The sequence below is a fragment of the Salvelinus fontinalis genome, chromosome 9, assembly GCF_029448725.1.
Source record: "Salvelinus fontinalis isolate EN_2023a chromosome 9, ASM2944872v1, whole genome shotgun sequence".
NCBI classification, from domain to species: domain Eukaryota; kingdom Metazoa; phylum Chordata; class Actinopteri; order Salmoniformes; family Salmonidae; genus Salvelinus; species Salvelinus fontinalis.
Window position 1 is genome coordinate 1,455,878 of NC_074673.1, and position 71,634 is coordinate 1,527,511.

A 71,634-nucleotide genomic window follows, 5' to 3' on the forward strand; every position below is an offset into this window, starting at 1 on the left:
CCCAAACACACCAAGACAGTCGTGAAGAGGGCACGACAACACCTTTTTCCCCCTCAGGAGACTGAAAAGATTTGGCATGGGTCCTCTAGATCCTCAAAAGGTTCTACAGCTGCACCATCGAGGGCATCCTGATTGGTTGCATCACCACCTGGTATGACAACTGCTCGGCGTCCGACTGTAATGCGCTACAGAGGGTCGTGCGTACATCACTGGGGCCAAGCTTCCTGCCAGGACCTCAATATCAGGCGGTGTCAGAGGAAGGCCCTAAAAATTGTCACCCAACCCCGCACATTGACTCGGTACCGGCACCCCCTGTACATATATAGCCTCGTTATTGTTATTTTGTTACTTTTTAATTTTTTTACTTTATTAATTAAATATTTTCTTAACTCTATTTCTTGACCTGTGTTGTTAAGGGCTTTTAAGTAAGCATTTTACAGTCATTTTATTTGAATGTCTTTCTCTGTTTTGTTTCTCTGTTTGTCCTGTAGGTCCTGTGCTGTGCCGGTTCTAACGTGGCCGTGGATAACCTGGTAGAGCGCTTGGCTAAGGCCAAAGCTAAGGTCCTGAGACTGGGTCACCCTGCCCGCCTGCTAGAGTCCATTCAGAAACACTCGCTAGACGCCGTCCTCGCTCACAGTGACAACACCAACATCATCGCTGACATACGCAAAGACATCGACAAAGCTTTTGTGAGTATTGATAATGTGGCATCAATGATAATCACATCTTTATGCGAGTGTGGTGAATTTACAGTGGGGCGCTAGCATGGTCTCTTAATTATTTGACTGGTAAATTATGATCACAGATATTTTGGTTTCAGAAGTTACAGCACCAGTCGAAAGTTTGGACACACCTACTCATTCAAGCGATTTTTCTTTATTTTTACAATTTTCTACATTTTAGAATAATAGTGAAGACATCAACACTATGAAATAACACATGTATAATAACACATCAAGTAGTAACAATTTGTAAGTCGCTCTGGATAAGAGCGTCTGCTAAATGACTTAAATGTAAATGTAACCAAAAGTGTCCAACAAATCAAAATATATTTTATATTTGAGATTCTTCAAATATAAAATATTTGTTTTACACTTTTTTGTTTACTACATAACTACATAACTACTAAAATGTAGAAAATAGTAAAAATAAAGAAAAACCCTTAAATGAGTAGGTGTTTCCAAACTTTTGACAGGTGCTGTATACAGCATATCAATGTCCAGAAATTCTACATGTCAAATCATTGATTAACTCCCAGCTCCTCACATTCGGATTTGTGAAAGACTTTTAGACTTAGATAATAAGGTAATGTTCTCTGTGTATTTTTCATGGTGTATTGAAATGCTTCTGGGTTTGATATTGTTGTGTTTTCTCAATGTATGGTGAAGATGGGGATGAAGAAGATGAAGGACAAACGAGATCGAATCCACCTGAAGAGGGAGGTAGGAGAGCTGAGGAAAGAGCTGCGGACCAGGGAAGCTACAGCCATTGCTGAGGTCCTCAAACGCGCTGATGTGGTTCTAGCCACTAACACAGGTGAGTGATGGTGGATATCAACAGTTGTTCATTAGGGCACACGCTATAAAACGTTTCAAAAATGTTTTGCAACACAACAAGTCCTGGTTGCGCCTTCCTATTTCAGTCAGTTTTCTTCCCTTTGGACACAACCCTCTATCTTCATTGTGACTGGATGTGTGTCCTATTGAACAATATTATTACCTGTCTGTGTTGTCTCCAGGTGCTAATGATGGTGGCCCTCTGAAGAACCTACCTGTAGACCATTTTGACTGGGTGGTGATCGATGAGTGTGCCCAGGCGTTGGAGAGCTCATGCTGGATCGCTCTGCTCCGAGGCAGGAAGTGTATCCTGGCTGGAGACTACAAGCAGCTGCCACCCACCATCAAGTCTCACACGTAAATATCAGCTCTTCTTATTGGTCCCACCAACACATATATGTTGCTCTGTGTATAGTCAGTGGAATTGGTCACATTTCGAGTTTGGAGACCAAGGGGGGGGTGCATGTAGGGCCTAAAACGGAGCCTTGAGAGCAGGGCTCAAAATTAAAGGCGTCCCATCTTCCCGGTGTAACAGTTTAACTTTAGTCCGTCCCCTCGCCCCGACCCGAACCGGGGACCCTCTGCACACATCAACAACAGTCACCCACGAAGCGTCGTTACCCATCGCTCCACAAAAACCGCGGCCCTTGCAGAGCAAGGGGAACCACTACTTCAAGGTCTCAGAGCAAGTGACGTCACCGATTGAAAGGCTATTAGCGCGCACCACCGCTAACTAGCTAGCCATTTCACATCCGTTACACCGGGATGAGGGGGGAAAATCCTAGACCACCTTTACTCCAATCACAGAGACATGTACAAAGCTCTCCCTCACCCTCTATTTGGCAAATCTGACCATAATTATATCCTGATTCCTGCTTACAAGCAAAAACTAAAGCAGGAAGTACCAGTGACTCGCTCAATACGGAAGTGGTCAGATGACGCGGATGCTACACTACAGGACTGTTTTGCACAGACTGGAATATGTTCTGGGATTCATCCAATGGCATTGAGGAGTACACCACATCAGTCACTGGCTTCATCAATAAGTGCATCAACGATGTCGTCCGCACAGTGACCGTACGTACATATCCCAACCAGAAGCCATGGATTACAGGCAAGATCCGCATCGAGCTAAAGGCTAGAGCTGCCGCTTTCAAGGAGCGGGAGACTAATCCGTACGCTTATAAGAAATCCCGCTATGCCCTCAGACGAACCATCAAACAAGCAAAGCGTCAATACAGGATTAAGATTGAATCCTACTACACCGGCTCTGACGCTCGTCTGATGTGGCAGGGCTTGAAAACTATTACGGACTACAAAGGGAAACCCAGACGCAAGCTGCCCAGTGACGCGAGCCTACCAGACGAGCTAAATGCATTTTATGCTCGCTTCGAGGCAAGTAACACTGAAGCATGCATGAGAGCACCAGCTGTTCTGGATGACTGTGTGATAACGCTCTCGGTAGCCGATGTGAACAAAACCTTTAAACAGATCAACATTCACAAAGCCGCGATGGATTACCAGGACGTGTACTCAAAGCATGCGCAGACCAACTGTCTTCACTGACATTTTTCACCTATCCCTGACCGAGTCTGTAATAAAATAATACAATTAAAATGCTCCAATAAAGATGTAAAATGAGCAACAGGTAGTGGGTTCTGACTGTCCCCAGTCACACCTGCCATGTCAATAGTTTGTTAAACAGTATTCATGCTTGTGTCGTTTTTTTACTTTTTGCCATATTTAAAATGGATACTTGGATTTCAATCAATACTGATTTTTTCTCATCCAGGGCTGCGTCTAAAGGCCTGTCCGTCAGCCTGATGGAGAGGTTGATCCAGAAGTATGGAGACTCCGTAGTCAGGATGCTGACAGTGCAGTACCGTATGAACAGTAACATCATGACCTGGGCCTCAGAACAGATGTACCAGGGGAAACTCACTGCACACAGCTCAGTGGAGAAACACCTGCTCAAGTAACAATTGCCTCCTTTTGGCTACGTTTACACCGGCAGCCCAATGCAGGTTCTTTTTGACCCAAGTATTGGCATCTGGTCTGATTTGGTCAAAAGACCAATAATTAGTCAAAAGGATCAGAATTGGGCTGCCTGTGTAAACACAGCCCATTTTATCTCACATCAAATTAGTAGACATTTTAAGGGTTTAGGATCAGGGTTTGGTTCAATTCCATTTGAAATCAGTGAATACAGTAATTAAACTGGAAGTCCAATTTGGATTTTCATTCTAGACTTTAAGTTAATTCCTGGATTGACGGAAGGAAGTTGACTCTCACTTTACTTCCTGAATTGAATTGAAATTGACCCCAACCCTGTAAGGAACTCAGTTCTAACATGGCTCTTTCCCCTGAACAGAGATCTCCCAGGAGTAGCCAGTGTTGAAGAGACCAGCACCCCTCTCCTCCTCATAGACACAGCAGGCTGTGGGCTTAGTGAGATGGAGGTGACAGACGAACAGTCCAAAGGAAACCAAGGTCAGCTTTCTAAATGATATGAGGTGGTGTCCTATTTCCTGTTGGTTGTTGATTTTATGTTGTGATCATGTTTGTTATTTTTACTACTACCAAACCAAAATGTCCCCTAGCTCTACACAGTATGACCTAGTCTAAACTAAGAGGAAACACACGCGGGTATCTTGTCTTCTTAGGACCCGTGTGAGGTGCTGAAATCTAATAAACTAATTGTGACGAACTCGTATTCTGATAAACAGGTGAGGTAGACATTGTGGAACTGCACATCAAAGCGTTGACTGAAGCTGGGGTGAAACCTAAAGACATCGCTGTTATTGCCCCTTACAATCTGCAGGTGAGTCACGGCTGCTTCCTGCACTATTGAACGTTTCAGATTTATTTGTTTTTGGGGTGGAGATCAGTTGAGTTTTGCAGAGCCCTGTGTCTTGTAAGCCTTGATCTGAAACGTTTTGTGACAGAAGGTGCAGAGGCTGGTTTTATGTTCTTGTCTGTGTTTAGGTGCATCTCCTGCGTCAGCGTCTCTCAGCCAGACATCCCGATCTGGAGATCAAGTCTGTCGACGGCTTCCAGGGCAGAGAGAAGGAGGCTGTGGTGCTGACCTTGGTCAGATCTAACAGGAAAGGTAAACTAGTGTGTGTGTGTGTGTGTGTGTCGTCTATTTCTACCAACGTGCTGATGTACTAAGTTCTATCTCTCCTTCAGGTGAGATAGGGTTCTTAGCTGAAGACCGGAGGATCAACGTGGCGGTGACTCGAGCCAGACGTCACCTGGCCCTGGTGTGTGACACACAGACCGTCCAGACCCACGGCTTCCTCAAGACCCTCATCGATCACATGACCCAGCACGGAGACGTACGCACCGCCTTTGAGTACCTGCGGGTAGGTTTATAATCCTTTTGGAATCAATAACGTATCAGTCTATCAAGGGAATGTGTTTTTTAGTCCCCCCCATTTAAACGTACTTGTTTTGCTATCGATATCGGCAATACTAGCCTAAAAATATTGTATTCCATATCGGCAATACTAGCCTAAAAATATTGTATTCCATATCGGCAATACTAGCCTAAAAAATATTGTATTCCATATCGGCAATACTAGCCTAAAAATATTGTATTCCATATCGGCAATACTAGCCTAAAAATATTGTATTCCATATCGGCAATACTAGCCTAAAAATATTGTATTCCATATCGGCAATACTAGCCTAAAAATATTGTATTCCATATCGGCAATACTAGCCTAAAAAATATTGTATTCCATATTGGCAATACTAGCCTAAAACATATCGTATTCCATATCGGCAATACTAGCCACAAACACAGTATTCATACCCCTTGACTTATTCCACATTTTGTTACAGCCTAAATTCAAAATGGATGAAGTATTATTATTTTTCTCACATCTACACCCATGATGACGACGTGAAAACATCCTAGTAATCTGATGTCAGAGCCAAGGCTCTTCATAGAACAGTTATGTTGTGGGCTACTGTAGACTAGTACCTGGTACGCTCTGTCCGCTAATACCAGATTATTAACTGGAAGTAGTTTTCTATTCATCACTCTCGGGTTTCCTTCCTCTCTGGCAACTGAGTTAGGAAGGACGACTGTATATTTTGTAGTGACTGGGTGTATTAATGCACCATCCAAAGTGTAATTAATAACTTCACCATGCTCAAAGGGATATTCAATGTCTGCTTTTTATTATTTTTACCCATCTACCAATAGGTGCCCTTCTTTGTAAGGCATTGGGAAACCTCCCTGGTCTTTGTGGTTGAATCTGTGTTTTAAATTCACTGCTCGACTGAGGGACCTGACAGATAATTGTATGTTTGGGGTACAGAGATGAGGTAGTCATGTTAAACACTATTTCACAGTCCATTAAACTTTATTATGAGACTTGTTAAGCACATTTTTTTCTGCTTCGCCATGTTCAGACACACGGTTCTCAAGAGTGGTGGAAATGGAAGAAGAAGAACCAGATTCTCGGGAATCTCGCTGTCCTGCTCCGACCAATTGCGCGCATGCGCAGTGTCTCCATGGATCGTGCGAACATTGACGTCAGGGTACAGGCTACAATTTGTTGTGCTCTTTCCGAGTTTCCGCAGCGTCATCACGTTGACTGTTCTCCAGGCCTCAGTGCCTGTTTTGAGGGAGGAAAGATCCTCCCGTCACCAGAAGCAGGCCGAGTGGTTCCTATGTCGAAGATCCAGAATGGCTGGTATAAACTTTGCGTGGCGTTCTAGACCGACGTCCAGCAAACACCTCAGAGTCTACAAACTAAGAATAATCAAGAGCCTCTGGCTATTACAGCCAACAGTGTTATACACATCCATGCACGGGCAGGTTTGGCAAGCGAGGCCAGAGATTTGGTTCTTATGGGCCTGGCCCCTAAGAGGGCCAATCTGATGGCTAGAGGTTTATCTCCGACTGTTATTGCTACCGTTCAGTCTGCAAGGGGGTCCTCCATGAGAAGGCTGTATGGATATGTGGCAACCATTTTGATTTCTGGTGCCAAGGTAAAGGAATGGTTCCTTTTTCAGGCGGGATTATATTTCTCCATCGTATGTTGCACATAAGTTGACTGACTGAAAGGGAACTTAACGTTATGACTATAACTACTGTTCCCTGAAGGAGGGAAACGAGGTACAACACCTGTTTTAGCCCCGCACCGCCCATTCCTGAGGTGAAGAGCGGTTTGAAATGGAAGGAATGAATCCGAGCCTCGGACACGTATCACCTGTGGAAGGCGGGGCTTCTAGCGAGGCGCGGATTTCATTGGCCTTGTCAGGCACAACTCCCCATAGTATGCTGTACCTCGTTTGCCTCCTTAAGGGAACAGTAGAGTCATAACGTTACGATATTAAACTATAAAATATCGTTATTGGCAATATTAGCCTAAAATATATCTCTATTGATAAAGGCAATATTAGCCTAAAATATATATCTCTATTGATAAAGGCAATATTAGCCTAAAATATATATCTCTATTGATAAAGGCAATATTAGCCTAAAATATATATCTCTATTGATAAAGGCAATATTAGCCTAAAATATATATCTCTATTGATAAAGGCAATATTAGCCTAAAATATATATCTCTATTGATAAAGGCAATATTAGCCTAAAATATATATCTCTATTGATAAAGGCAATATTAGCCTAAAATATATATCTCTATTGATAAAGGCAATATTAGCCTAAAATATATATCTCTATTGATAAAGGCAATATTAGCCTAAAATATATATCTCTATTGATAAAGGCAATATTAGCCTAAAATATATATCTCTATTGATAAAGGCAATATTAGCCTAAAATATATATCTCTATTGATAAAGGCAATATTAGCCTAAAATATATATCTCTATTGATAAAGGCAATATTAGCCTAAAATATATATCTCCTATTGATAAAGGCAATATTAGCCTAAAATATATCTCTATCGATTTAGACAATGCTAGTTTAAAAAATATTGTTATCCATATGGGGCAATACTAGCATGAAAAAATAAATTGGTATAAATCGAAACTGAAAATATCATCCATCCATCCTACAGGACATTGTGCCCCAGAACTACACCAGAGACCACCGAGATACCAAGTCCAGCAACACTACCGCTAGCAGCTCCTCATCCACCTCCAACAAGCAGAAGGGCAGAGGTCAGGCTGGGAGCAAGGTGGAGCCAGGACACAAGAAGACCTCTGGGGGGAACAAGACCCAGGGAGGACAGCCCCAGACAGGTTCAGCTATGACGTTATTCACATAGTGTAGTAATAAGGACGAGTTTAACGGTTTGGAGAGGCTGGTTTTCCAGAACCAGAGTAAGCCAAGTCCTAGACAAAAAATGTAATTCAATAGAAAATCTCAATTGAAAATAGTTTTTTATTCCAGGATCAGGTTAAATCTAACCCCTTGCTGTGGTAGTGATACCGAAATATGCACACAACTGAAATTATAAACAAAAGTTTACATGTTCACGTTGATTAACATGACACAGATCCCGGCACACACAGCCAAGCCAGAGGTCCCACCCCCACGGAGGAGGAGCAGAGACTGACCCAGATAAAATACCTGGAAATCAAGGGCCAGGTAGAGTGGTTCCTACAGGACCCAGACCAGACGGAGCTACGGTTTCCCTCGACCCTCAACTCCCACGACCGCCTGCTCGTACACCAGGTACATAATACTTTGTGTTTTTGTTAAGTTGCTGATGCAAAGTACACTAACTTCTACGGCTACCGATTAGCTCAAACAAAGCACAGTTTTTCTTCAGGAAAATTACTTTTTTGTAGTTGTACAAATTATGGTGAGACTTTTCATAAGCTCATTTTGTGTTTCTCTTTCTCACCTGCACCCTGTATTGTACTTTGATGTTGTGCTTTGTTTTTCCTGTTGCAAATAAATAAAGCTAAACACTAAAATTGTAAAACAGGTTGCAGAGGAGCTGGGCCTGAACCATGAGAGCCAGGGAGAGGGAAAGGACAGATGCATCACTGTCTCCAGACCCCCGACAGGGCCTAACGAGGCTGGGGAAGAAGAGGAGCAACAAGCCCTACAATCGGCAGCCGTTCTGGAGGAAGACGGTGTTACAGGGCCTCCTGTAGGGCAATCGGCAGCCGTTCTGGAGGAAGACGGTGTTACAGGGCCTCCTGTAGGGCAATCGGCAGCCGTTCTGGAGGAAGACAGGGTTACAGGGCCTCCTGTAGGGCAATCGGCAGCCGTCCTGGAGGAAGACGGTGTTACAGGGCCTCCTGTAGGGCAATCGGCAGCCGTCCTGGAGGAAGACGGTGTTACAGGGCCTCCTGTAGGGCAATCGGCAGCCGTTCTGGAGGAAGACGGTGTTACAGGGCCTCCTGTAGGGCAATCGGCAGCCGTTCTGGAGGAAGACAGGGTTACAGGGCCTCCTGTAGGGCAACCGGCAGCACCTGTAGATCTCAAGACTTTACATCTGGAACGAATGAGACGGGAGCAGGAGAGGAGGGAGCAGAAGAAGCATCTAGAGACCGTCCGTACAGCAGGACAGACTCAGACTGCTAAGAAGGCCAAGGCAAAAGGTTAGTGAAAAAAATGATGATCAAATTAGCAGTCAAAAATGATGATTAAAATAAGTTCTGATCAAACCGTATTCCTCCTTTATGATCAACAAGGCTCACTCTAATTGCCTGTTTTATTTTTGATCCTCCGATATACACCTCAGATTGTATAACACCTCAGATTGCAGCCCAAATAAATGCTTCACAGAGTTCAAGTAACAGACACATCTCAACATCAACTGTTCAGAGGAGTCTGTGTGAATCAGGCCTTCATGGTCAAATTGCTGCAAAGAAACCACTACTAAACGACACCAATAAGAAGAGACTTGCTTGGGCCAAGGAACACGAGTAATGGACATTAGACTTGTGGGAATCTGACCTTTGGTATGATGAGTCCAAATTTGAGATTTTTGGTTCCAACCGCCGTGTCTTTGTGAGACGCAGAGTAGGTGAATGGATGATCTCCACATGTGTGGTTCCCACCGTGAAGCATGGAGGAGGAGGTGTGATGGTGTGGTTCCCACCGTGAAGCATGGAGGAGATGGTGTGATGATGTGGGGGTGCTTTGCTGGTGACGCTGTCTGTCATTTATTTAGAATTCAAGACACACTTAACCAGCATGGCTACCACAGCATTCTGCAGTGATACGCCATCCCATCTGGTTTGGGCTTAGTAGGACAATCATTTGTTTTTCAACAGGACAATGACCTAACACACCTCCAGGCTGTGTAAGGGCTATTTGACCAAGGAGAGTGATGGAGTGCTGCATCAGATGACCTGGAACCACAATCATCTGACCTCAACCCAATTGAGATGGTTTGGGATGAGTCGGACCACAGAGGGAAGGAAAAGCAGCCAACAAGTGCTCAGCATATATGGGGACTCCTTCAAGACTGTTTAAAAAACATTCCAGGTGAAGCTGGTTGAGAGAATGCCAAGAGTGTGCAAAGCTGTCATCAAGGCAAAGGGGGGCTACTTTGAAGAATATAAAATATATTTTTTTTGTTACTACATGATTCCATATGTGTTATTTCATAGTTTTGATGTCTTCACTATTATTCTACAATGTAGAAAACAGTAAAATAATGAAAAACCCTTTAATCAGTAGGTGTGTCCTAACTTATGACTGGTTCTGTATAATTTCTCTCCTCTAGGAAAGACCAAAAAGACCAAAGCGGGTGCCTGTGAGATCGCTGCGGCTGCGACGGCGGACGATGATTTTGACACCCTAATAGATGCCGTGGTGAAGGCAGAACGCGTCTGTAGTTTTGTCAAGTGTAAAACGTTAGTCATTTATCTGGGACAACTCTGTCTGTTCTGCAACAGACAATACTGCCTCGGTCACCACATACCTGAGGTAAGACGTTGTTTCCAGATTTAGGCAAATCATTTTCTGACTGTATTATGTTCCACTGTTTAGTAAACATTTGCACGTTTAGCTGCCAGAGTTAATCCGTTAACTCGAGTTAATCAAGACGTCTATATAAGTCCAATGCAGCCATTTTTTATCAAATCAAATCATTTCTGGTTAACAATTTAAGTACCTTACTGTGATTGTTTTTGAATTAAAATGTCCAAAAGACACAATGTCTTCTTAGCAAAATGCTAACATTTTCAAGCAGGAATTTGGCTAGGACAGTCTGGAAGTGGGCTGAGGAGCCTAATGGGAGGAGCCTACTGGGAGGGTAACCTGAAAACTAGCTCTTATTGGCAGAGAAGAAACCCTTTGTGGTTCCTATTAACTTACACCGCCTGGTGATGTGACCAGAAACCCACCCAGCCGATCAAACTGACATGTCAGGCAGTCTTTTCAAACAGCTCTTACACTAAAAGTGCATTATCATAATTTTCACAGTATTATTCCAACTTTATAGCGTGAAAATATATATAAAACACAGGGAAATCACGTTTTGGACTGCACTGCCCTTTTAAATGACAGATCACTAAACTAATTCTGCATTTGCAAGTAAACTCAATTACATTTGTTTTCCGTTCGACATCCCTAATTTGTTGTAACTCTTATCTACCAGTGGTCACTTTCAGGTATATTTTGTATTTAGTGGACTGATTTTAATTTAGTTTCACATTTTTGGAAAGGTTATTCTCTGATGTTTCTGTGTTGTGACTCCTCAGTGACTGTGTTGTGACTCCTCAGTGACTGTGTTGTGACTCCTCTGGGACTGTGTTGTGACTCCTCTGTGACTGTGTTGTGACTCCTCTGGGACTGTGTTGTGACTCCTCTGGGACTGTGTTGTGACTCCTCTGGGACTGTGTTGTGACTCCTCTGGGACTGTGTTGTGACTCCTCTGGGACTGTGTTGTGACTCCTCTGGGACTGTGTTGTGACTCCTCTGTGACTGTGTTGTGACTCCTCTGTGACTCCTCTGTGACTGTGTTGTGACTCCTCTGTGACTCCTCGGTGACTGTTGTGACTCCTGTGACTGTGTTGTGACTCCTCTGTGACTCCTCGGTGACTGTGTTGTGACTCCTCGGTGACTGTGTTGTGACTCCTCGGTGACTGTGTTGTGACTCCTCGGTGACTGTGTTGTGACTCCTCGGTGACTGTGTTGTGACTCCTCGGTGACTGTGTTGTGACTCCTCGGTGACTGTGTTGTGACTCCTCTGGGACTGTGTTGTGACTCCTCTGGGACTGTGTTGTGACTGTGTTGTGACTCCTCTGGGACTGTGTTGTGACTCCTGGGACTGTGTTGTGACTCCTCTGGGACTGTGTTGTGACTCCTCTGGGACTGTGTTGTGACTCCTCTGGGACTGTGTTGTGACTCCTCTGGGACTGTGTTGTGACTCCTCTGGGACTGTGTTGTGACTCCTCTGGGACTGTGTTGTGACTCCTCTGGGACTGTGTTGTGACTCCTCTGGGACTGTGTTGTGACTCCTCTGGGACTGTGTTGTGACTCCTCTGGGACTGTGTTGTGACTCCTCTGGGACTGTGTTGTGACTCCTCGGTGACTGTGTTGTGACTCCTCGGTGACTGTTGTGACTCCTCGGTGACTGTTGTGACTCCTCGGTGACTGTTGTGACTCCTCGGTGACTGTTGTGACTCCTCGGTGACTGTTGTGACTCCTCTGGGACTGTGTTGTGACTCCTCTGGGACTGTGTTGTGACTCCTCTGGGACTGTGTTGTGACTCCTCTGGGACTGTGTTGTGACTCCTCTGGGACTGTGTTGTGACTCCTCTGGGACTGTGTTGTGACTCCTCTGGGACTGTGTTGTGACTCCTCTGTGACTGTGTTGTGACTCCTCGGTGACTGTGTTGTGACTCCTCGGTGACTGTGTTGTGACTCCTCGGTGACTGTGTTGTGACTCCTCGGTGACTGTGTTGTGACTCCTCGGTGACTGTGTTGTGACTCCTCGGTGACTGTGTTGTGACTCCTCGGTGACTGTGTTGTGACTCCTCGGTGACTGTGTTGTGACTCCTCGGTGACTGTGTTGTGACTCCTCGGTGACTGTGTTGTGACTCCTCGGTGACTGTGTTGTGACTCCTCGGTGACTGTGTTGTGACTCCTCGGTGACTGTGTTGTGACTCCTCTGGGACTGTGTTGTGACTCCTCTGGGACTGTGTTGTGACTCCTCTGGGACTGTGTTGTGACTCCTCTGGGACTGTGTTGTGACTCCTCTGGGACTGTGTTGTGACTCCTCTGGGACTGTGTTGTGACTCCTCGGGGACTGTGTTGTGACTCCTCGGGGACTGTGTTGTGACTCCTCGGGGACTGTGTTGTGACTGCTCGGGGACTGTGTTGTGACTGCTCGGGGACTGTGTTGTGACTGCTCGGGGACTGTGTTGTGACTGCTCGGGGACTGTGTTGTGACTCCTCTGGGACTGTGTTGTGACTCCTCGGGGACTGTGTTGTGACTCCTCTGGGACTGTGTTGTGACTCCTCGGGGACTGTGTTGTGACTCCTCGGGGACTGTGTTGTGACTCCTCTGGGACTGTGTTGTGACTCCTCGGGGACTGTGTTGTGACTCCTCGGGGACTGTGTTGTGACTCCTCGGGGACTGTGTTGTGACTCCTCGGGGACTGTGTTGTGACTCCTCGGTGACTGTGTTGTGACTGCTCTGGGACTGTGTTGTGACTGCTCTGGGACTGTGTTGTGACTGCTCTGGGACTGTGTTGTGACTCCTCTGGGACTGTGTTGTGACTCCTCTGGGACTGTGTTGTGACTCCTCTGGGACTGTGTTGTGACTCCTCTGGGACTGTGTTGTGACTCCTCTGGGACCGTGTTGTGACTCCTCTGGGACCGTGTTGTGACTCCTCTGGGACTGTGTTGTGACTCAAATCAAATCAAGTTTATTTTATATAGCCCTTCGTACATCAGCTAATATCTCGAAGTGCTGTACAGAAACCCAGCCTAAAACCCCAAACAGCAAGCAATGCAGGTGTAGAAGCTGGGTCCTCTGGGACTGTGTTGTGACTCCTCTGGGACTGTGTTGTGACTCCTCCAGGTCCATGGGTGTGGAGACCAAGCCAGGGCCAATGCCAGGATGAGGATCAGTAAAGAAGGGGTTCTGTATGCCGGTAGTGGACACAAGGACAAGTCTGTAGATCCGAACAAGAAGGCCTATCTACACAGGAAGCTGGACTCCAAACTCAAAGACATGGAAAAGCAGCGGAAGACCAAACCCAGAGAGAATGACAATAATTGACCTTTGACCTTTTTAAATTCCAGTTTGTCAGTGACTGTAAGCTCTGAGGATGATCCTTTGTGGACTGAATAGATATAATTATTAAACAGATTACTGCTAAATTATTTCAACCGGTCTGTCAATATCTTGTGTTTTAATATAGTATATAACTCAATACGTCTTATAAACACACATACAGTCCAGTACTTTATTGTCCATTAACTTAGAGAATTGAGTTGTCTTTATGCTCAGAACCCAATCCCCCGAGACACACGCTGATGGACTGGGTCATCTGCAGTGCCGCGTCCCTGAAATAATTTGTAGGGGGTTAGTGCCTTGATCGTCGGCACAACGGCAGGGGACGGTATCTAGGATGATGCCAGCAACCCTCCAGTTGCCGGCTCACTGCACCAGATTTTCCCATCTGAGCTGGGATTCGTACCGACAACTCTCCGGGTGCTGACCCGCTTCTCTAACCACTAGGCTACTTTAATATTATTATATATTTCTAGACCTTTATCAACGGTTCTGATTTCATTATGGTTGACAGTTGTCAAGTGCTACTGAAGTCTCTTATTTATTTTTTTCTGATCGTGTAATTTAGGCATGGGCAACTGGCAGCCCACGGATCAATTTCCAAATTGTAAAAAAAAAAAAAAAAAATGTAATTCAGTCGGCGCTCAACATACTAGTAGAATACACATGGTGCCAGTCCCAAATATACTTGTTCATCATCACTCAACTAGCCCAGAAATGGTTCAGGGGCGCTGCATTGCCTCCAGGCCATCAGGGTATGTCTCAGGGGATTGGGTGGTGAGCATAAAGACACATTTCCATTCTCTGTAAATTAATGGACAATAAAGTGGAGGCCAGTGTAACAGTATAACTTTAGTACGTCCCCTCGCACCGACGCGAACGAAGCATCGTTACCCATCACTCCACAAAGGCCGCGGCCCTTGCAGAGCAAGGGGCAACACTACATCTAGGTTTCAGAGCAAGTGACGTAACTGATTGAAACGCTACTAGCGCGTACCCGCTAACTAGCTAGCCAGTTCACATCCGTTACACCAGCAACATAGTTTCACTTGGGGCCTGAGCCTGGTTGCATAAAACAAACAAACATAAAACATCGTGTTTCTCTTTAGGAATCATTTCCCCTTACCTAAGGGAATTGTTAAAGGCCGTTGCATAGAGCACCTAGGTAAGGGCTTACTTAAGGGGTTTGACGCTAGTCTAAAGTCCTGTGGAGCAGGAAGAATCTCTTGTTACCATGGAGATGACCTGATTCACTCACTGAACATCTCATCAAAGAGCATTTTATTTTGGGAGATCACAAAATAGAACTTCTACATTCAAGACAGGAGAAATAAGTTGATTCATAAGATAATAAAACATGTTTCTCTACTTTTAATCTCAATTTGTTTCTATTACTTTCTAGCACATCAAGCTAACTTACAGAGTAGGTAGCTTAGCTAGCTAGCTTTGTAGCCATGGATTGTGCTCCTTCCATTGTTTCACTAGGTAGCTATTGTTAGCTAGCTATCCACCTAGCTAGCTAGTTGATGTTTTCCTTTTTGCAACCAGGGCAGAGAAAAACATTCAACATTCACTGCACAAATTAACCTTAAAATATTTTCTGCAACTGACTTCGTCAACCAGGGCTCGGTTGCATAAAACAGCAAGTTATTCATCACCTCATCGTTTCCCTTACAATTTCCTTAACTTTCAGTCAGTTGCACAAAACATTTTAAGGTAAATTTCCCTCATAAATTAAGTAAAAAAGTTATGGGTGCCCATGAGGTCCCTTAACCACTTCATTCAGTATGGATATCACTAAACCCCATTTGTGGAGGTGCCCTGGTTTCGATAGAAAAACAACCACCAGCTAGGTAGCTTCTTAGCTAAACAATGGAAAGTGCACAATCCACGGCTACAAAGCTAGCTAGCTACTCTCTGTAAGCTAGCTTGACTTGCTAGAAAGTAATAGAAACAAGTTGAGACAAAAGTAACTACAATGAACATTTATTATCTTCTGAAGCAATTTGATTATCCTGTGTTTATTGTAGAAGTTAAAAAAATCTACCACAAAATAAATTATTTATTTGAGACAGTCAGTGAATCAGGCCATCTCCATGGTAACCAGATACTATTTCTGCCATACATGCCGTCAAACTACCATAAAATCCTTAAATTATGCCCTTACCTGAGGAAATATTTGAGGGGCTCTATGCAATACCCTTAAACAATTCGCTTCGGTAAGGGAAAACTATTCCTTAAGGGAAATACTAAAGATGTTTTACGCAACAGGGCCCCGACCTACAGTAGGTATAGGTACAGTTGAAGTCGGAAGTTTACATACACCTTAGCCAAATACATTTAAACTCAGTGTTTCACAATTCCTGACAGTTAATCCTCTTAAAAATTCCCTGTCTTAGGTCAGTTAGGATCACCACTTTTTTTTAAGAATGTGAAATGTCAGAATAATAGTAGAGAGAATTATTTATTTCAGCTTTTCTTTCATCACATTCTCAATGGGTTAGAAGTTTACATACACTCAATTAGTATGTGGTAGCATTGCCTTTAAATTGTTTAACTTGGGTCAAACGTTTCGGGTAGCCTTCCACAAGCTTCCCACAATAACTTGGGTGAATTTTGGCCCATTCCTCCTGACAGAGCTGGTGTAACTGAGTCAGGTTTGTAGGCCTCCTTGCTCGCACACGCTTTTTCAGTTCTGCCCAAACATTTTCTATATGATTGTGATGGCCACTCCAATACCTTGACTTTGTTGTCCTTAAGCCATTTTGCCACAACTTTGGAAGTATGCTTGGGGTCATTGTCCATTTGGAAGACCCATTTACGACCAAGCTTTAACTTCCTGACTGATGTCTTGAGCTGTTGCTTCAATATATCCACATCATTTTCTTGCCTCATGATGCCATCTATTTTGTGAAGTGCACCAGTCCCTCCTGTGTAACGGATGTGAAATGGCTAGCTAGTTAGCGGGTACGCGCTAGTGGCATTTCAATCAGTTACGTCACTTGCTCTGAGACTTAAGTAGGGTTTCCCCTTGCTCTGCAAGGGCCGCGGCTTTTGTGGAGCGATGGGTAACGACGCTTCATGGGTGACTGTTGATGTGTGCAGAGGGTCCCTGGTTCGCGCCCGTGTCGGGGCGAGGGGACAGGGGACGACGTAAAGTTATACTGTTACATTGATGCTGTTGACCCGGATCACTGGTTGCTGCGGAAAAGGAGGAGGTTGAAAGGGGGGTGAGTGTAACGGATGTGAAATGGCTAGCTAGTTAGCGGGTACGCGCTAGTGGCATTTCAATCAGTTACGTCACTTGCTCTGAGACTTAAGTAGGGTTTCCCCTTGCTCTGCAAGGGCCGCGGCTTTTGTGGAGCGATGGGTAACGACGCTTCATGGGTGACTGTTGATGTGTGCAGAGGGTCCCTGGTTCGCGCCCGTGTCGGGGCGAGGGGACAGGGGACGACGTAAAGTTATACTGTTACACCTGCAGCAAAGCACCCCCACAACATGATGCTGCCACCCCCGTGCTTCACGGTTAGGATGGTGTTCTTCGGCTTGCAAGCCTCCCCCTTTTTCCTCCAAACATAACAATGGTCATTACGGCCAAACAGTTCTATTTTTGTTTCATCAGACCAGAGGACATTTCAGTTGTGCAGTTGCAAACCGTAGTCTGGCTTTTTTATGGCGGTTTTGGAGCAGTGGCTTCTTCCTTGCTGAGCGGCCTTTCAGGTTATGTCGATATAGGACCCGTTTTACTGTGGATATAGATATCTTTGTACCTGTTTCCTCCAGCATCTTCACAAGGTCCTTTGCTGTTCTGGGATTGATTTGCACTTTTCGCACAAAAGTACGTTCATCTCTAGGAGACAGAATGCGTCTCCTTCCTGAGTGGTATGACGGCTGCGTGGTCCCATGGTGTTTATATTTGCGTACTATTGTTTGTACAGATGAACGTGGTACCTTCAGGCGTTTTGGAAACTTCCCAAGGATGAACCAGACTTGTGGAGGTCTACAATGTTTTTTCTGAGTTCTTGGCTGATTTCTTTTGATTTTCCCATGATGTCAAGCAAAGAAGCAATGGATTTGAAGGTAGGCCTTGAAATACATCCACAGGTACACCTCCAATTGACTCAAATTATGTCAATTAGCCTATCAGAAGCTTCTAAACCCATGACATTATTTTCTGGAATTTTCCAAGCTGTTTAAAGGCACAGTCAACTTAGTGTATGTAAACTTCTGAACCACTGGAATTGTGATACGGTGAGTTATAAGTTAAATAATCTGTCTGTAAACAATTGTTGGAAAAATAACTTGTCATGCACAAAGTAGATGTCCTAACCGACTTGCCAAAACTATAGTTTGTTAACAAGAAATTTGTGGAGTGGTTGAAAAATGAGTTTTAATGACTCCAACCTAAGTGTATGTAAACATCCGACTTCAACTATATGTACAGTGCATTCGGAAAGTATTCAGACCCCTTGACTTTTTCCACATTTTGTTACGTTACAGCCTTATTCTAAAATGGATTAACTTGTTTTTTTCCTCATCAATCTACACACAATATCCCATGATGACAAAGCAAAAACATGATTACAAATAAAACATTGAAATATCACATTTACATTAGCATTTAGACCCTTTACTCAGTACTTTGTTGAAGAATCTTTCCAGAGATGGCTCTGGCTGGGCCACTCAAGGACATTCAGAGACTTGTCCCGAAGCCACTCCAGCGTTGTCTTGGCTGTGTGCTTAGGGTCGTTTTCCTGTTGGAAGTCTGAGGTCCTGAGCGCTCTGGATCAGGTTTTCATCAAAGACCTCTCTGTACTTTGCTCCGTTCATCTTTCCCTCGATCCTGACTAGTCTCCCAGTCCCTGCAGCTGAAAAACATCCCCACAGCATGATGCTGCCACCACCATGCTTCACCGTAGGGATGGTGCCAGGTTTCCTCCAGACGTGACGCTTGGCATTCAGGACAAAGAGTTCAATCTTGGTTTCATCAGACCAGAGAATCTTGTTTCTCATGGTCTGAGTCCTTTAGGTGCCTTTTGGCAAACTCCAAGCGGGCTGTCATGTGCCTTTTACTGAGGAGTGGCTTCTGTCTGGCCACTCTACCATAAAAGCCGGATTGGTGGAGTGCTGCAGAGATGGTTGTCCTTCTGGAAGGTTCTCCCATCTCCACAGAGGAGCTCTGTCAGAGTGACCATCGAGTTCCTGGTCACCTCCCTGACCAAGGCCCTTCTCCCCCGATAGCTCAGTTTGGCCTGGCGTCCAGCTCTAGGAAGAGTCTTGGTGGTTCCAAACTTCTTCCATTTAAGAATGATGGAGGCCACTGTGTTCTTGGGGACCTTCAATGCTGCAGAAATGTTTTGGTATCCTTCCCCAGATCTGTGCCTCGACACAATCCTGTCTCGGAGCTCTACAGACAATTCTTTCGACCTCATGCCTTGGGTTTTTGATCTGACATGCACTGTCAAATGTGAGACCTTTATATAGACAGGTGTGTTCTTTTCCAAATCATGTCCAATCAATTGAATTTAGCACAGGTGGACTCCAATCAAGTTGTAGAAACATCTCAAGGATGATCAATGGAAACGGGATGCACCTGAGGTCGATTTCGAGTCTCATTGCAAAGGGTCTGAATACTTATGTAAATAAGGTATTTCTGCTTTAAATTTAAGAATTTGCAAACATTTATTTTAAAAAACTGACCAAGGCAACTCAACTGTAAATAAAAAATTAAAGTGCCTGCATAACAGAGCAACACACATACATGAGAGAACAAAAGCTACATAGCCCCTAGGCTATATGAATATCAAGAGACATGACATTTTCCTGTAGAATGTAATAGGTTATAAGACCTGTATGATTCATGTCATTTAATCAGTCCTACCAGCTAACACGAGGTGTTTTAAGATTACGTTACATTTTAAGGGCCTATGTATTTTCAGTGTTGTGTTCACCTACAAGCAAACACCAAGCTGGGCATATTTTACCATCTCTTTCTGGCTGATCTCCCTCTTCCTTTCCCTTCTAAGTTCAAATCTGATCCTCATCCTCTTGATGTCATGGCAACATGGCACTCTCCGCACCTTAGCACACATGCACTCTCGCAAACACACACACAAACACAAACACATTCATGCTACATACACATCACAACTCTACCAGAATCATATTCTGGTTTGGAGCGAGCGGTCGCATTTGCACTCGCTCTGCAGGTAGTATAACTTTTCATTTCATTTTCATTACATTTCATTACAGTACAACGGTTTAATTTGTCTAACCTTAGCAATTTCTTCTTAGCTAGCTACTTAGCCGTCTGTGTATAAAAGATAATTGCGTAATTATCGTATTCCGTCGTCTATCGTAGTCCACACTGCTATCTGCCCAGCAGCTAGCAAACGTCCACCGTCTACCGAATAGTAGTATAAACTTTTCATTACATTTCATTATAGTACAACGGTCTGATTTTCATTTTCACTACAGTACAACGGTTTGATTTGTTTGATCTTAGCTAGCTACATAGCCGTCTTTGCATCAAACATAATTGTGTAGTTATTGAGGTTCGCCAGCCAGCTATTTTCGCCCTAACGTAACGCAACGTAGCCAACACTGCTAGCTAGCCAGCTTGCCACCGAATAGCAGCATTGTAGAAACGAGTGCATTACAACGGAACGACTTGATCAGTGTAGTGTTGGCTGACTACACAGTTGTCTTTGCTATCTTTGATTTGTATTTGTTCGATCTTAGCTAGCTACTTAGCTGGCTACATAGCCGTCTTTGTATCGGTGATAATTGTGTAGTTATCAAGGTTCGCTGAGGTTCGCTAGCCAGGTATTCTCGCCCTAACGTAACGTAACGTAACGTAGTCAACCCTGCTAGCTAGCCAGCTAGCCACCGATTAGCAGCACTGTAGAAACGATTACATTACAACGGAACGACTTGACTTGTGTAGTGTTAGCTAGCTACATAGTTTTCTTTGCTATCTTTTTATCTAAGATAATTGTGTAGCTTTGAGTAATTATCGGTTAGCTAGCCAGCTATTTTTCGCCTGCCGCGCTGCCGTCCTCCTACCTAGCCAACACTGCTAGCTAGCCAACTTCTACCGAATAGCAGCACTGTAGAAACTTACATTACAACGGAACGACTTGATTAGCGTAGTGTTAGCTAGTTGTCTTTGCTGTCCTTGTATCCATGATAATTGTGTAGTTTAGAGAAATTTAGTGAAATTGTCGAGGTTACCTAGCCAGCTTCACTTTCAACAACGTAGCCACTGCTAGCCAGGCTACTTCACCAGCCAGCAGTACTATATCATTTTAGTCAATAAGATCTTGTATTTTATTTTTATTTTTTTTGCAACGTAAGCTTAACTTTCTGAACATTCGAGACGTGTAGCCCACTTGTCATTCTAATCTCCTTTGCATTAGCGTAGCCTCTTCTGTAGCCTGTCAACCATGTGTCTGTCTATCCCTGTTCTCTCCTCTCTGCACAGACCATACAAACGCTTCACACCGCGTGGCCGCGCCCACCCTAACCTGGTGGTCCCAGCCCGCACGACCCACGTGGAGTTCCAGGTCTCCGGTAGCCTCTGGAACTGCCGATCTGCGGCCAACAAGGCAGAGCTCATCTCAGCCTATGCGTCCCTCCAGTCCCTCGACTTCCTGGCACTGACGGAAACATGGCTCACCACAGATAACACTGCTACTCCTACTGCTCTCTCTTCGTCTGCCCACGTGTTCTCGCACACCCCGAGACCTTCTGGTCAGCGGGGTGGTGGCACCGGGATCCTCATCTCTCCCAAGTGGTCATTCTCTCTTTCTCCCCTTACCCATCTGTCTATCGCCTCCTTTGAATTCCATGCTGTCACAGTTACCAGCCCTTTCAAGCTTAACATCCTTATCATTTATCGCCCTCCAGGTTCCCTTGGAGAGTTCATCAATGAGCTTGATGCCTTGATAAGCTCCTTTCCTGAGGACGGCTCACCTCTCACAGTTCTGGGTGACTTTAACCTCCCCATGTCTACCTTTGACTCATTCCTCTCTGCCTCCTTCTTTCCACTCCTCTCCTCTTTTGACCTCACCCTCTCACCTTCCCCCCCTACTCACAAGGCAGGCAATACGCTTGACCTCATCTTTACTAGATGCTGTTCTTCCACTAACCTCATTGCAACTCCCCTCCAAGTCTCCGACCACTACCTTGTATCCTTTTCCCTCTCGCTCTCATCCAACACTTCCCACACTGCCCCTACTCGGATGGTATCGCGCCGTCCCAACCTCCGCTCTCTCTCCCCCGCTACTCTCTCCTCTTCCATCCTATCATCTCTTCCCTCTGCCCAAACCTTCTCCAACCTATCTCCTGATTCTGCCTCCTCAACCCTCCTCTCCTCCCTTTCTGCATCCTTTGACTCTCTATGTCCCCTATCCTCCAGGCCGGCTCGGTCCTCCCCTCCCGCTCCGTGGCTCGACGACTCATTGCGAGCTCACAGAACAGGGCTCCGGGCAGCCGAGCGGAAATGGAGGAAAACTCGCCTCCCTGCGGACCTGGCATCCTTTCACTCCCTCCTCTCTACATTTTCCTCTTCTGTCTCTGCTGCTAAAGCCACTTTCTACCACTCTAAATTCCAAGCATCTGCCTCTAACCCTAGGAAGCTCTTTGCCACCTTCTCCTCCCTCCTGAATCCTCCTCCCCCTCCCCCCCCCCTCCTCCCTCTCTGCAGACGACTTCGTCAACCATTTTGAAAAGAAGGTCGACGACATCCGATCCTCGTTTGCTAAGTCAAACGACACCGCTGGTTCTGCTCACACTGCCCAACCCTGTGCTTTGACCTCTTTCTCCCCTCTCTCTCCAGATGAAATCTCGCGTCTTGTGACGGCCGGCCGCCCAACAACCTGCCCGCTTGACCCTATCCCCTCCTCTCTTCTCCAGACCATTTCCGGAGACCTTCTACCTTACCTCACCTCGCTCATCAACTCATCCTTGACCGCTGGCTACGTCCCTTCCGTCTTCAAGAGAGCGAGAGTTGCACCCCTTCTGAAAAAACCTACACTCGATCCCTCCGATGTCAACAACTACAGACCAGTATCCCTTCTTTCTTTTCTCTCCAAAACTCTTGAACGTGCCGTCCTTGGCCAGCTCTCCTGCTATCTCTCTCAGAATGACCTTCTTGATCCAAATCAGTCAGGTTTCAAGACTAGTCACTCAACTGAGACTGCTCTTCTCTGTATCACGGAGGCGCTCCGCACTGCTAAAGCTAACTCTCTCTCCTCTGCTCTCATCCTTCTAGACCTATCGGCTGCCTTTGATACTGTGAACCATCAGATCCTCCTCTCCACCCTCTCCGAGTTGGGCATCTCCGGCGCGGCCCACGCTTGGATTGCGTCCTACCTGACAGGTCGCTCCTACCAGGTGGCGTGGCGAGAATCTCTCCTCACCACGCGCTCTCACCACTGGTGTCCCCCAGGGCTCTGTTCTAGGCCCTCTCCTATTCTCGCTATACACCAAGTCACTTGGCTCTGTCATAACCTCACATGGTCTCTCCTATCATTGCTATGCAGACGACACACAATTAATCTTCTCCTTTCCCCCTTCTGATGACCAGGTGGCGAATCGCATCTCTGCATGTCTGGCAGACATATCAGTGTGGATGACGGATCACCACCTCAAGCTGAACCTCGGCAAGACGGAGCTGCTCTTCCTCCCGGGGAAGGACTGTCCGTTCCATGATCTCGCCATCACGGTTGACAACTCCATTGTGTCCTCCTCCCAGAGCGCTAAGAACCTTGGCGTGATCCTGGACAACACCCTGTCGTTCTCCACCAACATCAAGGCGGTGGCCCGTTCCTGTAGGTTCATGCTCTACAACATCCGCAGAGTACGATCCTGCCTCACACAGGAAGCGGCGCAGGTCCTAATCCAGGCACTTGTCATCTCCCGTCTGGATTACTGCAACTCGCTGTTGGCTGGGCTCCCTGCCTGTGCCATTAAACCCCTACAACTCATCCAGAACGCCGCAGCCCGTCTGGTGTTCAACCTTCCCAAGTTCTCTCACGTCACCCCGCTCCTCCGCTCTCTCCACTGGCTTCCAGTTGAAGCTCGCATCCGCTACAAGACCATGGTGCTTGCCTACGGAGCTGTGAGGGGAACGGCACCTCAGTACCTTCAGGCTCTGATCAGGCCCTACACCCAAACAAGGGCACTGCGTTCATCCACCTCTGGCCTGCTCGCCTCCCTACCACTGAGGAAGTACAGTTCCCGCTCAGCCCAGTCAAAACTGTTCGCTGCTCTGGCACCCCAATGGTGGAACAAACTCCCTCACGATGCCAGGACAGCGGAGTCAATCACCACCTTCCGGAGACACCTGAAACCCCACCTCTTCAAGGAATACCTAGGATAAAGCAATCCTTCTGCCCCCCCCCCCCCCCCCTCCCCCTTAAAAGATCTAGATGCACTATTGTAAAGTGGCTGTTCCACTGGATGTCATAAGGTGAATGCACCAATTTGTAAGTCGCTCTGGATAAGAGCGTCTGCTAAATGACTTAAATGTAAAAATGTAAATGTAAATTTGTTTCTTAGTCATATACACCTGATGTAGGTGGAGTACACAGTGCAGTGAAATGCTTCCTTGCAGGTTAACCTCACGACAACGTAGCAACAATAGAACACTCACGACAACGTAGCAACAATAGAACAAGTAGCTAAGTGAATGAAAAAATAAAAGCTCAATGAAATAATTTCTCAAATTTAATAATGGGCCTTTTTTTTTTTTTTTTTTTTTACAAATACTTACATAACCTATATGGAAATAACAGACATGAGCATGTTTCATTTAGTTAGTTCTACCACCTCAACATTCATTTTAAACCGGGTTAAATATAATGTTGTAGGAAAGTTCAACTTCAGTCCACAGGGGGCGCTGTGTCACTGTCAGAAGATACAGTATGATCCCTTATTGATGTTACTTGTTAAATCCACTACAATCAGTGTAGATGAAATGGAGGAGACAGGTGGTTAAAGAAGGATTTTTAAGCCCTGTGCCATTTAGAGGGTGAATAGACAAGTCAAAAGATTTAAGTGCTTTTGAACTGGTTATGGTAGTAGGTGCCAGGCACACTGGATTGAGTGTGTCAACAACTGCAATGCTGCTGGGGTTTTCACACTCAACAGGCTCCCATGTGTATCAAGAATGGTCAACCACCCAAAGGACATCCAGCCAACTTGACACAACTGTGAGGTGGGATGGACTCAATATTAGGAAGGTGTTACTTATTGTTTGGTATACTTATGTTACACACCATACAGGCCTACATTATGTTACACATCATACAGGCCTACATTATGTTACACATCATACAGGCCTACATTATGTTACACATCATACAGGCCTACATTATGTTACACATCATACAGGCCTACATTATGTTACACATCATACAGGCCTACATTATGTTACACATCATACAGGCCTACATTATGTTACACATCATACAGGCCTACATTATGTTACACATCATACAGGCCTACATTATGTTACCCATCATACAGGCCTACATTATGTTACACATCATACAGGCCTACATTATGTTACCCATCATACAGGCCTACATTATGTTACACATCATACAGGCCTACATTATGTTACCCATCATACAGGCCTACATTATGTTACCCATCATACAGGCCTACATTATGTTACCCATCATACAGGCCTACATTATGTTACATTATTTTGTCTGTCTTATCTGAACTTTAACACCAACTAGATAAAAGGTCAAACAATCAAAGTTCTCTTCAAACATCTACAATATTCATATATGTAAATGTGGTGGTTTATTAAAAATACAACAATAAATACATTCTAAGAATTGTTCATATTCCATTTTATAATCAAAACATTTTGACCAGATGTATCATTATATCGAAATGGATTAAATATAAAATTACAAAACGTTACATCAGAAAATATATGTCTTACACATTTAACAAAGTTACGATGCAAAACAATTAATTCTAGAAAGTTGCAATGCATTCCAGTAAAATATATGTCTTACACATTAAACAAAGTGAATTAAGGTAAAACGATTCATTCTAGAAAGTTGCAATGCATTCCAAATAAGTTAGGATTGATTATCAAATGAAAAAACTCCACAATATTGTTGGTGTATACGTTCATACAATCTACTTAATATTATTGGAAATCTGTAAGAAAAAATGGTGATTTAACAATGATATAAATATGAATATTATCAACCAATAAATAGAAAAGCCATTGTGTTTATATAAAGTGTGACTTTCGATAATCAAAAAAAAAACATTTGTATATTAATAAAATGTTTGATTACTTGTTCTACTTGGCAAAGAAAACATGCAACAACTACTGCTGATGATCCCCATCAGAACCAATCGTATTTACACCAGAGCTACACAACTACTGCTGATGATCCCCATCAGAACCAATCGTATTTACACCAGAGCTACACAACTACTGCTGATGATCCCCATCAGAACCAATCGTATTTACACCAGAGCTACAACAACTACTGCTGATGATCCCCATCAGAACCAATCGTATTTACACCAGAGCTACAACAACTACTGCTGATGATCCCCATCAGAACCAATCGTATTTACACCAGAGCTACAACAACTACTGCTGATGATCCCCATCAGAACCAATCGTATTTACACCAGAGCTACACAACTACTGCTGATGATCCCCATCAGAACCAATCGTATTTACACCAGAGCTACACAACTACTGCTGATGATCCCCATCAGAACCAATCGTATTTACACCAGAGCTACACAACTACTGCTGATGATCCCCATCAGAACCAATCGTATTTACACCAGAGCTACACAACTACTGCTGATGATCCCCATCAGAACCAATCGTATTTACACCAGAGCTACACAACTACTGCTGATGATCCCCATCAGAACCAATCGTATTTACACCAGAGCTACAACAACTAAATAAATGAAAATATCTCTACAGTTTATTATTATTCTACATGCGTGTGATTGGTCAGACAACATCGTTTTCCCAATAATACATGATCTCATTTTGCTTTGAATAGTGTTGTAGTGTTATAGACTCAAAAATAAACATATACTTTAAGTTTTCCAGAAATAGATGCTGGATAGAAAAAGTAATCGCTACTTAACTAGAAAAGGACATTTCCTGAAATAAATTGCTATTTTATATAGTTATACTTAATAAAGATGTTAAATAATGTGAAGTTAGGATAGCCTGAGTGTTGTCTTTTAGCTAGTCTTTTAGCTTAATTGTCCAAGGAGCAGGACCTTTTTAAACAGCTGCCTCTGTATTCCTATGGTTCTCATTCAAACCCCATGCTAATCTATGCACATTTGAAATGGCTACAGTTCCAAAAAGTATAGACAGCTTATCGAAGGAGTTTTCATACTAAGTTGGGCCAGTCTGAACATCTAGTTTGGAGTTGTTAGCTTAAACAGTGAAAGAGGAGATGGGTGTAGAAGTGTTGATTTCTTTACCAAGTCTACGGACCTTTTCTTTTTCCTTGAAACGCATTGGGAGCTCATCTAAATATTATTATAGTTCAAAAAGTATAAATGTTCTCAAGCCATCTAAGCTCGGGTAGTCTGCATATGTACAAGTTGTTTTCATGTTTATAGCTTAACTTGGTTAAGCCTAGAGCGGGCGGAATAATAATAAGACATTTAGAGTTGCCTTCAGCAAGCACACCTGATATTTAATAACACAATGTGGGGTGAACTGCTCCTTAGTCACTCAGGGGGTGAATCCTAGCGTTCACTCGAGTTAAGTTTTCACTTAGTCGTGCACTGATGTTAATGGGAGACTTAAGTTAAAATTCAACTTACTGTAAGTTGAAAAAAAGGGGGAAGCTGCATACCCCTGCAGTAAGGACAAATACTAGTTTATAGTTTTTTATCAAATGCTAAAGTAAAACGAACACAAGTATATACTGATCGTCCATTCGATCAGCGTTTGATCTTCGTGACTATGCATTCTTTAGTTGAAGTGTTGTGTTCTCGACTGTGATTGGACAACGTACAGTGTGTTCACTGATGATAAAAAGGTTGTACAGAAATATCTTCATGACATACGGCCATTAAACACTTTACAGTAATCATTTATACAGTAATCATTTATAAAAAAAACACACGGCTCAATTTGCCTTTCGATGGGTATATTTCAAATACAATTTTTGTTCAATTTGAATAATATAACGTGTGGCCAAAATCCTAGTGATTTCACTTTATCCCAAACAATAATGTTTCACGTCATTTCCAATTACATGCTTGCAATGAATCTTCCAGCATACCCTAACCAAAGTAAAGTGAACATTATGCTAAACTGTCAGATTTATCTTAAACAGACGTCCACAAAACTAAGAAGTATATTGGATTTCTTCCTCATCACCCTCTGACAAAAAAAAAAAACAGTAAATCATGTACAACAGTGTAATAAATCTATCACTGTATCCTCCTTATCTGTGTCAGCTAAGGAGACATACTTACTGTACAAAAACCGGAGGAGTGGTGACCTTTGAACTCTGTGTCTTGAACTACAGTCCTGGCTGTCCTCACACTGGGATTGTGAGTCTTGTCTACCAGCCAGCTGTTCCTCGGTAGCAAGTAGCCCGGGGGCGAGGTAATGGGCTGGTTCCGTTTCTGTGGCACATCCTCTGAACACAGCAGCCAGGCAACAAACTGTATCCGATGTGTGTTCAGTTTAGTTCAGACATTCAGATGTGTGTTCAGTTTAGTTCAGACATTCAGATGTGTGTTCAGTTTAGTTCAGACATTCAGATGTGTGTTCAGTTTAGTTCAGACATTCAGATGTGTGTTCAGATTAGTTCGGACATTCCGATATGTGTTCAGATATGTGTTCAGTTTAGTTCAGACATTCAGATGTGTGTTCAGTTTAGTTCAGACATTCAGATGTGTGTTCAGTTTAGTTCAGACATTCAGATGTGTGTTCAGATTAGTTCAGACATTTAGATATGTGTTTAGTTCAGACATTTAGATATGTGTTCAGTTTAGTTCAGACATTCAGATGTGTGTTCAGTTTAGTTCGGACATTCAGATGTGTGTTCAGTTTAGTTCAGACATTCAGATGTGTGTTCAGTTTAGTTCAGACATTCAGATGTGTGTTCAGTTTAGTTCAGACATTCAGATGTGTGTTCAGTTTAGTTCAGACATTCAGATGTGTGTTCAGTTTAGTTCAGACATTCAGATGTGTGTTCAGTTTAGTTCAGACATTTAGATATGTGTTCAGTTTAGTTCAGACATTTAGATGTGTGTTTAGTTCAGACATTCAGATGTGTGTTCAGTTTAGTTCAGACATTCAGATGTGTGTTCAGTTTAGTTCAGACATTCAGATGTGTGTTCAGTTTAGTTCAGACATTCAGATGTGTGTTCAGTTTAGTTCAGACGTGTGTTCAGTTTAGTTCGGACATTCAGATGTGTGTTCAGTTTAGTTCGGACATTCAGATGTGTGTTCAGATGTGTGTTCAGATTAGTTCAGACATTCAGATGTGTGTTCAGTTTAGTTCAGACATTCAGATGTGTGTTCAGTTTAGTTCAGACATTCAGATGTGTGTTCAGATTAGTTCAGACATTCAGATGTGTGTTCAGTTTAGTGCAGACATTCAGATGTGTGTTCAGATTAGTTCGGACATTCAGATATGTGTTCAGTTTAGTTCGGACATTCAGATATGTGTTCAGATTAGTTCAGACATTCAGATGTGTGTTCAGTTTAGTTCGGACATTCCGATATGTGTTCAGATGTGTGTTCAGTTTAGTTCGGACATTCAGATATGTGTTCAGTTTAGTTCAGACATTCAGATGTGTGTTCAGATTCGTTCAGACATTCAGATGTGTGTTCAGATTAGTTCGGACATTCAGATGTGTGTTCAGATTAGTTCAGACATTCAGATGTGTGTTCAGATTAGTTCAGACATTCAGATGTGTGTTCAGATTAGTTCAGACATTCAGATATGTGTTCAGTTTAGTTCGGACATTCAGATGTGTGTTCAGATTAGTTCAGACATTCAGATATGTGTTCAGTTTAGTTCGGACATTCAGATGTGTGTTCAGATTAGTTCAGATGTGTGTTCAGATTAGTTCAGACATTCAGATGTGTGTTCAGATCAGTTCAGACATTCAGATGTGTTCAGTTTAGTTCAGACATTCAGATTAGTTCGGACATTCAGATGTGTGTTCAGATTAGTTCAGACATTCAGATGTGTGTTCAGATCAGTTCAGACATTCAGATGTGTTCAGTTTAGTTCAGACATTCAGTTTAGTTCAGACATTCAGATGTGTGTTCAGATTAGTTCAGACATTCAGATGTGTGTTCAGATTAGTTCAGACATTCAGATGTGTGTTCAAATTAGTTCGGACATTCAGATATGTGTTCAGATGTGTGTTCAGTTTAGTTCAGACATTCAGATATGTGTTCAGTTTAGTTCGGACATTCAGATGTGTGTTCAGCAGTCTGCCCATTCAGAAGTGCAGTCTGGCTCTCCTATGTGACTGAGGTCGGAGCTTCACAGAGTGTTATCACATAGTGTCCTCAAGTCCCGGGCACTGTGCCTCGTAACCTCACACAAACCCAGGCTTCATGGAGGACCGACGACATTTGGGGCAGCCCTTGGAACCGTTGTTCTGTAGACACCTGAGAGGATAGAAGAAGTAGAGACTCTGGGAACGGACCCAAATCCTAAGAGTTCCCCCCCCTGTTTCCACCCCTGGACATGAAACATGTAGAACCTCTTAAGGATTAGCCCCTTTAAAAATTAAAAATAAATCGCCTAAAATGACATTCCCAAATCTAACTGCCTGTAGCTCAGGACCTGAAGCAAGGATATTCCTATTCTTGATACCATTTGAAAGGAAACACTTTGAAGTTTGTGAAAATATTAAATTAATGTAGGAGAATATAACACATTAGATCTGGTAGAAGATAATACAAAGAAAAAAACATGTGTTTTTTTGTACCATCATCTTTGAAATAAAAGACAAAGGCCATAATATATTATTCCAGCCCAGGTGCAATTTAGATTTTGCCCACTAGATGGAAGCAGTGTATGTGCAAAGTTTTAGACTGATTCAATGAATCATTGCATTTCTGTTCAAAATGTTCTATCAGGACTGCCCAAATGTGCCTAATTTGTTTATTAATAACTTTTCAAGATCATAACTGTGTACTCTCCTCAAACAATAGCATGGTATTATTTCACTGTAATAGCTACTGTAAATTAGACAGTGCAGTTAGATTAACAAGAATTTAATTCAGCTTTCTGTCTATGTCCTGGGAAATGTTCTTGTTACTTACAACCTCATGCTAAACGCATTAGCGCACGTTAGCTCAGCGGTCCCGCAGGGGACCCACCGATCCTCTAGAGGTTTTTAATCAAGGCAAAAGTCCCTACTGGAGGTGGAAGACGTGAGAGCAGGGCGGGGCCATATGTAGTAATAACATGTAGACTATATAACATGTAGATGGGTCATCGTTAGAGCACCTACTGCAGGTGGAAGATGTGAGAGCAGGGCAGGGCCATATGTAGTAATAACATGTAGAGCACCTACTGGAGGTGGAAGATATGAGAGCAGGGCAGGGCCATATGTAGTAATAACATGTAGACTATATAACATGTAGATGGGTCATCGTTAGAGCACCTACTGCAGGTGGAAGATGTGAGAGCAGGGCAGGGCCTGCAGCTGTTGGTTCTTCTCTCCTATGGACTCGCCACACATTCCACAGTACAGCTCCAGCTCCTCCACACACTGCAGGAACTTCACAACCTGCTCCCTTAGCTCCTCCTGACTCTCCTTACTGCGGTAGATCCCCTCACTGAGACAGTGCACCTTTAGACTACACAGCTAACAGAGAGAGAGAGGTGTATAGGGTTAGAATCAACACACGAGCTGAACATAGCTGACTTACTGCAGTCGATTCCCTCATTCAGACTACACAGCTAATGGGACAAGAACTGGAATTTAGCACAAACTAAAGTGTGACGTGCATCTGACTGTTGCATAATTGTTTTAATTGCACAGTATGTTTTGTTACAGTAAAAAGGCAGCATATTTTCATGGTATTTATTCAGAACTATGTAACACTGTACCTTGGTTCCTAAAGCCTCAGACAACTCCTGAGCTCGCTGCAGCGCATCAAGAGCCTTGTCCAGTTCTTTCTGCTGGAGCCAACACTTCCCTACCCCCAGGTACACCTGGGTCTGGCCAAGACGGTTCCCAATCTCTGTCATTATACACATGGAGGACTCATAACGAGGCAATGCTTTCTGGAGGAGAGAACAGGAGATGAGGGAGAGGAGAGAACAGGAGATGAGGGGAGAGAAGAGTGGGAGGAGAGGAGAGGAGAGAAGAGAAAAGGAGGAGAGGAGAGAAGAGGAGATGAAGGAGGGGAGGAGAAGAGGGAGAGAAGAGAGAGGAGAGGAGAGAACAGGAAATGAGAGAAGAGGGGGAGGGGAGGAGAGAAGAGAAAAGGGGGAGAGGAGAGAAGGAGGAAGGAGGAGAGAAGAGGAGAGGAGAGAACAGGAGATGAGAGGAGAGGAGAGGAGAGAAGAGAAAAGGAAATGAGAGAAGGGGAGGAGAGAAGAGAACAGGGTAAGAGGAGAGAACAGGAGATGAAAGGTTGTAGAGGAGAGAGGAAAGAAGAGAGAAAGTAATATGAATCAAGCCCAGACTATATTGAAGGAAGGTTTTTCTCTTCAGATCTGTAACAGTGTAGTACGGACAGTATTTGGTTACTTACATCAACGTCATGCCGGCAGCGGTGGATATCGGCGAAGTTCAGTAAGCACAGTGCCTGGAGAGGTCGGTCCCCGTGCTGCAGGGCTATCTTCATGGACTCCTAGGGGATGGGACCCACTTTAGTGTGACACACAACCTCTGAACAACACACAACCTCTAAACAACACTCAACCTCTGAACAAGGCACACTCAACCTATGAACAACACACACACAACCTCTAAACAACACTCAACCTCTGAACAACACACAACCTCTGAACAACACATACACAACCTCTAAACAACACTCAACCTCTGAACAACACTCAACCTCTGAACAACACACACACAACCTGTAAACAACACACAACCTCTGAACAACACACAACCTCTAAACAACACTCAACCTCTGAACAACACACAACCTCTGAACAACACTCAACCTCTAAACAACACCCAACCTCTGAACAACACACAACCTCTAAACAACACACACACAACCTCTAAACAGCACTCAACCTCTGAACAACACTCAACCTCTGAACAGCACACACACAACCTCTAAACAACACACAACCTCTGAACAACACACACACAACCTCTAAACAACACACAACCTCTGAACAACACACACACAACCTCTAAACAACACTCAACCTCTGAACAACACACAACCTCTGAACAACACTCAACCTCTAAACAACACCCAACCTCTGAACAACACTCAAACTCTAAACAACACACACACAACCTCTAAACAACACAGAACCTCTGAACAACACTCAACCTCTAAACAACACACACACAACCTCTGAACAACACACACACAACCTCTAAACAACACTCAACCTCTGAACAACACACAACCTCTGAACAACACTCAACCTCTAAACAACACACAACCTCTAAACAACACTCAACCTCTAAACAATACACAACCTCTAAACAACACTCAACCTCTAAACAACACACACACAACCTCTGAACAACACACTCAACCTCTGAACAACACACAACCTGTAAACAACACTCAACCTCTAAACAACACTCAACCTCTAAACAACACACAACCTCTAAACAACACACAACCTCTAAACAACACTCAACCTCTGAACAACACACACACAACCTCTAAACAACACACAACCTCTAAACAACACTCAACCTCTAAACAACACTCAACCTCTAAACAACACTCAACCTCTAAACAACACTCAACCTCTAAACAACACTCAACCTCTGAACAACACACAACCTCTGAACAACACACAACCTCTGAACAACACACACACAACCTCTGATCAACACACACACAACCTCTAAACAACACACACACAACCTCTGAACAACACACACAACCTCTGAACAACACACACACAACCTCTAAACAACACTCAACCTCTGAACAAGGCACAATCAACCTCTGAACAACACAGAACCTCTGAACAACACTCAACCTCTAAACAACACACACACAACCTCTGAACAACACACACAACCTCTAAACAACACACAACCTCTAAACAACACTCAACCTCTAAACAACACACAACCTCTAAACAACACACACACAACCTCTGAACAACACACTCAACCTCTGAACAGCACACAACCTCTAAACAACACTCAACCTCTGAACAACACTCAACCTCTGAACAACACTCAACCTCTAAACAACACTCAACCTCTAAACAACACTCAACCTCTAAACAACACTCAACCTCTAAACAACACTCAACCTCTGAACAACACACAACCTCTGAACAACACACAACCTCTGAACAACACACAACCTCTGAACAACACACAACCTCTGAACAACACACAACCTCTGAACAACACACAACCTCTAAACAACACTCAACCTCTAAACAACACTCAACCTCTAAACAACACTCAACCTCTGAACAACACACAACCTCTGAACAACACACAACCTCTAAACAACACACAACCTCTAAACAACACACAACCTCTAAACAACACTCAACCTCTAAACAACACTCAACCTCTGAACAACACACAACCTCTGAACAACACACAACCTCTGAACAACACACACACAACCTCTGATCAACACACACACAACCTTTAAACAACACACAACCTCTGAACAACACTCAACATCTGATCAAGACATCCATACTGTACATTAGCTAAGTTCTCCTGTTTCTACCATCCAGTAGTTATATAGGATGATGTGTATAGACAGTAGTTATATAGGATGGTGTGTATAGACAGTATAGACAGTAGTTATATAGGATGGTGTGTATAGACAGTAGTTATATAGGATGGTGTGTATAGACAGTAGTTATATAGGATGGTGTGTATAGACAGTAGTTATATAGGATGGTGTGTATAGACAGTAGTTATATAGGAGGGTGTGTATAGACAGTATAGACAGTAGTTATATAGGATGGTGTGTATAGACAGTAGTTATATAGGATGGTGTGTATAGACAGTAGTTATATAGGATGGTGTGTATAGACATTATAGACAGTAGGTATATAGGATGGTGTGTATAGACAGTAGTTATATAGGATGGTGTGTATAGACAGTAGTTATATAGGATGGTGTGTATAGACAGTATAGACAGTAGTTATATAGGATGGTGTGTATAGACAGTAGTTATATAGGATGGTGTGTATAGACAGTATAGACAGTAGTTATATAGGATGGTGTGTATAGACAGTAGTTATATAGGATGGTGTGTATAGACAGTAGTTATATTGGATGGTGTGTATAGACAGTAGTTATATAGGATGGTTTGTATAGACAGTATAAACAGTAGTTATATAGGATGGTGTGTATAGACAGTAGTTATATAGGATGGTGTGTATAGACAGTATAGACAGTAGTTATATAGGATGGTGTGTATAGACAGTAGTTATATAGGATGGTGTGTATAGACAGTAGTTATATAGGATGGTGTGTATAGACAGTAGTTATATAGGATGGTGTGTATAGACAGTATAGACAGTAGTTCTATAGGATGGTGTGTATAGACAGTAGTTATATAGGATGGTGTGTATAGACAGTATAGACAGTAGTTATATAGGATGGTGTGTATAGACAGTAGTTATATAGGATGGTGTGTATAGACAGTATAGACAGTAGTTATATAGGATGGTGTGTATAGACAGTAGTTATATAGGATGGTGTGTATAGACAGTAGTTATATAGAATGGTGTGTATAGACAGTAGTAATACAGGATGGTGTGTATAGACAGTATGGACAGTAGTTATATAGGATGGTGTGTATAGACAGTAGTTATATAGGATGGTGTGTATAGACAGTATAGACAGTAGTTATATAGGATGGTGTGTATAGACAATAGTTATATAGGATAGTGTGTATAGACAGTAGTTATATAGGATGGTGTGTATAGACAGTATAGACAGTAGTTATATAGGATGGTGTGTATAGACAGTAGTTATATAGGATGGTGTGTATAGACAGTAGTTATATAGGATGGTGTGTATAGACAGTAGTTATATAGGATGGTTTGTATAGACAGTATAGACAGTAGTTATATAGGATGGTGTGTATAGACAGTAGTTATATAGGATGGTGTGTATAGACAGTAGTTATATAGGATGGTTTGTATAGACAGTAGTTATATAGGATGGTGTGTATAGACAGTAGTTATATAGGATGGTGTGTATAGACAGTAGTTATATAGGATGGTGTGTATAGACAGTATAGACAGTAGTTATATAGGATGGTGTGTATAGACAGTATAGACAGTAGTTATATAGGATGGTGTGTATAGACAGTAGTTATATAGGATGGTGTGTATAGACAGTAGTTATATAGGATGGTGTGTATAGACAGTAGTTATATAGGATGGTGTGTATAGACAGTAGTTATATAGGATGGTGTGTATAGACAGTAGTTATATAGGATGGTGTGTATAGACAGTAGTTATATAGGATGGTGTGTATAGACAGTATAGACAGTAGTTATATAGGATGGTGTGTATAGACAGTAGTTATATAGGATGGTGTGTATAGACAGTATAGACAGTAGTTATATAGGATGGTGTGTATAGACAGTAGTTATATAGGATGGTGTGTATAGACAGTAGTTATATAGGATGGTGTGTATAGACAGTAGTTATATAGGATGGTGTGTATAGACAGTAGTTATATAGGATGGTGTGTATAGACAGTAGTTATATAGGATGGTGTGTATAGACAGTAGTTATATAGGATGGTGTGTATAGACAGTAGTTATATAGGATGGTGTGTATAGACAGTAGTTATATAGGATGGTGTGTATAGACAGTAGTTATATAGGATGGTGTGTATAGACAGTATAGACAGTAGTTATATAGGATGGTGTGTATAGACAGTAGTTATATAGGATGGTGTGTATAGACAGTAGTTATATAGGATGGTGTGTATAGACAGTATAGACAGTAGTTATATAGGATGGTGTGTATAGACAGTAGTTATATAGGATGGTGTGTATAGACAGTATAGACAGTAGTTATATAGGATGGTGTGTATATACAGTATAGACAGTAGTTATATAGGATGGTGTGTATAGACAGTAGTTATATAGGATGGTGTGTATAGACAGTAGTTATATAGGATGGTGTGTATAGACAGTAGTTATATAGGATGGTGTGTATAGACAGTAGTTATATAGGATGGTGTGTATAGACAGTAGTTATATAGGATGGTTTGTATAGACAGTAGTTATATAGGATGGTGTGTATAGACAGTATAGACAGTAGTTATATAGGATGGTGTGTATAGACAGTAGTTATATAGGATGGTGTGTATAGACAGTAGTTATATAGGATGGTGTGTATAGACAGTAGTTATATAGGATGGTGTGTATAGACAGTAGTTATATAGGATGGTGTGTATAGACAGTAGTTATATAGGATGGTGTGTATAGACAGTAGTTATATAGGATGGTGTGTATAGACAGTATAGACAGTAGTTATATAGGATGGTGTGTATAGACAGTATAGACAGTAGTTATATAGGATGGTGTGTATAGACAGTATATACAGTAGTTATATAGGATGGTGTGTATAGACAGTAGTTATATAGGATGGTGTGTATAGACAGTAGTTATATAGGATGGTGTGTATAGACAGTAGTTATATAGGATGGTGTGTATAGACAGTATAGACAGTAGTTATATAGGATGGTGTGTATAGACAGTAGTTATATAGGATGGTGTGTATAGACAGTAGTTATATAGGATGGTGTGTATAGACAGTATAGACAGTAGTTATATAGGATGGTGTGTATAGACAGTAGATATATAGGATGGTGTGTATAGACAGTAGTTATATAGGATGGTGTGTATAGACAGTAGTTATATAGGATGGTGTGTATAGACAGTAGTTATATAGGATGGTGTGTATAGACAGTAGTTATATAGGATGGTGTGTATAGACAGTAGTTATTTGGGATGGTGTGTATAGACAGTAGTTATATAGGATGGTGTGTATAGACAGTAGTTATATAGGATGGTGTGTATAGACAGTAGTTATATAGGATGGTGTGTATAGACAGTAGTTATATAGGATGGTGTGTATAGACAGTATAGACAGTAGTTATATAGGATGGTGTGTATAGACAGTAGTTATATAGGATGGTGTGTATAGACAGTAGTTATATAGGATGGTGTGTATAGACAGTAGTTATATAGGATGGTGTGTATAGACAGTAGTTATATAGGATGGTGTGTATAGACAGTAGTTATATAGGATGGTGTGTATAGACAGTATAGACAGTAGTTATATAGGATGGTGTGTATAGACAGTAGTTATATAGGATGGTGTGTATAGACAGTAGTTATATAGGATGGTGTGTATAGACAGTATAGACAGTAGTTATATAGGATGGTGTGTATAGACAGTATAGACAGTAGTTATATAGGATGGTGTGTATAGACAGTATATACAGTAGTTATATAGGATGGTGTGTATAGACAGTAGTTATATAGGATGGTGTGTATAGACAGTAGTTATATAGGATGGTGTGTATAGACAGTATAGACAGTAGTTATATAGGATGGTGTGTATAGACAGTAGTTATATAGGATGGTGTGTATAGACAGTAGTTATATAGGATGGTGTGTATAGACAGTATAGACAGTAGTTATATAGGATGGTGTGTATAGACAGTATAGACAGTAGTTATATAGGATGGTGTGTATAGACAGTAGTTATATAGGATGGTGTGTATAGACAGTAGTTATATAGGATGGTGTGTATAGACAGTAGTTATATAGGATGGTGTGTATAGACAGTAGTTATATAGGATGGTGTGTATAGACAGTAGTTATATAGGATGGTGTGTATAGACAGTAGTTATATAGGATGGTGTGTATAGACAGTAGTTATATAGGATGGTGTGTATAGACAGTAGTTATATAGGATGGTGTGTATAGACAGTAGTTATATAGGATGGTGTGTATAGACAGTAGTTATATAGGATGGTGTGTATAGACAGTAGTTATATAGGATGGTGTGTATAGACAGTATAGACAGTAGTTATATAGGATGGTGTGTATAGACAGTAGTTATATAGGATGGTGTGTATAGACAGTAGTTATATAGGATGGTGTGTATAGACAGTAGTTATATAGGATGGTGTGTATAGACAGTAGTTATATAGGATGGTGTGTATAGACAGTATAGACAGTAGTTATATAGGATGGTGTGTATAGACAGTATATACAGTAGTTATATAGGATGGTGTGTATAGACAGTAGTTATATAGGATGGTGTGTATAGACAGTAGTTATATAGGATGGTGTGTATAGACAGTATAGACAGTAGTTATATAGGATGGTGTGTATAGACAGTAGTTATATAGGATGGTGTGTATAGACAGTAGTTATATAGGATGGTGTGTATAGACAGTATAGACAGTAGTTATATAGGATGGTGTGTATAGACAGTAGATATATAGGATGGTGTGTATAGACAGTAGTTATATAGGATGGTGTGTATAGACAGTAGTTATATAGGATGGTGTGTATAGACAGTAGTTATATAGGATGGTGTGTATAGACAGTAGTTATATAGGATGGTGTGTATAGACAGTAGTTATATAGGATGGTGTGTATAGACAGTAGTTATATAGGATGGTGTGTATAGACAGTAGTTATATAGGATGGTGTGTATAGACAGTAGTTATATAGGATGGTGTGTATAGACAGTAGTTATATAGGATGGTGTGTATAGACAGTATAGACAGTAGTTATATAGGATGGTGTGTATAGACAGTAGTTATATAGGATGGTGTGTATAGACAGTATAGACAGTAGTTATATAGGATGGTGTGTATAGACAGTAGTTATATAGGATGGTGTGTATAGACAGTAGTTATATAGGATGGTGTGTATAGACAGTAGTTATATAGGATGGTGTGTATAGACAGTAGTTATATAGGATGGTGTGTATAGACAGTAGTTATATAGGATGGTGTGTATAGACAGTAGTTATATAGGATGGTGTGTATAGACAGTAGTTATATAGGATGGTGTGTATAGACAGTAGTTATATAGGATGGTGTGTATAGACAGTAGTTATATAGGATGGTGTGTATAGACAGTAGTTATATTGGATGGTGTGTATAGACAGTAGTTATATAGGATGGTGTGTATAGACAGTAGTTATATAGGATGGTGTGTATAGACAGTAGTTATATAGGATGGTGTGTATAGACAGTAGTTATATAGGATGGTGTGTATAGACAGTAGTTATATAGGATGGTGTGTATAGACAGTAGTTATATAGGATGGTGTTTATAGACAGTAGTTATATAGGATGGTGTGTATAGACAGTAGTTATATAGGATGGTGTGTATAGACAGTATAGACAGTAGTTATATAGGATGGTTTGTATAGACAGTAGTTATAATAGGATGGTGTGTATAGACAGTAGTTATATAGGATGGTGTGTATAGACAGTATAGACAGTAGTTATATAGGATGGTGTGTATAGACAGTAGTTATATAGGATGGTGTGTATAGACAGTAGTTATATAGGATGGTGTGTATAGACAGTAGTTATATAGGATGGTGTGTATAGACAGTAGTTATAATAGGATGGTGTGTATAGACAGTAGTTATATAGGATGGTGTGTATAGACAGTATAGACAGTAGTTATATAGGATGGTGTGTATAGACAGTAGTTATATAGGATGGTGTGTATAGACAGTAGTTATATAGGATGGTGTGTATAGACAGTAGTTATATAGGATGGTGTGTATAGACAGTAGTTATATAGGATGGTGTGTATAGACAGTAGTTATATAGGATGGTGTGTATAGACAGTAGTTATATAGGATGGTGTGTATAGACAGCAGTTATATAGGATGGTGTGTATAGACAGTAGTTATACAGGATGGTGTGTATAGACAGTATAGACAGTAGTTATATAGGATGGTGTGTATAGACAGTAGTTATATAGGATGGTGTGTATAGACAGTAGTTATATAGGATGGTGTGTATAGACAGTATAGACAGTAGTTATATAGGATGGTGTGTATAGACAGTAGTTATATAGGATGGTGTGTATAGACAGTAGTTATATAGGATGGTGTGCTATAATCATAAGCTATAATAAGCTATAATCAAATCAAATGTTATTTGTCACATACACATGGTTAGCAGATGTTAATGCGAGTGTAGCCAAATGCTTGTGCTTCTAGTTCTGACAATGCAGTAATATCTAACAAGTAATCTAACCTATCAATTCCAAAACTACTACCTTATACACACAAGTGTAAAGGGATAAAGAATATGTACATAAAGATATATGAATGAGTGATGGTACAGAACGGCATAGGCAAGATGCAGTAGATGGTATAGAGTACAGTATATACATATACATTATATTAAGTGGCGTTGTTTAAAGTGGCTAGTGATACATTTATATATTTGGGACACCCCTCCCCACTGCTCTGTTACGACCCAACCATCACCCCTCCTGCAGTCCTTAGCAGTAACATCAAGCTATTTCTCTGTCTCTCCAGTAAAGTATTACGGTTAACTCTGTACCCTCTGTGTACACAAAACACACTGCCTGGCATGCTGGCTGCACCTGTCACTGGTACAGTCTGTTGGTCTGTCACTCTCTAACACAAAACACACTGCCTGGCATGCTGGCTGCACCTGTCACTGGTACAGTCTGTTGGTCTGTCACTCTCTAACACAAAACACACTGCCTGGCATGCTGGCTGCACCTGTCACTGGTACAGTCTGTTGGTCTGTCACTCTCTAACACAAAACACACTGCCTGGCATGCTGGCTGCACCTGTCACTGGTACAATCTGTTGGTCTGTCACTCTCTAACACAAAACACACTGCCTGGCATGCTGGCTGCACCTGTCACTGGTACAATCTGTTGGTCTGTCACTCTCTAACACAAAACACACTGCCTGGCATGCTGGCTGCACCTGTCACTGGTACAATCTGTTGGTCTGTCACTCTCTAACACAAAACACACTGCCTGGCATGCCGGCTGCATCTGTCACTGGTACAGTCTGTTGGTCTGTCACTCTCTAACACAAAACACACTGCCTGGCATGCTGGCTGCACCTGTCACTGGTACAGTCTGTTGGTCTGTCACTCTCTAACACAAAACACACTGCCTGGCATGCTGGCTGCATCTGTCACTGGTACAATCTGTTGGTCTGTCACTCTCTAACACAAAACACACTGCCTGGCATGCCGGCTGCACCTGTCACTGGTACAGTCTGTTGGTCTGTCACTCTCTAACACAAAACACACTGCCTGGCATGCTGGCTGCACCTGTCACTGGTACAGTCTGTTGGTCTGTCACTCTCTAACACAAAACACACTGCCTGGCATGCTGGCTGCACCTGTCACTGGTACAATCTGTTGGTCTGTCACTCTCTAACACAAAACACACTGCCTGGCATGCTGGCTGCACCTGTCACTGGTACAGTCTGTTGGTCTGTCACTCTCTAACACAAAACACACTGCCTGGCATGCTGGCTGCACCTGTCACTGGTACAATCTGTTGGTCTGTCACTCTCTAACACAAAACACACTGCCTGGAATGCCAGCTGCACCTGTCACTGGTACAGTCTGTTGGTCTGTCACTCTCTAACACAAAACACACTGCCTGGCATGCTGGCTGCACCTGTCACTGGTACAATCTGTTGGTCTGTCACTCTCTAACACAAAACACACTGCCTGGCATGCTGGCTGCACCTGTCACTGGTACAATCTGTTGGTCTGTCACTCTCTAACACAAAACACACTGCCTGGCATGCTGGCTGCACCTGTCACTGGTACAATCTGTTGGTCTGTCACTCTCTAACACAAAACACACTGCCTGGCATGCTGGCTGCACCTGTCACTGGTACAGTCTGTTGGTCTGTCACTCTCTAACACAAAACACACTGCCTGGCATGCTGGCTGCACCTGTCACTGGTACAATCTGTTGGTCTGTCACTCTCTAACACAAAACACACTGCCTGGCATGCTGGCTGCACCTGTCACTGGTACAGTCTGTTGGTCTGTCACTCTCTAACACAAAACACACTGCCTGGCATGCTGGCTGCACCTGTCACTGGTACAATCTGTTGGTCTGTCACTCTCTAACACAAAACACACTGCCTGGAATGCCAGCTGCACCTGTCACTGGTACAGTCTGTTGGTCTGTCACTCTCTAACACAAAACACACTGCCTGGCATGCTGGCTGCACCTGTCACTGGTACAATCTGTTGGTCTGTCACTCTCTAACACAAAACACACTGCCTGGCATGCTGGCTGCACCTGTCACTGGTACAATCTGTTGGTCTGTCACTCTCTAACACAAAACACACTGCCTGGCATGCTGGCTGCACCTGTCACTGGTACAATCTGTTGGTCTGTCACTCTCTAACACAAAACACACTGCCTGGCATGCTGGCTGCACCTGTCACTGGTACAGTCTGTTGGTCTGTCACTCTCTAACACAAAACACACTGCCTGGCATGCTGGCTGCACCTGTCACTGGTACAATCTGTTGGTCTGTCACTCTCTAACACAAAACACACCGCCTGGCATGCCAGCTGCACCTGTCACTGGTACAGTCTGTTGGTCTGTCACTCTCTAACACAAAACACACTGCCTGGCATGCTGGCTGCACCTGTCACTGGTACAGTCTGTTGGTCTGTCACTCTCTAACACAAAACACACTGCCTGGCATGCTGGCTGCACCTGTCACTGGTACAATCTGTTGGTCTGTCACTCTCTAACACAAAACACGCTGCCTGAGTGTAGAAAACATGACGAACACTTTCCTAATATTGAGTTCCACAGGGTACAGGATATAGTATAGCACAGTGGTTACTGAACAGGATACAGGATATAGTATAGCACAGTGGTTACTGAACAGGGTGCAGGATATAGTATAGCACAGTGGTTACTGAACAGGGTGCAGGATATAGTATAGCACAGTGGTTACTGAACAGGGTGCAGGATATAGTATAGCACAGTGGTTACTGAACAGGATACAGGATATAGTATAGCACAGTGGTTACTGAACAGGGTACAGGATATAGTATAGCACAGTGGTTACTGAACAGGGTACAGGATATAGTATAGCACAGTGGTTACTGAACAGGGTACAGGATATAGTATAGCACAGTGGTTACTGAACAGGGTACAGGATATAGTATAGCACAGTGGTTACTGAACAGGATACAGGATATAGTATAGCACAGTGGTTACTGAACAGGGTACAGGATATAGTATAGCACAGTGGTTACTGAACAGGATACAGGATATAGTATAGCACAGTGGTTACTGAACAGGGTACAGGATATAGTATAGCACAGTGGTTACTGAACAGGGTGCAGGATATAGTATGGCACAGTGGTTACGTCTATATACAGTGTGTTCAAATGGCGTGAGGAGGTAGGCAGTAAATAGGCCATAGTAGCAAAGTAATTACAATTTAGCAGATTAAACTGGAGTAATAGATGAGCAGATGAGGATGAGCAGGTGATGATGTGTAAGTAGAAATACTGGTGTGGCAAAAGAGCAGAAAAGTAAATAAAAACAATATGGGGATGAGGTAGGTAGATTGGATGGGCTATTTACAGATGGACTATGTACAGCTGCAGCGATCGGTTAGCTGCTCTGACAGCTGATGTTTAAAGTTAGTGAGGGTAATATAAGTCTCCAGCTTCAGCAATTTTTGCAATTTTTGCAATTTAAATGGAGTCGACCCCAACCCTTCTTTACAGCAGTATCTAGTCTCGTATCGTCTCTGGGAATGTAGGTAATAAATAATAACTCACTGGATTAATAAACAACGCCACTGATACTAAACAACACTCATGAACGTTACCTCACAGCACTCCATGGCGTCAGGCAGACGGTCCAGTTTCCTGTAGGCTACAGACATGTGATACTGGCTCATGGCCCTGTACTTTAGACTCCAGCCTTTACCGTAGTCATTCACCAGCTCAGCCGCTTTACACGGGAAGAACAGGGCTTTCTCATAGTCCTGATGGGAGGACATAACAGATCATTTACACGGGAAGAACGGGGCTTTCTCATAGTCCTGATGGGAGGACATAACAGATCATTTACACAGGAAGAACAGGGCTTTCTCATAGTCCTGATGGGAGGACATAACAGATCATTTACACAGGAAGAACTGGGCTTTCTCATAGTCCTGATGGGAGGACATAACAGATCATTTACACAGGGAGAACAGGGCTTTCTCATAGTCCTGATGGGAGGACATAACAGATCATTTACACAGAAAGAACAGGGCTTTCTCATAGTCCTGATGGGAGGACATAACAGATCATTTACACAGGAAGAACAGGGCTTTCTCATAGTCCTGATGGGAGGAAATAACATATCATTTACACAGGAAGAACAGGGCTTTCTCGTAGTCCTGATGGTAAGACATAACAGATCATTTACACAGGAAGAACAGGGCTTTCTCATAGTCCTGATGGGAGGACATAACAGATAATTTACACGGGAAGAACAGGGCTTTCTCATAGTCCTAATGGGAGGACATAAAATATAATTTACACAGGAAGAACAGGGCTTTGTCATAGTCCTGATGGGAGGACATAACAGATCATTTACACAGGAAGAACAGGGCTTTCTCATAGTCCTAATGGGAGGACATAAAATATAATTTACACAGGGAGAACAGGGCTTTCTCATAGTCCTGATGGGAGGACATAACAGATCATTTACACAGGAAGAACAGGGCTTTCTCGTAGTCCTGATGGTAAGACATAACAGATCATTTACACAGGAAGAACAGGGCTTTCTCGTAGTCCTGATGGTAAGACATAACAGATCATTTACACAGGAAGAACAGGGCTTTCTCATAGTCCTGATGGGAGGACATAACAGATAATTTACACGGGAAGAACAGGGCTTTCTCATAGTCCTAATGGGAGGACATAAAATATCATTTACACAGGAAGAACAGGGCTTTCTCGTAGTCCTGATGGTAAGACATAACAGATCATTTACACAGGAAGAACAGGGCTTTCTCATAGTCCTGATGGGAGGACATAACAGATCATTTACACAGGAAGAACTGGGCTTTCTCATAGTCCTGATGGGAGGAAACAGAACAGATCATTTACACAGGAAGAACAGGGCTTTCTCATAGTCCTGATGGGAGGACATAACAGATCATTTACACAGGAAGAACTGGTCTTTCTCATAGTCCTGATGGGAGGACATAACAGATCATTTACACAGGGAGAACAGGGCTTTCTCATAGTCCTGATGGGAGGACATAACAGATCATTTACACAGGAAGAACAGGGCTTTCTCATAGTCCTGATGGGAGGACATAACAGATCATTTACACAGGGAGAACAGGGCTTTCTCATAGTCCTGATGGTAAGACATAACAGATCATTTACACAGGAAGAACAGGGCTTTCTCATAGTCCTGATGGGAGGACATAACAGATCATTTACACAGGAAGAACTGGGCTTTCTCATAGTCCTGATGGGAGGACATAACAGATCATTTACACAGGAAGAACAGGGCTTTCTCATAGTCTTAATGGGAGGAAACAGAACAGATCATTTACACAGGAAGAACAGGGCTTTCTCATAGTCCTGATGGGAGGAAACAGAACAGATCATTTACACAGGAAGAACAGGGCTTTCTCATAGTCCTGATGGGAGGACATAACAGATCATTTACACAGGAAGAACAGGGCTTTCTCATAGTCCTGATGGGAGGAAACAGAACAGATCATTTACACAGGAAGAACAGGGCTTTCTCATAGTCCTGATGGGAGGAAACAGAACAGATCATTTACACAGGAAGAACAGGGCTTTCTCATAGTCCTGATGGGAGGAAACATAACAGATCATTTACACAGGAAGAACAGGGCTTTCTCATAGTCCTGATGGGAGAAAACAGAACAGATCATTTACACAGGAAGAATAGGGCTTTCTCATAGTCCTGATGGGAGGACATAACAGATCATTTACACAGGAAGAACAGGGCTTTCTCATAGTCCTGATGGGAGGAAACAGAACAGATCATTTACACAGGAAGAACAGGGCTTTCTCAAAGTCCTGATGGGAGGAAACATAACAGATCATTTACACAGGAAGAACAGGGCTTTCTCATAGTCCTAATGGGAGGAAACAGAACAGATCGTTTACACAGGAAGAACAGGGCTTTCTCATAGTCCTGATGGGAGGAAACAGAACAGATCATTTACACAGGAAGAACAGGGCTTTCTCAAAGTCCTGATGGGAGGAAACATAACAGATCATTTACACAGGAAGAACAGGGCTTTCTCATCGTCCTAATGGGAGGAAACAGAACAGATCATTTACACAGGAAGAACAGGGCTTTCTCATAGTCCTAATGGGAGGAAACAGAACAGATCATTTACACAGGAAGAACAGGGCTTTCTCATAGTCCTGATGGGAGGAAACATAACAGATGGATGAGTGAGGAGCTGGCGTCTATTCTTTTATTTAATTGATCTTTTGTTTACCATGTTATGCCATTCAGGTCAGAATCTCTCTTTCACAAGGGAGTCCTGGCCAAGAGGGCAGCTCTGTGAAACACACACAGTCTACAGCCAGATTGACGAGATCAGATCAGACGAGGAGGAAGATGAGATCAGATCAGACGAGGAGGAAGACGACAGCCGTTACACAGATTCAGCTGTCCGGATCAGCAACACTACAGTTTTGATATAAACTTTACTTCTTTATAAGCGTTCTAACTTGATGCTGTAATTTTCTAACCGGCGATTGTATTAAGAACCACTGAGAGGTTTGTCTGTCCTGTATTATTAGGGCGAGCAGATTCAATTTTCATTCTCCGGACACCAGCTAATCTGGACCTGATTGAAACCAATCCACCTTTTGACTCCAGGGATTACTGGGACAAATCTCACGTGTCAAAACAGAATAAAACAGGCCTCGACCAGGCTTGACACTCGATTACACAGACAGGCCTCTACCAAGCGAGAATACAACAGGCCTCTACCAGGCTAGAATACAACAGGCCTCTACCAGGCTAGAATACAACAGGCCTCTACCAAGCTAGAATACAACAGGCCTCTACCAGGCTAGAATACAACAGGCCTCTACCAAGCTAGAATACAACAGGCCTCTACCAGGCTAGAATACAACAGGCCTCTATCAAGCTAGAATACAACAGGCCTCTACCAGGCTAGAATACAACAGGCCTCTACCAGGCTAGAATACAACAGGCCTCTACCAAGCTAGAATACAACAAGCCTCTACCAGGCTAGAATACAACAGGCCTCTACCAGACTAGAATACAACAGGCCTCTACCAGGCTAGAATACAACAGGCCTCTACCAAGCTAGAATACAACAGGCCTCTACCAGGCTAGAATACAACAGGCCTCTACCAGACTAGAATACAACAGGCCTCTACCAAGCTAGAATACAACAGGCCTCTACCAGGCTAGAATACAACAGGCCTCTACCAGGCTAGAATACAACAGGCCTCTACCAGACTAGAATACAACAGGCCTCTACCAAGCTAGAATACAACAGGCCTCTACCAGGCTAGAATACAACAGGCCTCTACCAGGCTAGAATACAACAGGCCTCTACCAGGCCAGAATACAACAGGCCTCTACCAGGCTAGAATACAACAGGCCTCTACCAGGCTAGAATACAACAGGCCTCTACCAGGCTAGAATACAACAGGCCTCTACCGGACTAGAATACAACAGGCCTCTACCAGGCTAGAATACAACAGGCCTCTACCAAGCTAGAATACAACAGGCCTCTACCAGGCTAGAATACAACAGGCCTCTACTGGACTAGAATACAACAGGCCTCTACCAGGCTAGAATACAACAGGCCTCTACCAGGCTAGAATACAACAGGCCTCTAGCAGGCTAGAATACAACAGGCCTCTACCAGGCTAGAATACAACAGGCCTCTACCAAGCTAGAATACAACAGGCCTCTACCAAGCTAGAATACAACAGGCCTCTACCAGGCTAGAATACAACAGGCCTCTACCGGGCTAGAATACAACAGGCCTCTACCAGGCTAGAATACGACAGGCCTCTACCAGGCTAGAATACAACAGGCCTCTACCAGGCTAGAATACAACAGGCCTCTACCAAGCTAGAATACAACAGGCCTCTACCAGGCTAGAATACAACAGGCCTCTACCAGGCTAGAATACAACAGGCCTCTACCAGGCTAGAATACAACAGGCCTCTACCAGGCTAGAATACAACAGGCCTCTAGCAGGCTAGAATACAACAGGCCTCTACCAGGCTAGAATACAACAGGCCTCTACCAGGCTAGAATACAACAGGCCTCTACCAGGCTGGAATACAACAGGCCTCTACCAGGCTGGAATACACAGGCCTCTACCGGACTAGAATACAACAGGCCTCTACCAGGCTAGAATACAACAGGCCTCTACCAGACTAGAATACAACAGGCCTCTACCAAGCTAGAATACAACAGGCCTCTACCAGGCTAGAATACAACAGGCCTCTACCAGGCTAGAATACAACAGGCCTCTACCAGGCTAGAATACAACAGGCCTCTACCAGGCTAGAATACAACAGGCCTCTACCAGGCTAGAATACAACAGGCCTCTACCAGGCTAGAATACAACAGGCCTCTACCGGACTAGAATACAACAGGCCTCTACCAGGCTAGAATACAACAGGCCTCTACCAAGCTAGAATACAACAGGCCTCTACCAGGCTAGAATACAACAGGCCTCTACCAGGCTAGAATACAACAGGCCTCTACCAGGCTAGAATACAACAGGCCTCTAGCAGGCTAGAATACAACAGGCCACTACCAGGCTAGAATACAACAGGCCTCTACCAAGCTAGAATACAACAGGCCTCTACCAAGCTAGAATACAACAGGCCTCTACCAGGCTAGAATACAACAGGCCTCTACCGGGCTAGAATACAACAGGCCTCTACCAGGCTAGAATACAACAGGCCTCTACCAGGCTAGAATACAACAGGCCTCTACCAGGCTAGAATACAACAGGCCTCTACCAAGCTAGAATACAACAGGCCTCTACCAGGCTAGAATACAACAGGCCTCTACCAGGCTAGAATACAACAGGCCTCTACCAGGCTAGAATACAACAGGCCTCTACCAGGCTAGAATACAACAGGCCTCTAGCAGGCTAGAATACAACAGGCCTCTACCAGGCTAGAATACAACAGGCCTCTACCAGGCTGGAATACAACAGGCCTCTACCAGGCTAGAATACACAGGCCTCTACCGGACTAGAATACAACAGGCCTCTACCAGGCTAGAATACAACAGGCCTCTACCAGGCTAGAATACAACAGGCCTCTACCAGGCTAGAATACAACAGGCCTCTACCAAGCTATAATACAACAGGCCTCTACCGGACTAGAATACAACAGGCCTCTACCAGGCTAGAATACAACAGGCCTCTACCAGGCTGGAATACAACAGGCCTCTACCAGGCTAGAATACAACAGGCCTCTACCAGGCTGGAATACAACAGGCCTCTACCAGGCTAGAATACAACAGGCCTCTACCAGGCTAGAATACAACAGGCCTCTACTAGGCTAGAATACAACAGGCCTCTACCAGGCTAGAATACAACAGGCCTCTACCAGGCTAGAATACAACAGGCCTCTACCGGACTAGAATACAACAGGCCTCTACCAAGCTAGAATACAACAGGCCTCTACCAAGCTAGAATACAACAGGCCTCTACCAGGCTAGAATACAACAGGCCTCTACCAGGCTAGAATACAACAGGCCTCTACCAGGCTAGAATACAACAGGCCTCTACCAGGCTAGAATACAACAGGCCTCTACCAGGCTAGAATACAACAGGCCTCTACCAGGCTAGAATACAACAGGCCTCTACCAGGCTAGAATACAACAGGCCTCTACCAGGCTAGAATACAACAGGCCTCTACCAGGCTAGAATACAACAGGCCTCTAGCAGGCTAGAATACAACAGGCCTCTAGCAGGCTAGAATACAACAGGCCTCTAGCAGGCTAGAATACAACAGGCCTCTAGCAGGCTAGAATACAACAGGCCTCTACCAGGCTAGAATACAACAGGCCTCTACCAGGCTAGAATACAACAGGCCTCTGACCGGGGCCTCTGGAGTGGCTCACTCAGCCTTTGCACCAAAATGCATTTGACAAGATGTGTCGTCAAATAGGACTGTGTTCAATTGAAACTCTTCTGAGACTGGGTACTTCTTAGACTCTTTTTACATGCAAGGTTGAATAGCATCTAATCAGGGATGTAACAAAGTAATAGCAATGTAATAACAACTATAGGACCTTTTCTCAGAGCGTCATCATAGACATACTGTCGACACTTTACCTTGAGCTGGATGTAGAAGTTCCCCAGGCTGCAGCAGACTCTAGACTCCAGCATCTTGTCATCGTTGTTGTGGGCGTAGCGCAGGGCCTTCTCATAGCTCTCTAGAGCCTTCTGGAACACACTGACGCCCAGGAACGCATTGCCCATGCTCAGACACACCTGGAAACACAAGTAGAGGCAGAGGTCGTAAAGGCAGAGGTCGTAAAGACAGAGGTCGTAAAGGACTGGACTTCGTTTACTTTTTTTTCAGTAAAGTCAGATGTACGCAGACATCCAGAGGTCCCAGACATCCAGAGGTCCCAGCCGTCCAGAGGTCCCAGACATTGAGGTCCCAGACATCCAGAGGTCCCAGCCGTCCAGAGGTCCCAGACGTCCAGAGGTCCCAGCCGTCCAGAGGTGCCAGCCGTCCAGAGGTGCCAGCCGTCCAGAGGTGCCAGCCGTCCAGAGGTCCCAGCCGTCCAGAGGTGCCAGCCGTCCAGAGGTGCCAGCCGTCCAGAGGTCCCAGCCGTCCAGAGGTCCCAGCCGTCCAGAGGTGCCAGCCGTCCAGAGGTGCCAGCCGTCCAGAGGTCCCGGACATCCAGAGGTCCCGGACATCCAGAGGTCCCGGACATCCAGAGGTCCCGGACTTCCAGAGGTCCCAGCCGTCCAGAGGTCCCAGACATCCAGAGGTCCCAGACGTCCAGAGGTCCCAGCCGTCCAGAGGTCCCAGACATCCAGAGGTCCCCGACATCCAGAGGTCCCAGACATCCAGAGGTCCCAGACATCCAGAGGTCCCAGACATCCAGAGGTCCCAGACATCCAGAGGTCCCAGACATCCAGAGGTCCCAGACATCCAGAGGTCCTGGACTTCCAGAGGTCCCAGCCATCCAGAGGTCCCAGCCGTCCAGAGGTCCCAGACATCCAGAGGTCCTAGACATCCAGAGGTCCCGGACTTCCAGAGGTCCCAGCCATCCAGAGGTCCCAGCCATCCAGAGGTCCCAGCCGTCCAGACGTCCCAGCCGTCCAGAGGTCCCAGACATTGAGGTCCCAGACATCCAGAGGTCCCAGCCGTCCAGAGGTCCCAGACATTGAGGTCCCAGACATCCAGAGGTCCCGGACATCCAGAGGTCCCGGACATCCAGAGGTCCCAGCCATCCAGAGGTCCCAGCCGTCCAGAGGTCCCAGACATCCAGAGGTCCCAGACATCCAGAGGTCTCAGACGTCCAGAGGTCTCAGACATCCAGAGGTCCCAGACGTCCAGAGGTCCCAGACGTCCAGAGATCCCAGACGTCCAGAGGTCCCAGACGTCCAGAGGTCCCAGACGTCCAGAGGTCCCAGCCGTCCAGAGGTTCCAGCCGTCCAGAGGTCCCAGCCGTCCAGAGGTCCCAGCCGTCCAGAGGTCCCAGCCGTCCAGAGGTCCCAGACGTCCAGAGGTCTCAGACGTCCAGAGGTCCCAGACATTGAGGTACCAGACATCCAGAGGTCCCAGACATCCAGAGGTCCCAGCCGTCCAGAGGTCCCAGCCGTCCAGAGGTCCCAGACATCCAGAGGTCCCAGACATCCAGAGGTCCCAGAGGTCCCAGACATCCAGAGGTCCCAGACATCCAGAGGTCCCAGAGGTCCCAGACATCCAGAGGTCCCAGACATCCAGAGGTCCCAGACATCCAGAGGTCCCAGACTTCCAGAGGTCCCAAACTTCCAGAGGTCCCAGACTTCCAGAGGTCCCAGACATCCAGAGGTCCCAGAACTCCAGAGGTCCCAGACATCCAGAGGTCCCAGAACTCCAGAGGTCCTTTTCTCTTTATTTTCCTGTTGTTTTGTCTCTTATTGTAAGAACGTGTTGTTTATTGTTTTTTGTTTTGTTTTCTGCCATCATTGTGTATGTGGCGTGTTTTGTCTGGCAACAGGAAATAAGGTGAAACAGCATATATTACAGTATAATAATATTATTGCTGAGACCCACCTGTCCGTTAAGTTGCAGACTGACAGTGGTTCCCTGCATGTTGAGGCAGGTCTTACAGTAGGACACAGTCTTCTGGAAGTCACACAGCTTCTCGTTGCTCCGAGCCAGGTTAAGGTAGCCCTCAGTCAGGTAGTCTGGGTCCTCCATCTCCCTGGCTGTGTCTATCTGGGCCAAGGCATACTGAGGGAGGGAGGGAGGGAGGGAGGGAGGGAGGGAGGGAGGGAGGGAGAGGGAGGGAGAGTAGGAACAATGTAGATAACTAACACTATAGACACAATTTAGATAACACTATAGACACAATGTAGATAACTAACACTATAGACACAATGTAGATAACTAACACTAGACACAATGTAGATAACTAACACTATAGACACAATGTAGATAACTAACACTATGGACACAATGTAGATAACTAACACTATGGACACAATGTAGATAACTAACACTATGGACACAATGTAGATAACTAACACTATAGACACAATGTAGATAACACTATAGACACAATGTAGATAACACTATAGACACAATGTAGATAACACTATAGACACAATATAGATAACTAACACTATAGACACAATTTAGATAACTAACACTATAGACACAATGTAGATAACACTATAGACACAATGTAGATAACTAACACTATAGACACAATATAGATAACTAACACTATAGACACAATTTAGATAACTAACACTATAGACACAATATAGATAACACTATAGACACAATGTAGATAACACTATAGACACAATGTAGATAACACTATAGACACAATGTAGATAACACTATAGACACAATGTAGATAACACTATAGACACATTGTAGATAACACTATGGACACAATGTAGATAACTAACACTATGGACACAATGTAGATAACTAACACTATAGACACAATATAGATAACACTATAGACACAATGTAGATAACACTATAGACACAATGTAGATAACTAACACTATAGACAATGTAGATAACTAACACTATGGACACAATGTAGATAACTAACACTATGGACACAATGTAGATAACTAACACTATAGACACAATTTAGATAACACTATAGACACAATGTAGATAACACTATAGACACAATGTAGATAACACTATAGACACAATGTAGATAACACTATAGACACAATATAGATAACTAACACTATAGACACATTGTAGATAACTAACACTATGGACACAATGTAGATAACTAACACTATGGACACAATGTAGATAACTAACACTATGGACACAATGTAGATAACTAACACTATGGACACAATGTAGATAACTAACACTATAGACACAATGTAGATAACACTATAGACACAATGTAGATAACTAACACTATAGACACATTGTAGATAACTAACACTATAGACACAATGTAGATAACTAACACTATGGACACAATGTAGATAACTAACACTATAGACACAATTTAGATAACACTATAGACACAATGTAGATAACACTATGGACACAATGTAGATAACTAACACTATGGACACAATGTAGATAACTAACACTATGGACACAATGTAGATAACTAACACTATAGACACAATTTAGATAACACTATAGACACAATGTAGATAACACTATAGACACAATATAGATAACTAACACTATAGACACAATGTAGATAACACTATAGACACAATGTAGATAACTAACACTATAGACACAATGTAGATAACACTATAGACACAATATAGATAACTAACACTATAGACACATTGTAGATAACTAACACTATGGACACAATGTAGATAACTAACACTATGGACACAATGTAGATAACTAACACTATGGACACAATGTAGATAACTAACACTATAGACACAATATAGATAACTAACACTATAGACACATTGTAGATAACTAACACTATGGACACAATATAGATAACTAACACTATGGACACAATGTAGATAACACTATAGACACAATGTAGATAACTAACACTATAGACACAATGTAGATAACACTATAGACACAATGTAGATAACTAACACTATAGACACAATATAGATAACTAACACTATGGACACAATGTAGATAACTAACACTATAGACACAATGTAGATAACACTATAGACACAATATAGATAACTAACACTATAGACACATTGTAGATAACTAACACTATGGACACAATGTAGATAACTAACACTATGGACACAATGTAGATAACTAACACTATAGACACAATGTAGATAACACTATAGACACAATATAGATAACTAACACTATGGACACAATGTAGATAACTAACACTATGGACACAATGTAGATAACTAACACTATGGACACATTGTAGATAACTAACACTATGGACACAATGTAGATAACTAACACTATAGACACAATGTAGATAACTAACACTATGGACACAATGTAGATAACACTATAGACACAATGTAGATAACACTATAGACACCAATTAGATAACACTATAGACACCAATTAGATAACACTATAGACACCATTTAGATAACACTATAGACACCATTTAGATAACACTATAGACACAATGTAGATAACACTATAGACACAATGTAGATAACACTATGGACACAATGTAGATAACTAACACTATAGACACAATGTAGATAACTAACACTATGGACACAATGTAGATAACACTATAGACACAATGTAGATAACACTATAGACACCAATTAGATAACACTATAGACACCAATTAGATAACACTATAGACACCATTTAGATAACACTATAGACACCATTTAGATAACACTATATGCCATCTTGACAGATCTCTATTGAAAGTGTTTTTAGTCCAGCACTAGGCCTAATCTGTAGCTTGGGGACTGGCCTTGCAGTCACGAAACAAAACCTTTTGATTGGATAGAAGTAATGGAATATTATTATTTAAAAAATGATGTCATGTACCTAAATATAAAGAACAATTGAGCCACCCCTAACACATCAGGGTTACAGAAGTTCAAGTTTTAAGTCACAGTCTCCCGTTTCGGGGCCCCGTAACTAACTTAATGAAGCCGTTGGTATAGGAGTGAGTAGGGAGTTTTATGTCATCAACAAGACCCGTATCCAAGCTCTGGTTGCAAGGCTCTCTCTGTGCCCCCCGTCGCCTGTATCCTATGGAAGCCACACATTAACCCCCTGATGCTCCTCCGGATTCCGTTTAGGTAACGCCATAGAAACAGAATGTACTACAGTCAGATTTCCATGGTCGTAGGGGCTTAGTCCATTCTAGTTCAATCTATTTCTATGGATAATCCCAGGAGGAAAGGTTTGAAACAACACCATGTTGAAATGCTGCAATGGAAGCGCTGGAGAATGTATCTCCCTGGCATCCACCATGATGACACATTCAATTAATGGCAACAGCAGCATCCCCTCATCATATCTCTCCACACAACCTCACAGCAGATTTACTGCCATTTCAGTTTAAAACTACATGCATTCTTGGAACCGGTTCAAGGAACAGAACTGAAAATCCGGAAAAGAACAGAAATGGAACCCAGTACGAAAGTGATCCATACTGTTCCGGAACAGAGCCGTCTTTTACATTCCAGGCATTTTTTTCAGTCCCACAAAAAAAATGCAACAAAGCACCTATGCAAAGCCCTCACTCTGTCACTCAGAAACTTATTCCAGTGTCACGCATTAACTAGTACTAATACTATAGGACTAGTTATCACGCATTAACTAGTACTAATACTATAGGCCTAGTGATCATGTTTCACGTTGCATTTATTAACTACAAAAAGGTAAGACGTGTTTTTTATTCTGGTGCTGCTCTGCACACACAAGCGTGTTAGCTAGTTATTCAACGTTCGTCCATGGAAGCCGCACCTCATAGGTATAAATCTGTGGCCCTAATTCAGATAATAAATGTCATAAGAAGATACCCAGTGCTGGTGTAACCGGTGTGAAATGGCTAGCTAATAGCATTTCAATCGGTGGCGTCACTCGCTCTGAGACCTTGAAGTAGTTGTTCCCCTTTGCTCTGCAAGGGCCGCGGCTTTTGTGGAGCGATGGGTAATGATGCTTCGTGGGTGACTGTTGTTGATGTGTGCAGAGGGTCCCTGGTTCGAGGCGAGGTAGGGGCGAGGGTCCCTGGTTCAGAGGGTTCCTGGTTCGAGCCCAGGTTGGGGCGAGGGTCTCTGGTTCAGAGGGTTCCTGGTATGAGCCCAGGTGGGGGCGAGGGTCCCTGTTTCGAGCCCAGGGAGGGGCGAGGAGAAGGACGAAGCTATACAGTTACACTACAAGCCTCCTCCTCAACCCTTTCTTGCTCTCTCCTCACCCGCAAAATTTCAGTTGCGTCTTGCTCCATAGGCTACACTTGTGTGTCCATCATGCATCTAAAAAACTAGCTGTCGTTCCATCTGCACTGATTGGTCTAAACAACTAGCTGGCCTTCTCCATCTGCACTGATTGGTCTAAACAACTAGCTGGCCTGTTCCATCTGCACTGATTGGTCTAAACAACTAGCTGGCCGGCTCCATCTGCACTGATTGGTCTAAACAACTAGCTGGCCTTCTCCATCTGCACTGATTGGTCTAAACAACTAGCTGGCCGGTTCCATCTGCACTGATTGGTCTAAACAACTAGCTGGCCGGGTCCATCTGCACTGATTGGTGTAAACAACTAGCTGGCCGGTTCCATCTGCACTGATTGGTGTAAACAACTAGCTGGCCTTCTCCATCTGCACTGATTGGTCTAAACAACTAGCTGGCCTTCTCCATCTGCACTGATTGGTCTAAACAACTAGCTGGCCTGCTCCATCTGCACTGATTGGTCTAAACAACTAGCTGGCCTGTTCCATCTGCACTGATTGGTCTAAACAACTAGCTGGCCTGCTCCATCTGCACTGATTGGTCTAAACAACTAGCTGGCCGGGTTCCATCTGCACTGATTGGTCTAAACAACTAGCTGGCCTGCTCCATCTGCACTGATTGGTCTAAACAACTAGCTGGCCTTCTCCATCTGCACTGATTGGTCTAAACAACTAGCTGGCCTTCTCCATCTGCACTGATTGGTCTAAACAACTAGCTGGCCTTTTCCATCTGCACTGATAGGTCTAAACAACTAGCTGGCCTGTTCCATCTGCACTGATTGGTCTAAACAACTAGCTGGCCTGCTCCATCCGCACTGGTTGGTCTAAACAACTAGCTGGCCTGTTCCATCTGCACTGATTGGTCTAAACAACTAGCTGGCCGGTTCCATCTGCACTGATTGGTCTAAACAACTAGCTGGCCTGTTCCATCTGCACTGATTGGTGTAAACAACTAGCTGGCCTGTTCCATCTGCACTGATTGGTCTAAACAACCAGCTGGCCTTCTCCATCTGCACTGATTGGTCTAAACAACTAGCTGGCCTTCTCCATCTGCACTGATTGGTCTAAACAACTAGCTGGCCTGTTCCATCTGCACTGATTGGTCTAAACAACCAGCTGGCCTGTTCCATCTGCACTGATTGGTGAAGTGATTTAATGAGCTAAATGTAAACAACTGTTGATTTCAGGTTGAAAAAGGAACAGAAAGGAACGATATTAACCGGTACTTTTTGTTTTTCGAACCGGTTCATAACTTTATTTTGTTGCTTGGAACAGTGGAACATAAATATATTTTAGGGGGGGGGGTTCTGTTCAGAACAAAACGATTGGAAAATAATTTCAGTTCCAACCCTTGCTGCTCAAATTGAAAGTGCTGCGTTATAATCCCAAAAGATGGACACTTCAATATATCCATGATATAATACATACAGGACTTGGAGGAAATCAGTGGATCATACTACAAAGTCTATCTTATGAAATTGTTTTTGCCTAACTCAACTAACGCCTAATACCAACTGTTCAATCAGGATGTGGAATGTGTCTGACATGCTACCCAAATAGCTAACATCTCTCAACGCTTCAATAACAGGTCGTTGAACTGATGAGAAATTAGAACAAATCTACTCCATCATGGCTAGTGAACTTGACAGAGATTCTCTCTCTCTCTCTCTCTCTCTCTCTCTCTCTCTCTCTCTCTCTCTCTCCCCTCTCTCTCTCTCTCCCCTCTCTCTCTCTCTCCCCTCTCTCTGTCTCTCCCCTCTCTCTCTCTCTCTCTCTCTCTCTCGCTCGCTCTCTCTCTCTCTCTTGCTCTCTCTCTCTCTCTCTCTCTCTCTTACCTTGAGCATCTCTTTATACTTTCCCATCTCCGAGTGGGCGGTGATGAGACAGCCCAGCACTCTGAACTTCCCCCCGGGGTCTGAGGTCTTCTCCAGCACCTTGGTCCAGACATGCAGGGCTTTGTCAGTCTGATTGGCCTGGTACAGCTTTAAGCCTTTCTCTACCTGCTGCTTGGTTTGGTCCTGGCCCATCTCTGCTACAAGGAGGTGCCTCATAAAAATATTCATCCGCTTAGGTGTTGTTTGGCTTTCAGTGGAGGACCAAGAAAGTAGATCCTTGCCCATGTACAGCGGGTTATGTTAAGAAAGTAGATCCTTGCCCATGTACAGCGGGTTATGTTAAGAAAGTAGATCCTTGCCCATGTACAGCGGGTTATGTTAAGAAAGTAGATCCTTGCCCATGTACAGCGGGTTATGTTAAGAAAGTAGATCCTTGCCCATGTACAGCGGGTTATGTTAAGAAAGTAGATCCTTGCCCATGTACAACGGGTTATGTTAAGAAAGTAGATCCATGCCCATGTACAGCGGGTTATGTTAAGAAAGTAGATCCTTGCCCATGTACAGCGGGTTACGTTAAGAAAGTAGATCCTTGCCCATGTACAGCGGGTTACGTTAAGAAAGATCTGGTCGTAAAGACATGAGGATCCTCTAACGATCTACGATTCTCTGACGTTCCTCTCTGTGGTACTAGGGCTCTCTCTCTGATCCAGTAGGTCTCTATTTCTCTCTCTCAGCTCCGGCAGGCGACGGGTCAGGAGGACTGGGAGGAAACTGGATCCAGCACTTTAAAGGTCCAGCCAACTAACACCTTCATACCTCATCACTTTGAGGACGAGACGAAAGAAAAAAACAAACGCGTCCCTCCCTACTTCCTCGATCCAACAGTAACACCTTTAAGAGTTCACACTTCAGTTCTCCCGAAGATAATTCTGCTTTAGAAAAACGCTACAGAAACGCGTCTCCCTGCGAAGTGCTGGCAGCGGTATCCCAGAATATCTGCTCTCTCCACACCCCTGTGAAAGGAATGTCCAGCGCCCCAGTGCCCCCCCCCACCCCCTCCTTTCCTCTCCCTGTCCCTGGGCTGGCGCTGCAGCAGATGTCCCTGTCACTCTGGACCATGTGTCACTATAGGAATCCTGTTCTGTCCTCTGTTCGCAGATCCAAGGTCCCGTTAGGAGACGCTAGACCCTCTCTAACCCTCCTCACAGAAAGACCTCAACCCTTCAGCAAAACTCTGACTGGAGTTAAAACGCTACCACCCCAACCCAGCCGTCAGAAAATACATAGATCTCACTCACACCGTGGGAGGGGGGCGGGGGGTTCTGGCATCTGACCTGGGAGAGGAGAGCAACAGCTATAAGCAAAGTTATTTCACAACATTGGATGTACAGCTTGTCAAACAAACTACTCCTGGTGGCTCCACGGCTGGGCACTCATTCCTGTGGGTGGGTCTAGTGGACTGGAGACACACCCACACTACAACCCCCACTTTAACCCCCACTACATTTACATTTTACATTTAAGTCATTTAGCAGACGCTCTTATCCAGAGCGACTTACAAATTGGAAAGTTCATACATATTCATCCTGGTCCCCCCGTGGGAATTGAACCCTGGTCCCCCCGTGGGAATTGAACCCACAACCCTGGCATTGCAAGCGCCATGCTCTACCAACTGAGCCACACGGGACCACTACAACCCCCACTACAACCCCTTTAACCCTCACCCTGGTGTCAGCAACTGATGCTCAGAATAGTTCACAAAGTCCGACATGTTACTGGCCTTGGGTTTCAGTTGAACAGCCTCCTTCAACACATCGACGGGACAGAGCCTTGGTCTACCCAGTGTAATATCTGCCTGTGTTTATTCCACACATTTAGTTGAAGGTAATTCCCCCATATCGTTTCACGTTCAACCTCTTACTGCAACTGTCAATCACAGGAGGATTCTGGAGGCAACTGGGGGGGGGGGGGGGTCCTGCCTTGATTGGTTAGGTGATTAATTTAAAATATATATATAAAAAAAATGCATAATAAATGTGGCTGTGACTGGTCAAATGTGTGAGTCAGATGGTGGGCAACCACAGGAGCCCGCTCTCAATGTTCAAAAACACACCACAGACCAAAATGTCGCCACAGAGGATCAATAGTTTCCAAAAAATAACTGTGGATTAAACGTGATCACAAGCACATACAGGAAACTGCCAAAATGAAGGATTAGCCAATATAGTGTCTTAAAGGGTGTTGGGACACCATGAGCTGCCAGGACAGCTTCAAGTCTCCTTGACATAGATTCTACAAGTGGACCTAAACCATAAACCAGCATGGTAGCAACACAACATGGTAGCAACAAGTCTCCTTGACATAGATTCTACAAGTGGACCTAAACCATGCCAGGATTAAAAAATAGATTATCTAACCTTTATTTAACAAGGCAAGTCAGTTAAGAACAAATTCTTATTTACAATGACGGCCTACCAAAAGGCAAAAGGACTCCTGCGGGGACGGGGGCTGGGATAAGATTTTTTTTTAATTTTCTAAATAAAAATATAGGATAAAACACACATCATGACAAGAGAGACAACACAACATAAAGAGAGACCTAAGACAACAACATAGCAAGGCAGCAACACCTGACAACACAACATGGTGACAACACAACATGACAGCAACATGGTAGCAACACATGACAACACAACATGGTAGCAACACAACATGACAACAACATGGTAGCAACACAACATGACAACATGGTAGCAACACAACATGACAACAACATGGTAGCAACACAACATGACAACAACATGGTAGCAACACAACATGGTAGCAACACAACATGACAACATGGTAGCAACACAACATGACAACAACATGGTAGCAACACATGACAACACAACATGGTAGCAACACAACATGACAACAACATGGTAGCAACACAACATGACAACATGGTAGCAACATGACAACAACATGGTAGCAACACAACATGACAACAACATGGTAGCAACACAACATGACAACAGCATGGTAGCAACACAACATGACAACAACATGGTAGCAACACAACATGACAACAGCATGGTAGCAACACAACATGACAACAGCATGGTAGCAACACAACATGACAACAGCATGGTAGCAACACAACATGACAACAGCATGGTAGCAACACAACATGACAACAGCATGGTAGCAGCACAACATGACAACAGCATGGTAGCAACACAACATGACAACAGCATGGTAGCAACACAACATGACAACAGCATGGTAGCAACACAACATGACAACAACATGGTAGCAACACAACATGGTAGAAACACACCATGACAACAACATGGTAGCAACACAGCATGACAACAGCATGGTAGCAGCACAACATGACAACAGCATGGTAGAAACACAACATGACAACAGCATGGTAGCAACACAACATGACAACAGCATGGTAGCAGCACAACATGACAACAGCATGGTAGCAACACAACATGACAACAGCATGGTAGCAACACAGCATGACAACAGCATGGTAGCAACACAACATGACAACAGCATGGTAGCAGCACAACATGACAACACGGTAGCAACACAACATGACAACAGCATGGTAGCAACACAACAACAGCATGGTAGCAACACAACATGACAACAACATGGTAGCAACACAACATGACAACAGCATGGTAGCAACACAACATGACAACAGCATGGTTGCAACACAACATGATAACAGCATGGTAGCAACACAACATGACAACAGCATGGTAGCAACACAGCATGACAACAGCATGGTAGCAACACAACATGACAACATGGTAGCAACATGACAACAGCATGGTAGCAACACAACATGACAACAGCATGGTAGCAACACAACATGACAACAGCATGGTAGCAACACAACATGACAACAGCACGGTAGCAACACAACATGAGAACAGCATGGTAGCAGCACAACATGACAACACGGTAGCAACACAACATGACAACAGCATGGTAGCAACACAACATGACAACAGCACGGTAGCAACACAACATGACAACAGCACGGTAGCAACACAACATGACAACAGCATGGTAGCAACACAACATGACAACAGCATGGTAGCAACACAACATGACAACAGCATGGTAGCAACACAACATGACAACAGCACGGTAGCAACACAACATGACAACAGCATGGTAGCAACACAACATGACAACAGCATGGTAGCAACACAACATGACAACAGCATGGTAGCAACACAACATGACAACAGCACGGTAGCAACACAACATGAGAACAGCATGGTAGCAGCACAACATGACAACACGGTAGCAACACAACATGACAACAGCATGGTAGCAGCACAACATGACAACAGCACGGTAGCAACACAACATGACAACAGCATGGTAGCAACACAACATGACAACAGCATGGTAGCAACACAACATGACAACAGCATGGTAGCAACACAACATGGTAGCAACACAACATGGTAGCAACACAGCATGACAACAGCATGGTAGCAACACAACATGACAACAGCATGGTAGCAACACAACATGACAACAGCATGGTAGCAACACAACATGACAACAGCACGGTAGCAACACAACATGAGAACAGCATGGTAGCAGCACAACATGACAACACGGTAGCAACACAACATGACAACAGCATGGTAGCAGCACAACATGACAACAGCATGGTAGCAACACAACATGACAACAGCATGGTAGCAACACAACATGACAACATAGTAGCAACACAACATGATAACAGCATGGTAGCAGCACAACATGACAACACGGTAGCAACACAACATGACAACAGCATGGTAGCAGCACAACATGACAACAACATGGTAGCAACACAACATGACAACAACATGGTAGCAACACAACATGACAACAACATGGTAGCAACACAGCATGACAACAGCATGGTAGCAGCACAACATGACAACAGCATGGTAGCAACACAACATGACAACAACATGGTAGCAACACAACATGACAACACGGTAGCAACACAACATGACAACATGGTAGCAACACAACAACAGCATGGAGGCAACACAGCATGACAACAACATGGTAGCAACACAACATGACAACAGCATGGTAGCAACACAACATGACAACAACATGGTAGCAACACAACATGACAATATGGTAGCAACACAACTAGACAACATAGTAGCAACACAACATGACAACAACATGGTAGCAACACAACATGACGACAACATAGTAGCAACACAACAGGACAACATGGTAGCAACACAACATGACAACATAGTAGCAACACAACATGACAACATAGTAGCAACACAACATGACAACATAGTAGCAACACAACATGACAACAACATGGTAGCAACACAACATGACGACAACATAGTAGCAACACAACATGACACAACATGGTAGCAACACAACATGACAACAGCATGGTAGCAACACAACATGACAATAGCATGGTAGCAACACAACATGACAATAGCATGGTAGCAACACAACATGACAACACAGCATGGTAGCAACACAACATGACAACAATATGGTAGCAGCACAACATGATAACAACATGGTAGCAACACAACATGACAACAACATGGTAGCAACACAACAACAGCATGGTAGCAACACAACATGACAACAACATGGTAGCAACACAACATGACAACAACATGGTAGCAACACAACATGACAACAGCATGGTAGCAACACAACATGACAACACAACATGACAACAGCATGGTAGCAACACAACATGATAACAACATGGTAGCAACACAACATGACAACAACATGGTAGCAACACAACATGATAACAACATGGTAGCAACACAACATGACAACATAGTGGCAACACAACATGACAACATAGTAGCAACACAACATGACAACAACATGGTAGCAACACAACATGACAACAGCATGGTAGCAACACAACATGACAACAACATGGTAGCAACACAACATGACAATAGCATGGTAGCAACACAACATGACAACAACATGGTAGCAACACAACATGACAACAACATGGTAGCAACACAACATGATAACAACATGGTAGCAACACAACATGACAACAGCATGGTAGCAACACAACATGACAACAACATGGTAGCAACACAACATGACAACAGCATGGTAGCAACACAACAACAGCATGGTAGCAACACAACATGACAACAGCATGGTAGCAACACAACATGACAACAACATGGTAGCAACACAACATGACAATATGGTAGCAACACAACATGACAATATGGTAGCAACACAACATGACAACAGCATGGTAGCAACACAACATGACAACAGCATGGTAGCAACACAACATGACAATATGGTAGCAACACAACATGACAATATGGTAGCAACACAACATGACAACATAGTAGCAACACAACATGACAACAACATGGTAGCAACACAACATGACAACAACATGGTAGCAACACAACATGACGACAACATAGTAGCAACACAACAGGACAACATGGTAGCAACACAACATGACAACATAGTAGCAACACAACATGACAACATAGTAGCAACACAACATGACAACAGCATGGTAGCAACACAACATGACAACAGCATGGTAGCAACACAACATGACAACATGGTAGCAGCACAACATGACAACATAGTAGCAACACAACATGACACAACATGGTAGCAACACAACATGACAACAGCATGGTAGCAACACAACATGACAATAGCATGGTAGCAGCACAACATGACAACAACATGGTAGCAACACAACATGACAACAACATGGTAGCAACACAACATGACAACAGCATGGTAGCAGCACAACATGACAACAACATGGTAGCAACACAACATGACAACAACATGGTAGCAACACAACAATAGCATGGTAGCAACACAACATGACAACAGCATGGTAGCAACACAACATGACAACAGCATGGTAGCAACACAACATGACAACAGCATGGTAGCAACACAACATGACAACAACATGGTAGCAGCACAACATGACAACAGCATGGTAGCAGCACAACATGACAACAACATGGTAGCAACACAACATGACAACAGCATGGTAGCAGCACAACATGACAACAACATGGTAGCAACACAACATGACAACAGCATGGTAGCAACACAACATGACAACATGGTATCAACACAACATGACAACAACATGGTAGCAGCACAACATGACAACAGCATGGTAGCAACACAACATGACAACATGGTAGCAGCACAACATGACAACATAGTAGCAACACAACATGACAACAACATGGTAGCAACACAACATGACAATATGGTAGCAACACAACATGACAACAACATGGTAGCAACACAACATGACAATATGGTAGCAACACAACATGACAACATAGTAGCAACACAACATGACAACAACATGGTAGCAACACAACATGACAATATGGTAGCAACACAACATGGTAGCAACACAACATGACAACAACATGGTAGCAGCACAACATGACAACAACATGGTAGCAACACAACATGACAACAACATGGTAGCAACACAACATGACAACAACATAGTAGCAACACAACATGACAACAACATAGTAGCAACACAACATGACAACATGGTAGCAACACAACATGACAATATGGTAGAAACACAACATGACAACAACATGGTAGCAACACAACATGACAACATAGTAGCAACACAACATGACAATATGGTAGAAACACAACATGACAACAGCGTGGTAGCAACACAACATGACAACATAGTAGCAACACAACATGACAACAACATAGTAGCAACACAACATGACAACATGGTAGCAACACAACATGACAATATGGTAGAAACACAACATGACAACAACATAGTAGCAACACAACATGACAACAACATAGTAGCAACACAACATGACAACATAGTAGCAACACAACATGACAACAACATAGTAGCAACACAACATGACAACATGGTAGCAACACAACATGACAACATAGTAGCAACACAACATGACAACAACATAGTAGCAACACAACATGACAACATGGTAGCAACACAACATGACAATATGGTAGCAACACAACATGACAACAACATAGTAGCAACACAACATGACAACATGGTAGCAACACAACATGACAATATGGTAGAAACACAACATGACAACAACATGGTAGCAACACAACATGACAACAGCATGGTAGCAACACAACATGACAACAGCATGGTAGCAACACAACATGACAACAGCATGGTAGCAACACAACATGACAACAGCATGGTAGCAACACAACATGACAACAGCATGGTAGCAACACAACATGACAACAGCATGGTAGCAACACAACATGACAACAACATGGTAGCAACATGACAACAGCATGGTAGCAACACAACATGACAACATGGTAGCAACATGACAACAGCATGGTAGCAACACAACATGACAACAACATGGTAGCAACATGACAACAGCATGGTAGCAACACAACATGACAACAGCATGGTAGCAACACAACATGACAACATGGTAGCAGCACAACATGACAACAACATGGTAGCAACACAACATGACAACAGCATGGTAGCAACACAACATGACAACAGCATGGTAGCAACACAACATGACAACAGCATGGTAGCAACACAGCATGACAACAGCATGGTAGCAACACAACATGACAACAACATGGTAGCAACATGACAACAGCATGGTAGCAACACAACATGACAACAACATGGTAGCAACACAACATGACAACATGGTAGCAACATGACAACAACATGGTAGCAACACAACATGACAACAACATGGTAGCAACACAACATGACAACAACATGGTAGCAACACAACATGACAACAGCATGGTATCAACATGACAACAACATGGTAGCAACACAACATGACAACAACATGGTAGCAGCACAACATGACAACAACATGGTAGCAACACAACATGACAACAACATGGTAGCAGCACAACATGACAACAACATGGTAGCAACACAACATGACAACAACATGGTAGCAACACAACATGACAACAGCATGGTCGCAACACAACATGACAACAGCATGGTAGCAACACAACATGACAACAACATGGTAGCAACACAACATGACAACAGCATAGTAGCAACACATGCCACTTCCTGTTGCCAAGCAGATGCCTCCCATCACCCCTATTATCATGCCACTTCCTGTTGCCATGCAGATGCCTCCCATCACCCCTATTATCATGCCACTTCCTGTTGCCATGCAGATACCTCCCATCGCCCCTATTATCATGCCACTTCCTGTTGCCATGCAGATGCCTCCCATCACCTCTATTATCATGCCACTTCCTGTTGCCATGCAGATGCCTCCCATCACCTCTATTATCATGTCACTTCCTGTTGCCATGCAGATGCCTCCCATCACCTCTATTATCATGCCACTTCCTGTTGCCATGCAGATGCCTCCCATCACTTCTATTATCATGCCACTTCCTGTTGCCATGCAGATGCCTCCCATCGCCTCTATTATCATGCCACTTCCTGTTGCCATGCAAATGCCTCCCATCGCCCCTATTATCATGCCACTTCCTGTTGCCATGCAAATGCCTCCCATCGCCCCTATTATCATGCCACTTCCTGTTGCCATGCAAATGCCTCCCATCGCCCCTATTATCATGCCACTTCCTGTTGCCATGCAAATGCCTCCCATCGCCCCTATTATCATGCCACTTCCTGTTGCCATGCAGATACCTCCCATCACCCCTATTATCATGTCACTTCCTGTTGCCATGCAGATGCCTCCCATCACCTCTATTATCATGCCACTTCCTGTTGCCATGCAGATGCCTCCCATCACCCCTATTATCATGCCACTTCCTGTTGCCTTGTATGCGTTTGTGAGTGAACTAATTAAAGATATGAAAAAATTATTCACCGTTTAACTTTCTCCATTTCCTAGTCAACTCAAAATGAAATAATTTGTTAATTTCTTATCTTTCTAATCATACTAATAATTATATAATTAATAATAATAATATTTATATACACACTGAACAGAAATATAAAAAACACGTGTGCTGCAGTAGGAAGCGTCTGAGCTCTGATTGGATAAGTGGCAGAGGGACGTTCCCATTTGAAATGCAGACCCAAGTTCTGTGACGAGCAGTGGACAGGTTGACCAGCACCTGACAATCAAAAGGTTTTGCAATTCTAACAAACTAGATCAGGATGTTGTTACAGTCCCTCTTCAACGCCACTCCATTCACACATGAAAACACTTAGGCGTAACACAGAAACACAATATCTCTTTATTTTCCATGAATACAAAATGCATCAACAAAACGTTCTAAATAAATAACAATATCACGTTGTAACATCGTCGTCGACACTCTTCTAGTTGGTGACGTAGCCGAAGAGCACCTGCCCACTGGCCTCCACATATGGGGAGCTGGGGTTGATCACCATGGAGACGGACGGACGGACGGACGGACGGGGGGGGGGGTCTGGTGGAGCCAGATGCCCACTGGGGTCCACATATGGGGAGCTGAGGTTGATCACCATGGAGACGGGGGGGGGGGGGTCTGGTGGAGCCAGATGCCCACTGGGGTCCACATATGGGGAGCTAGGGTTGATCACCATGGAGACGGGGGGGGGTCTGGTGGAGCCAGATGCACACTGGGGCCCACATATGGGCAGCTGGGGTTGATCACCATGGAGACGGGGGGGGGGGGGGGCTGGTGGAGCCAGATGCCCACTTGGATATTGTTCTGCTTGGACAACAAATTATTTTCATGGGTCACTTCAATAAGAGGGAGAGAGTAATGAAAATGTTCTCAGAGTGGCAAGTTGTTATGTCGGGTTTACTGTCATGTGGAACCGGAAGAGCAGAACCAACTTCTTTTCCTTGTTGAGGAAACCTGAGGTTGAGACAGAAATATAATGTTGAAGAGCAACTGCCCATTAAAAAAAACAATCTCATTTAGAAAACAGTCTATTATGTGGCATCGATATGAGTCAGAAACATTTATTCTGCCAAAATGGACTACAAAGTTTAAATAGGATCATTTTGGTCATAAAGTCAGTCTCATCCAGAACAGAGTTTCGTACCAGAGTACGTCACAAAATAAAGGTTAAGTTCATTTCCAACCTGCCCACAGCTGGCAGCACAGAAGTAATCAATTCAGAGAGCAGCTGCTAGCGACCCGATTGAAATGGTAAATTTGTGTCCGCTATGGAGCTAGTTAAGGACAGTTAGTAAATTACACAATGTACATGGGACAATGTTAAAATTCCAATATCTCCAAATTTCAATTACTTAACCTCAAATCAACTAATATATATATATATATTGTAGCGACCCGCACAGACAGCTGTGTGTTATGTGTTAGGCTAGTAGGTGGTTGTGTTGTACTGACCAGTACACAGTGTTCGCGGGGTCCGACATGTCAATCAACCTGCTATCTGCCAATCACGGGAATGCCTGGAATGTTCTGACGCCGGGCATCCTGGCGGTTGGCGGAGTGGCTTGGGGGGGGGGGTTGGGCAGGGGGGTGGAGCATCGGAAGTTAAGACCAGGTTCACCCTTTGTTCTCCCTCTTTCGTCTGGGCTTCACAAGAGAAGGTCACGGTTGGCTTGTGGGTTATCTTTCATTTATTTGGCGTGGGCTACGGCCCAAACAGTAGCCAGTGTAAAGTTGGGTTAATAAACGGTCAATTCGTAAACTCAAGCCTCTGTCTGGACAATTGTTCATTTATGATCTAGTCAGGTCATTACAATATATACACACACACTTCAGAAAGCATTCAGACCCCTTCACTTTTTCCACATTTTGTTAGGATACAGCCTTATTCTAAAATTTATTAAATCATTTTCCCCCTCATCTACACACAATACCTCAAAATGACTACGCAAAAACAGATTTTTAGAAGTCTTTGCTAATTTATATACAAATAAAAAAACTTAAATATCATATTTACATAAGTATTCAGAGCCTTTACACACCTGCATTGTCTTGGTAGTGTGTTTAGGGTTGTTGTCCTGTTGGAAGGTGAACCTTCGCCCCAGTCTGAGGTCCTGATTGCTCTGGAGCAGGTTTTCATCAAGGATCTCTGTACTTCGCTCTGTTCATCTTTCCCTCGATCCTGACTAGTCTCCCAGTCCCTGCCGCT

At 43.5% G+C, this 71,634-nt stretch overlaps 2 protein-coding genes across 2 annotated transcripts in view; one reads left to right on the top strand and one right to left on the bottom strand.

Moving 5' to 3' along the window:
• ighmbp2 (immunoglobulin mu DNA binding protein 2) overlaps nucleotides 1-13,844 on the top strand; it is a 20,459-nt gene extending 6,615 nt beyond the window's left edge. Inside the window, exons 7-19 of the mRNA XM_055933035.1 lie at nucleotides 492-692; nucleotides 1,392-1,539; nucleotides 1,742-1,916; nucleotides 3,352-3,534; nucleotides 3,931-4,049; nucleotides 4,286-4,380; nucleotides 4,545-4,668; nucleotides 4,749-4,924; nucleotides 7,604-7,787; nucleotides 8,045-8,223; nucleotides 8,480-9,101; nucleotides 10,235-10,437; nucleotides 13,540-13,844. Coding sequence (XP_055789010.1) covers nucleotides 492-692; nucleotides 1,392-1,539; nucleotides 1,742-1,916; nucleotides 3,352-3,534; nucleotides 3,931-4,049; nucleotides 4,286-4,380; nucleotides 4,545-4,668; nucleotides 4,749-4,924; nucleotides 7,604-7,787; nucleotides 8,045-8,223; nucleotides 8,480-9,101; nucleotides 10,235-10,437; nucleotides 13,540-13,740 — 2,610 coding nt within the window. The 3' untranslated portion in view covers nucleotides 13,741-13,844. The remainder of the gene's footprint in view (nucleotides 1-491; nucleotides 693-1,391; nucleotides 1,540-1,741; nucleotides 1,917-3,351; nucleotides 3,535-3,930; nucleotides 4,050-4,285; nucleotides 4,381-4,544; nucleotides 4,669-4,748; nucleotides 4,925-7,603; nucleotides 7,788-8,044; nucleotides 8,224-8,479; nucleotides 9,102-10,234; nucleotides 10,438-13,539) is intronic.
• A 14,074-nt stretch (nucleotides 13,845-27,918) lies between these two features.
• On the bottom strand, nucleotides 27,919-60,470 carry rapsn (receptor-associated protein of the synapse, 43kD). The gene is made up of 8 exons (XM_055933036.1): nucleotides 59,478-60,470; nucleotides 53,310-53,489; nucleotides 51,368-51,526; nucleotides 44,855-45,013; nucleotides 32,531-32,629; nucleotides 31,881-32,057; nucleotides 31,436-31,635; nucleotides 27,919-30,427 (listed from the first exon to the last, which is right to left on the bottom strand). The coding sequence occupies exons 1-8, from the start codon at nucleotides 59,760-59,762 to the stop codon at nucleotides 30,355-30,357; spliced, it is 1,332 nt and encodes a 443-aa protein (XP_055789011.1). The 5' UTR covers nucleotides 59,763-60,470; the 3' UTR covers nucleotides 27,919-30,354.
• Nucleotides 60,471-71,634: the final 11,164 nt, after the last annotated feature.

What these genes read in the sequence shown, in the direction of transcription:
- rapsn (XM_055933036.1), bottom strand. Translation starts at nt 59,762, where the DNA reads ATGGGCAAGGATCTACTTTCTTGGTCCTCCACTGAAAGCCAAACAACA. An exon ending in GTCTGCAACTTAACGGACAG is followed by an intron (nt 51,527 to 53,309) that starts GTGGGTCTCAGC and finishes TTGTGTTTCCAG; the next exon opens with GTGTGTCTGAGCATGGGCAA. An exon ending in GCTGCCGGCATGACGTTGAT is followed by an intron (nt 32,058 to 32,530) that starts GTAAGTAACCAA and finishes TCTCTCCTCCAG; the next exon opens with AAAGCATTGCCTCGTTATGA.